General features: G+C 39.7%; 2 protein-coding genes across 8 annotated transcripts; both read right to left on the bottom strand.

Moving 5' to 3' along the window:
- Positions 1-4675: 4675 nt before the first annotated feature.
- On the bottom strand, positions 4676-43986 carry onecut2 (one cut homeobox 2). 7 transcript variants are annotated; one of them, XR_015758130.1, is made up of 4 exons: positions 42592-43986; positions 23098-25158; positions 21499-21601; positions 4676-15051 (listed from the first exon to the last, which is right to left on the bottom strand). XR_015758130.1 is itself a non-coding variant. In XM_043685841.2 (2 exons), exons 1-2 carry the CDS (start codon positions 43745-43747, stop codon positions 24866-24868), a joined length of 1449 nt encoding a protein of 482 aa, XP_043541776.1. In that variant the 5' UTR covers positions 43748-43986; the 3' UTR covers positions 4676-24865. The 7 variants fall into 7 exon arrangements, 1 of the variants encoding a protein (XP_043541776.1); XR_015758126.1 differs by having other exon boundaries at positions 4676-23264; positions 23360-25158; XR_015758127.1 differs by having other exon boundaries at positions 4676-21601.
- A 12161-nt stretch (positions 43987-56147) lies between these two features.
- st8sia3 (ST8 alpha-N-acetyl-neuraminide alpha-2,8-sialyltransferase 3) lies at positions 56148-65340 on the bottom strand. Its single transcript, XM_043675910.2, has 4 exons — positions 65063-65340; positions 59337-59459; positions 58263-58820; positions 56148-56443 (listed from the first exon to the last, which is right to left on the bottom strand). Exons 1-4 carry the CDS (start codon positions 65239-65241, stop codon positions 56158-56160), a joined length of 1146 nt encoding a protein of 381 aa, XP_043531845.1. The 5' UTR covers positions 65242-65340; the 3' UTR covers positions 56148-56157.
- Between the last annotated feature and the right edge of the window lie 6749 nt (positions 65341-72089).

Genomic DNA, 72089 nt, shown 5'->3' on the forward strand with positions numbered 1-72089 from the left:
CACCGCCCCGCCGAATCGCAACCCACCCATACCCCTACATTTACCCCTTACCTAACACTACGGGCAATTTAGCATGGCCAATTCACCTGACGTGCACATCTTTTTTTGGACTGTGGGAGGAAACCGGAGCACCCAGAGGAAACCCACGCAGACACGGGGAGAATGTGCAAACTCCACACAGTCAGTCGCCTGAGGCGGGAATTGAACCCGGGTCTCTGGCGCTGTGAGGCAGCAGTGCTAACCACTGTGCCACCGTGCCGCCCACAATGGGTAGGCAGTGGGGGTGTAGGTACAGCGATGGGGGAAATGGGTATGGCAGTGGGGGTAGATACAGCGATGGGGGACGGGTAGGGCAGTGGGGGTGTAGGTACAGCGATGGGGGAATGGGTATGGTAGTGGAAGGGTGTAGGTACAGTGATGGGGAATGGGTATGGCAGTGGGGTGTAGGTACAGCCATGGGGGAATGGGTATGTCAGTCAGGGGGGGTGTCGCGACTGCGGTGGGGGAATGGATTTGGCAGTGGGGGGAGGTTAGATACAGTGATGAAGGAGTGGGTATTGCAGAGGGGGGTGTAGGTTCAGCGATGGGGTAATGGGAATGGCAGTGGCGGGGTGTAAGTACAGTAATGGGGGAATGGGTATGGCAGTGGGGGGTGTAGGTACAGTGATGGGGGAATGGATATGGCAGAGGGGGGCGTAGGTACAGCGATTGCGGAATGGGTACAGCAGCGAGGGGGCGTTGGTGCAGTGATGGGGGAATGGGTATGGCAGAGAGGGGCGTAGGTACAGTAAAGGGGGAATGGGTATGGCAGTGGGAGGAGGGTAGGCACAGCGATGGGGAATGGGTATGGCAGTGAGGGTGTAGGTATAGTAATGGGGGAGTGGGTATGGCAGTGGGTGGGGTCGGTACAGTGATGGGGGAATGGATATGGCAGTGGGGGGAGGGTAGGCACAGCGATGGGGAATGGGTATGGCAGTGAGGGTGTAGGTATAGTAATGAGGGAGTGGGTATGGCAGTGGGTGGGGTCGGTACAGTGATGGGGGAATGGATATGGCAGTGGGAGGGTGTAGGTACAGCATTGGAGGAATGGGTATGGCAGTTGGGTGTAGGTACAGCGATGGGAGAATGGATATGGCAGTGGGGGGGGAGTGTCAGGACTGCGATGGGGTATGGGTATGGCGGTGGGGGTGTAGGTACAGCAATGGGGGAATGGGTAGGCAGTGGGGGTGTAGGTACAGCGATGGGGGAAATGGGTATGGCAGTGGGGGTAGATACAGCGATGGGGGACGGGTAGGGCAGTGGGGGTGTAGGTACAGCGATGGGGGAATGGGTATGGTAGTGGGGTATAGGCACAGCGATGGAATGGGTATGGCAGTGGAAGGGTGTAGGTATAGCAATGGGGGAATGGATATGTCAGTCAGGGGGGTGTCGCGACTGCGGTGGGGGAATGGGTTTGGCAGTGGGGGGAGGTTAGATACAGTGATGAAGGAGTGGGTATTGCAGAGGGGGGTGTAGGTTCAGCGATGGGGTAATGGGAATGGCAGTGGCGGGGTGTAAGTACAGTAATGGGGGAATGGGTATTGTAGTGGGGGAGTGTAGGTACAGTGATGGGGGAATGGGTATGGCAGTGGGGGTTGTAGGTACAGTGATGGGGGAATGGGTATGGCAGAGAGGGGGTGTAGGTACAGTGATGGGGGAATGGGTATGGCAGTGGGGGTTGTAGGTACAGTGATGGGGGAATGGGTATGGCAGAGAGGGGGTGTAGGTACAGTGATGGGGGAATGGGTATGGCAGTGGGTGTTGTAGGTACAGTGATGGGGGAATGGGTATGGCAGAGAGGGGGTGTAGGTACAGTGATGGGGGAATGGGTATGGCAGTGGGGGTTGTAGGTACAGTGATGGGGGAATGGGTATGGCAGTGGGGGTTGTAGGTACAGCGATGGGGGAATGGGTATGGCAGTGGGGGTTGTAGGTACAGTGATGGGGGAATGGGTATGGCAGTGGGGGTTGTAGGTACAGTGATGGGGGAATGGGTATGGCAGAGAGGGGGTGTAGGTACAGTGATGGGGGAATGGGTACAGCAGCGAGGGGGTGTTGGTGCAGCGATGGGGGAATGTGTATGGCAGTGGGGCAAGTAGGTACAGTAAAGGGGGAATGGGTATGGCTTTGGGGGGTTAGGTCCAGTGGTGGGGAAATGGATATGGCAGTGCGGGTGTAGGTACAGCGATGGTAGAATGTATATGGCAGTGGGGGTGTCGGTACAGTGGTGGGGGAATGGGTATGGCAGTGGGGGTGTAGGTACAGAGATGGGGGAATGAGTAAGGGTAGGTACAGCAATGGGGGAATGGGTTTGGCAGTGGGGGTAGGTGCAGTGTTGGTGGAATGTGTATGGCAGTGGTGGTGTACGTACAGCGATGGGGGAATGGGTAAGGCAGTGGGGGTGTAGGTACAGCAATGAGGGAATGGGGGTGTGCTGGTGGGGGTTTGGGATTTAGGACGATTCTGAATAGGCTGGGACTGTTTTTCCTCTGGAGCGTGGGAGACTGAGGGGTGATCTTATAGATGTTCATAAAATCATGAACAGCATGGATAGGGTCAATAGACAAGGTCTTTTCCCAGGGTTAGGGGAGTCCAGACTTGAGAGCATAGGTTTAGGTTGAGAGGGGAACGATTTAAAAGGGACCTAAGGGGCAACTTTTCCAAGCAAAGGATGGTATGCGTATGGAATGAGATGGTCAGGGGAAGTGGTGGAGGCTGGTACAATTGCAACATTTAAAAGGCATCTAGATGGGTACATGATTAGAAAGGGTTTAGAAGGAGTGCCAAGTGCTGGCAAATGGGACTAGATCAGTTTAGGATATTTGGTCAGCATGGACGAGTTGGACCGAAGGGTCTGTTTCTATGCTATACATCTCTATGACTTAAAGACTCTGAGAAAATAGAAGACAATGGAAGAAATATCTGTGTTGTTTGTTGTGGAGAAGACAGAGACAGCATGACTTGGTTGCAGTCATAGAAATTATCAGCCATGATGCTGACCCAGGGCCCTTAGCAGAGAGAAAACCACATTACAGGGATTTGAAAATTTGGTAGAGTTCAGCCTAAGGTTAATTCAAAAATCTTAAAGATGAACAAGAGCTTGTATGGCATCTGGAGATAATACAAATTAGATTAGAGATTAGATTACATTACAGTGTGGAAACAGGCCCTTCGGCCCAACAAGTCCACACCGACCCGCCGAAGCGAACCCACCCATACCCCTACATTTACCCCTTACCTAACACTACGGGCAATTTAGCATGGCCAATTCACCTGGCCCTGCACATCTTTGGACTGTGGGAGGAAACCGGAGCACCCGGAGGAAACCCACGCAGACACGGGGAGAATGTGCAAATTCCACACAGACAGTCGCCTGAGGCAGGAATTGAACCCGGGTCTCTAGCGCTGCGAGGCAACACTGTGCCACCGTGCCGCCCACAAATATGCTTGCTGGTGGAATAGTTCACAGACATCTTGGTGATTATGATTAACAAATTACTCCAAATTCAGTCTGGAATGAATAAAAGCAGTTTATTGGACATTAATTGCAGAATTTACAGCACTACCATTTGATGATAGCGGAAATTTAAAAATTAATTTAAAAAAACATATTCCAGCATGATACAGACAAAACACCTATGCGCCTGATGGAGGGCATACGTTTAAACAGCAAGAAAACAGTGTACAAACAAGCAACTGAAACTCAAAAGGACTGGGAACCTTGCAAAGGTTTTTAAAGTGCCCGGATACGTCAACATCAACAACAATAAAAGCTTGAACTATGCAATAGTTGAAACACGTAACACTGATACAGCAGGTTGTAACTCGCGTTTTACACAGCTACGGATATTGCACGGCGTCAGGCGCAAACATTAAGCTTAATAAATAATAAAAACATGAGAAGAAGAAGCTAACGAACAATGAGCATTGTGTGTCTTAATATAACTAAAGGAGAATGTGAGTTTACGCAAAAAATTGTAACCCTAATCATGCAACTGGAGGAAGAAACATTACTGTCAAAATTTCCTGTTTATCCACTTCTTTCAAAGACTGAGAGGTGGAACACAGTAGAATTGAGCACAAATTTTTAATTAAAATCCTTTTCCTTTGCATAGTCTTTAAAAACACATTTTAAATGTTTCTTGTGATCCCTTACACTATGATATTCACATCTAGGTTCAACCAGGAAGTTCAGTTAAAACTTATTTAAATATTAAATGGTGGACAACTCAAACTTAGCATGGATGGAGAATGTCCATTGAGGAGGTTGCTATTGTCACAATAATATATGGACATTTTGTTTGTTTGATGCTGTTTCATGCTGTTACCAGCTTTAGAACTGAGTGATGGGTCACCAGCTGCAGTAACATTCTTAATGACTTCCCTTTAACTCATTTAAGCAGTTGTTAAATCGAGGGGCAGACAATGGGACCTGAAACTGCCTGTTGATGCTGGCATTACATATGAAATGGTCTAACTTTACCAGATAATGTTACATCAAATCATTAGTATAACGTACTCATGCTCAACAGGCATCTGGCACAATATGTCGAGAAGCTTCAAGACCACATTATCAGTGTCAGCCACCAAAGATGCTTGGATATGGGGAAAATAAAGTGGCACAGGGAGCACAAAAACACTCGTACAAGAAATCCAGGGCTGCCAAGTGACAAAAATAGCCGAAACACCCATTTTGTTTTCCAAATTAATGTAAGGTCTCTTTCAATGCCCATTGTAAACAGTGGTATGGCAAATGGGCAGCAGCCTAATTAACCTTAATATTGGGCTCATGATACACACCTTGGGCATACAGCAGATTCCTCATTGCTTCTGCACTTGTTGAATACATTAGTATAGGTTAAAAATCACACAACACCAGGTTATAGTCCAACAGGTTTAAATTTAAGCACACTAGCTTTCAGAGTGTCGCTCCTTCATCAGGTGGTAGTGGAGGGCTCTAACCTGGACTATAACCTGGTGTTGTGTGATTTTTAACTTTGTACACCTCAGTCCAACACCGGCATCTCCGAATCATTAGTTTAGGTTGGGCACCTGCATGCTCTGCCTGCTGCAAGTATTTGCTTTCAACTTTCTCAGAAATGGAACCCCAAATGTTTCAAGCTGATACACAGCAGTCAGCACATTATCACAGACATTAACCATATTGCTGTTCACTGACTACCCACTACCCGATACTTTTGTGTTCACAAACAGAAATACACTTAGCTGCATCCAAATGGCAGTAACATTTTAAATTCAACAGAATGATGGGACAGTTGCCGGTTTGTTAGCATTAAACAAGAGGAAGGTTGAAAAGATTTCATTTACTTTTCAAAAGTACAAAAGACTTTAGATACATTGCAATTTCAGAAAGCTGAAACTACAGCAGATGAACGTCCTTAGGATGATCTTATTTTGCTTCTATCAATATGAGTAACGCTAATATCATTGCAGTGTATAATTTATGGATATAAAGTCAATGCATTTCACAGGGAGGCAGGTGGAATTGGTTCTACATAAATAAAATATTGCTAGAATCCTAGAATGGTTAGAGCATAGTAGGAGGTTGTCATGTTTGTACTGTCTCTCTGCCAGAGCAATTCACCTCGTTAGTCTCCTGCCTTTTTCCCATAGCCACGCAGTTTTCTTCTTTTACAAATAATGATCCAATTCAGTAAAAAAAAATGAATTCTAATGCTAAAAAATGTTACAGTAATAGTAAATGCATAATGAAGAGTATCTGAAAAATATTCTAGATTCTAAGGGACTTCATCCCAGGGAAATATTGTTATTTTAATATCCAATTGTATTTGTTTTATTATTATGTTTATTGCAAGCAGGGAAGTTTTTTTTATAAAAATAAATTCAAATCAGGCCAAAATTAGACCCAAAGCTTCCACTTTTTGCTTTACCACTTGGCTTTACCGGATATTATTGGTTCATCTTGGTCACTGATTAAAATTTGTGGCAGAAATCTAAAACAAAAACTATTTGCCGCAGATGTATTTTTTTTCAATGATTAACATATCCTTAACCTTGTACCAATTAACATTGACTTAGGGAATCTACCTCTGCCATGAAGACCCACCATCTGTTCTGAAAATGTTCATTGAAGGAGTAAAACACATTCTGGAGTGATTCTATTCACTTAGATAGAATTTTGGTCTTTAAACTGACTTGGATGTTGATCTGGAGAGGCATAGAAGAACTATTGTTTCCCACTCTGGGCATCTCAGGATGGACATCCTTTGAAGATCAAACAATTATTTCCTTATAAGTGAATTGAATCAATTTGGGGAGAATACAGACAGAGTTTTGAAAGTTCTGCAATCATCTGCAATCATCAGAGGAAAACTGGTTCAATGATTCAAGATTATGTCACAAATGAGGAAAGGAATACATAATCTAATTTGTTTTATATTCACTTAAGTAACTTGGATTAAAATTACTCTTTCCAGGCTTTTCTTTTCTATGTTCTAATAAACTGCATAGTTGGATCAGACGTCACATCTTGTGTTCACTAGTTTTTCTACTTTGTAGAATTATTAGTGACACGGGAATTCTCACTTTAAGGTTCCATGAAAAGGTAACAGGTGAGAGAAAGGCAGGAAATATTGGACTAAATATTTCAATGTGGCATTCACTGCTGTATATTTCAAGAAATTAAAAGAACATTTTTATCATGCCATCAGCAAAATAATTGAAAGGAAAATGATTTAAGGTTAGGGTTAGGCTACAAAAAGAAATGGTAGTGATGAGACATATTTTGATTCACTTGTAAAAACAGCAATTGAATGGGCATCTTGCAACAATTGTACCAACTAGAGGCTATTAAGCACAATTGAAGAGCTCAACTTAATTAATTTTTCAAATTGAACTCTTCTTTGATTTTTCAGGTTGTGGCACACAGACATATTTGAGGAATTGAGTTTGTTTTAGTAAGTGTGTTGAAGTATTGGGAGCTTGCAGAATGGAATTACATCACTGACTCCATGTCACATTCAGCTGAAAAAGTTATACTGAAATTATAACGAATTTTGAATTAAATCATTAAACTTCAGTTTGGCATCAGTTATATAGTGTTGTATATTTTGCAATGCAATGAGTACAATTTAAACTCTTGAAATGATTTAGTCTATAAATCTTTTACCTTTTAATTCAAGTTTTAACAAAGTGCACATTATGTGCATCCCTGTCTTGTGTTACTGTGAGGTAATCAAATCCAACAAGAATAATGCAACCTTGATAATAAAAAACTGAGTTTGAAACTGAACAAATATTATCCATAATTAACAGATAAAAGCAATATACCTTAGTCATTTTACTGATCCTGTCAGAGTAAATCATTCTCAGAAAGTTTACATGATTATTACCAAATAATGAAGACTTACTTTTATGAAATTATGCATAATTTATGGACTTTATCTTTCATATAAATAATTTCATCCAATGTTTTGCCAGTCTAAAAGATTGTGCTACATTGATTGCACTAATAATACCTTAGAAACATTTCTCAATATTTATTTAAAATTTCCAAAAAACAAACTAGTTACTACATCTGTACTGTTTTCTAGTATTTAAAAGGGGACTTATTCTTGCTTTATTTGTATTTTTTTGTATTTTTACAACTGGACTTAAACAATGATCATGTCAGCTCACTTTTAGTTAGTGTAACTAGTATATTATTGGTGAAGTCACCATATTGAGTATGAAATCAACTGGGCGGAGGTGGGTACTGCAGATGCTGGAGATTAGAGTCAAGATTAGAGTGGTGCTGGAAAAGCACAGCCGGTCTGAAAGCATCCAAGGAGCAGGATAATCAACGTTTTGGGCAAAAGCTCTTCATCAAGAAGGACTTTTCTGATGAAGGGCTTTTGCCCGAAATGGCAATTTTCCTGCTTCTCAAATGCTGCCTGACTTGCTGTGCTTTTTCAGAACCACTCTAATATTGAGTATAAAAGGCAACTTTGAAAGTTTACAATTATTTGATTCAGATTTATTAATTATTGGAGGTCAGGAAAGTTATTTAAAGTTCTAAGAAGTCTTGGTTATATAGGGAAACCTAGCAATCTTTATGTTGTTATGTCTTAAAAATACATTTGGTGGATCTTTCAACTTTGCCAAGCATGTCAATATCACTTTTCTTATAGCCCAGCTGATATCAGAAGTTCAGTCTGTTATTTTGACTTCTGAAAACCAACAAGTCAAACATTTAGTTAAAGCCCATTAACAAGGAGCTAGTGAAATCAATTGACATAATAGGCATAACTCTATACATGGAGCACATCTTGTGAAATTGGTAAGGCTAAAACCCGATATGTATTGAATCATTCAGCTCAAAAACATCACAAATTTAATCTCTAGTCTGTACAGAACTAGTGTTAAACACAATTCTTCCAAGACACCATGAAGCTCCTGATGCCCATGTTAACAAAATTTCAATGTTTGTTTCCTGATTTAAATTTGGTTGTGTAACTGGGATGATTGCGTGACATATTTCACTTTATTCATTAGGGTGAGAGTCTGAGTCTGGGTCTGGGTGGGATGCTGTTCAAAGTTTTGGTGAAAACTTGATGGGACAAATGGCCCCTTTCCACAAAATTGGGATTCTAAGATTCCATAAGATGTTAAATTGCAAATGCAAAAGAATTACAATGTGCATGTTTCTGAATTCACAGAGATATATTTGTGTTTATAACAATGAAATATGAGGAAATGCATTTTCAGAGTTTATGATGACTGGGTGCTCCCTCAAAATAGTCAACCCTTACCTTTCTTATCCTATTTCAAAGGCTTTGCTGACATTTATTTTATAAAACTATACAATTTCTCCCCAATTTAGCATCATTTAAACAATGCAGACATGGATATTAACTCTTCATAAGGATTAACTGGTACATAGGTACATACTAAAAATAAGCTACACCTAAGCCAGAAGTGGAAAGTTGTGTGTGAACCCCATGGGGATTGGAGAGGTGCTAAACGAATATTTCTCATCTGTTTTTACTCAGGAAAAAGAGAATATCAGAGAGGAGAAGACTGAGATACGGGCTATTAGACTAGAAAGGATTGAGGTTAATAAGGAGGATATGTTATCAATTCTAGAAGGTGTGAAAGTAAATAAGTCCCCTGGGCTAGATGGGACCTATCCGAGGATTCTCTGGGAAGCTAGGGTGGAGATGGAAGAGCCATTGGCCTTGACTTTTGAGTCGTCATTGTCTACAGGTTTAGTACCAGAGGACTGGAAAATTGCAAATGTTGTCCCCTTGTCCAAGAAGAGCAATAGACATGACCCAGGTAATTATGGACCAGTGAGCCTTACATCTGTTTTGGAAAGGATTATAAGAGATCGGATTTATAATCATCTAGCAGGCAACAATTTGATTGGAGATAGTCAACATGGTTTCGTCAAGGGCAGGTCGTGTCTCACAAACCTCACTGAGTTTTTTTGAAAAGGTCACCAAGCATGTGGATGAGGGTAGGGCAGTTGACGTGGTGTGTACATGGACTTCAGTAAAGCCTTTGATAAGGTTCCACATGGTTGGCTTTTGCAGAAAATGCAGAGACATGGAATTGAAGGTGATTTAGCGGTTTAGATTCGAAACTGGCTTTCTGTAAGAAGACAGCAAGTGGTGCTTTGATGGAAAATATTCAGCCTGGAGTCCGGTTACTAGTGGTGTGCCACAAGGATCTGTTTTGGGACTACTGCTGTTTGTCATTTTTATAAAGGACTTAGATGCAGGCATAGGTGGATGGGTTAGTAAGTTTGCAGATGACACTAAAGTCAGTGGAATGGTGGACAGTGTGGAAGAATGTTGCAGGGGGACTTGGATAAACTGCAGAATTAGGCTGAGAGGTGGCAAATGGAGTTCAATGCAGCAAAATGTGAGGTGATTCACTTTGGGAAGAATAACAGGAAGGCAGAGTACTGGGTCAATGGAAAGATTCTTGGTAGTGTGGATGTGCAGAGGGATCTTGGTGTCCATGTACATCGATCCCTGAATGTTGCCACCCCAGGTTGATAGTCCTGTTAAGAAGGCATACGGTGTGTTAGGTTTTATTGGTAGAGGGATTGAGTTCCAGAGCTGTGATGTCATGCTACAACTGTACAAAATGCTAGTGTGGCCTCACTTGGAATATTGTGTACAGTTCTGGTCACCCCATTACAGGAAGGATATGGAAGAATTGGAAAAGGTGCAGAGGAGATTTACCAGAATGTTGCCTAGTCTGGAGTGTAGATCTTATGACAAAAGCCTGAGAGACTTGGGTTGTTCTCATTGAGAGAAGAAGGCTAAGAGGGGATTTGGTAGAGACGTACAAGATGATCAGAGGATTAGTTAGGGTGGACAGTGAGAGTCTTTTTCCTAGGATGGTGACTTTGGCTTGTATGAGGGGGCATAGCTGCAAATTGAGGGGTGATAGATTTAACAGATGTCAGAGGCAGGTTCTTTATTCAGAAGAGTGGTAAGGGTGTGGAATGCCCCACCTGCTAATGTATTTAACAGGCACATTAGGGGCATTTAAACAGTCCTTGGATAAGCGTATGGATGATGATGGGATAGTGTAGGGGAATGGGCTTGTTCACAGGTCAGCGCAACATCAAGGGTTGAAGGGCTTGTTCTGCGCTATATTGCTCTATGTTCTACGTTCTATGTTCTAATGCAGTAACGCTATGGTCCAGTGTCAGAAGAATGTGAAAAGGGTCGCTCTTGTCCAGAAACATTGGAACACTTTGGAAATGTACGATCAGACCACCAAAACTTAACTCATCACCAGATAATATTACATGTGTGTTTTTACTATCTCAACTTAAAATTTGAATCTGAGTGTAAATTGTGAAAGCAATGCTTACAGATAAATGGGCACAAAATTATAAAACATATAGCATGAGCTTAACATTTAATACAGTGATGACAATTTGAAATCAATAATTTGTCTATTTTTGAAACTGAGCAGAATACCAGACAGAGTACCAGGCTGTGCACTCCGAGCATGTGCAGATCAATTGGCAGAGGTCTTCTCAGACATCTTCAACCTCTCCCTGAGCAGGCCACTGTCCCTGCCTGTTTCAAGAGGGCAAACATCATCCCTGTGCCTAAAAAGGCTCATGCAGCATGTCTCAATGACTACTACCCAGTGGTCTTAACTTCGGTGGTCATGAAGAGCTCTGAAAGTGCTGGTCGTGGCACTAATCAACTCCAGTTTCCCCCCCCCCAACTACTGTTGACCCACTCCACTTTGCCGGTCGGACCAACAGATCCACGTCGGATGCCATATCACTTGCACTTCACTCCTCCCTAGAACATCTTGACACGAAGAACAGTTAATAAGAATACCATTCATTGGCTACAGTTCAGCCTTCAGCACTATTATGCCTATTATGCCCTTGAGACTGATTACTAAACTTAGTGACCTCAGACTAAGCCCCACTCTCTGCAACTGGATCCTCAGTTTCCTGACCCACAGGCCACAATCAGTGAAGATTGGGGACAATATGTCATCCTCACTAACACTCAACACTGCAGCCCGCCCCCCCAGGGGTGCGTACTCAGCTCCCTACTGTACACCCATGTCTACATTGCCAAATACCAGACAAGTTTGCTGATGACACCAAATGCCATTTACAAGTTTGCTGATGACACCACCATAGTCGGATGAATCTCAGATGGCGACACAACAGACTACAGACAGGAGCTGGAAGACCTGGTAAAATGACAACAACCTAGCTCTCAATGCCAGCAAAACTAAGGAACTCATTATTGACTTTTGGCGGGATGTTACTCATGCCCCCCAACACATTAACAGCACAGAAGTGGAATGAGTGGAGAGTGTCAAGCTCCTGGGAGTGGTCAGCCACAACAAGCTTTCTTGGACTCTTCATGTGGACGCACTGGTTACAAAGGCCCACCAATGTCTCTTCTTCCTCAGGCAGCTGAGGAAATTTGACATGATGGTGAATACCCTTGCCAACTTTTACAGGTGTGCCATCAAGAGCATTCTGTCTGGATGTATCACTACCTGGTATGGCAACTATACCATTCAAGATCAGAGACAGTTTCAGAGAGTAGTGAACTTGACCCGGACAATCACAAAGGCCAACTGCCCATCTATAGAATCCACCTAACAGGCCCGTTGTCAAGAAAAGGCCACCAGCATTCTCAAAGATCCATCCCACCCTGGCAATGTTTTTCTACAACCTCTACCATTGGGGAGAAGGTACAGAAGCTTGAACACATGCACCAGCTGGTTTCGAAACAGTTTCTACCCTATTGTTGTTAGAATATTGAATGGACCCACAACGCTTAACATTCGCCTTAACCTGTGTTTTTGTTTTTGCCACTGTTTACCTATTATTTACTTATCTATGCTATTTACCGATGTGATCTGCCTGCATTGCTCGCAAGACAAAGCTTTTCACTGTGTGTCAGTATACGTGACAATAAATTCAATTCAATTCTAACTTGCTAACAAAGGAGCAACTTTCATATGCAACTAGTTAATGGATGCATTTTAAAATTTGTCACTGAAAGACTGAATCAAGGCATAATTATTTTATTTTTATCATTAAAATAGTAAATCATTTTGAAAATTATTTTGTACATTTTGACTAACTGGGGAGCATTATAATTATTTGACAGAATGCTTAGCGAGTACTTGGCCTCATAATCTGGACATCCATATCCATGTATGGTTAGCTTGTCCTGGCTATGAGTTCTAAAAGTTATATTTAGGGTCTTTTTGAAAATATAGCTGATATCATAGAACTTATTCTATTGTTGAATTATATGTAGGAGTTGCTCCTAATTTTAGATTGCAAGAAACCTTTATGAGGAAATATAATAGTTTGAACCAGAGAAGTGACTAAATGGTAAATCTAAAGCTGAAGGTTCTCATTTTGATTTTAAATGACTTGCTGAGAAACTGTTGTTGCACTTTTTAATTGTGTTTTCATAAACACATCCGTTAAAAAGTTACTCAGTAGGGGACAATATTTGATTTTTAAAAAAGCACCATAACAGTCTCCATCTAAACATTAGCACCTCAAAGAATTTCAAAAACTATTTCTGGATCAATTAAATATTAAATTGTATTTTAATATATTTGAGAAGATTTTCGATATTTCATAATATCAAATAACAACACTAATGAGTTTGAAGAGAATTGGATTAGATCCTGGGAATATAATAAACTAAAATGCCATCATGACACATAACAAGAATTCATGATTCATTTACAGAAGCAGAAATTGTGCCATCAAACCGAAATAGTGTCAATATACGTAGTTTTTGACGTCACTACTGAACTTACAGGAAGTCCCAAAAGGTTTGACAAGCCATGTTTTAATTACCTTTTCAACATAACCTGCCATTCCTAACATTGTACTGATTTTTAGATATAATGCCACTCAAAATTTAAACACGTTAAAGTTTAGAACTAAATTAGTGCATCTTCCAAGCACTTATATAGTCAATGGAGTCAGAGATCAAGTCTAATATATACAATGACCTATGGCTGTGCGTGTTTTCACAAGATTGTTATGTCCAGTTTTCCAAAACTTTTCAAATAAGCTAATTTATGAATTTATATTGAAAGATTATGCAAACAATGTAAATAATTCCTGTTGTATCATTTGTACTTATTTTACGGAAACATTTTGAGTACAAAGCAAGTCTTTGCAGCATTTATAAAATGATAAATTATTTTAGGTGAGCCGAATTGGAAATGAGAAAATAAGGGAACTCCTCTACAGTGTGATCAGAACAAAAAGGAAACTAAAGATTAGACAAAAGGCAAAGGCCAGGTATGGTAATTAACATAACTACATGCACAAAATGAGTCTGGATAGTCCTTTAGAACAGTCTTTCCAATATTTTAACCTTTCTCATGTACTATCCCTTGTGATATTAGTTAGACATCCATCAAAATTTCCTGTTGTTCTTGCCTCTCAAGTTTAAATATTTACTCCAAAGAAGTGCCTTGCTTCTCTTCCCATTTCCAGCACCTCTTTGACCAACCTATCAGATGCTGATGTATGTCACACTTGTTCAGAGTTCAGAATTTGCACAAATTTCTTTAAGTGTTAATTAATAAACAAAATTCCAATCCTCATCACTCTGGAGGTTCCAAATGAATATTTCCAAACATTCCAAATATTTCCAGAATTTTCTCTATGAGTAACACTTTATATGTGCTTTTGGTTCTTTTCTTTTGAGTATTTCTGTTGTGTTTTTGCACTTATTGTCTTTCAAACAATAGGGGCTGTTTTATTTAAACGTTAGATAGAAAATATCAATTCTTATGAGGTTGGTCTGAAGATACTTGGTACTATTGTGGAGCTAGAAAATGCAGTTTTCAGAATTCCTCTGTAATTGTGGTATATTATTCCTCTGTATATTTCTTGCTTAGGATTACAGTGTTATATGACCCACCAAGAATAAGCGGCTGTTCAATGAACCTTAAATGACTTCAATAAATACAGAAAATATGCCAAATACATAACAGTTTGATCAGCATTTGAAGCAGAAAGATAGAATATCTCTTCAGTTCTAAAGATTCACCATTTTCAGCTTTCTTTTCAGTTATCATTCCAGGTTTCCATTTGTCAGTGTCTTTACGTATCATAACTTAAATCAGTTTTTGGCATGTTAAAAAGTTCTGTTCAAATGAATTTAGTATCTTCCTCTGTATCATGTGCCTGTACTACTCACATCAAAATCTGTCAGTTGTATTATGGCACATATGAGGAATCATAGGAATATTGAAATTTGCAGGGATGCTTTCATTACACAGAATATCTAAAGCCGGGACTTTTACAGAGGATGAAGTAAAACAAAAGGAGGAGATGTTAGCTGAGTCTGAAGAACACCACTGACTAAACTACTGCTCATTTTGGTCCATCAAACCAGAATCAAAACTAATGCTTCCCTGTCAGGTAAAACGAGTTCATCTTCAATTTACAATGTTTTCATCCTCCATTGTTCCTCGATAGTATGTTCCACAAATTCACTGCCATCTACATGAGGTAGTGAAGTCAGAATTAGTTCATAATCATCTTTGCTGTAATGCTTATCTTAAACATATTATGAACATTTAACTGAGACAGCATTGTTAGTGATATTAATGAATAAAGATTTAACATGCGCCCCTCCCTGCATTTTCTTGTTCACTATTTTAGTGAATGTGTTAATTTGTTTAAAATAAATATGTTAACACCTCTGCTAAAAATACTAAGAAGACTGTATGAATGAATGAAGCAATCATCTGCTAATGTAACCTATAGTCATGCCATGCTCCATAATTAGATTACTTGCAGTGTGGAAACAGGCCCTTCGGCCCAACAAGTCCACACCGACCTTCCGAAGAGCAACCCACCCAGACCCATTCCCCTACACCTAACACTAGGGGCAATTTTAGCATAGCCAATTCACCTAACCTGCATCTTGTTTTGGACAGTGGGAAGAAACCCACGCAGACACGGGGAGAATGTGCAAACTCCACACAGACAGTTGCCTGAGGTAGGAATTTAACCTAGGTCTCTGGTGTTGTGAGGCAGCAGTGCTAACCACTGTGCTACCATGCCGCCCCAACACCTTGTTGAGGTCTTGAATCTATGCTGCAAGTCCTCGTGACTCAAGTTTTTATTTATTCACTCATGGGATGTAAGTGTATCTGGCTGGACAGCATTTATTGCTTGTACTTAGTTACCCTTGAGAAGGTAGTGGTAAGCTGCCTTCTTAAACTAGTGCAGTCCATTTGCTTTAGGTCGACCCACAATGTCTTTAGGGAGGAAATTCCAAGATTTTTACCCAGCAACAGTGAAAGAATGGTGATATTTTTCCAAATCAGGATGGTGAGTGGCTTGGAGGGAGCTTGCTCGTGGTGGTGGTGTTCCCATGTATGTGATGCTCTTGACCTTCTAGATGGAAGTGGTCGTACATTTGGAAAGCACTGTCTAAGGACCTTTGGTGAATTTCTGCAGTGCATCTTAGATAGTACACACTGCTGCTGCTGAGCATTGGTGATGGAAAGAATGGATGCTTGTGGATGGTGGTGCCAATCAAGTGGGCTGCTTTGTCTGGGATGGTGTCAACATCCTTGAGTTTTGACTCAGGCTACCTAGCTTAAGGTAAAGGGAAAATACTGTGGAAGTTGGAGGTCTGAAATAAGAGCTGAAAATGCTGGTGAAACCCTGCAGGTCTGGGAACATCTATGGAGAGAGGGAAATAAAGTTAACATTTCATGTCCAATATGATGCTTTTCCTGGACAGTTCCAGAGAAAGACCATTGTTGACTCTCAATGTTAACTCTGTTTCTTCCTTCATAGATGCTACCACTCCTGTTGAGTTTTACTTTGGGTTTTTAAAAAAATGTCTAATATAAGGCATCAATTCTCCTTCACTACATTCTCTCCAATGTAAAACAATTTTTGCAATGGTACAAACTTCAGATGTAGTTTGTCATATGTTTTATACACATGTCATTACTTCATGGACTTAATGGTCTATCCCTTTTGTTAACTAACCTAAAGCTTTGTTTCCTTCCTTTACTGTTGCCACAAACTACACCAACATTTTTTAAGATAGCAAACTGCAAGTAGGCCCAGAATCCTATACTGCAATGTGCAGAATAGTAATATTTTGTTCAAAATCCTCTGCCTTGATATCCTTCATCAGTCTTTTCACTTTGCATTTATACATATTAAATAACACCAACTATATGTCAAATTAATTTCTTTACATTTCAAAGTACTTTGTTATTTTTCAATTGTATGTCCAACCCATATCTAAACTTATTTGAAAACGTTGTTTATTAGACTCAACTAACTGTTCCTCCTTTTGCTTTGATTGAACCTGTCACCTGTTTTGGATTACAGTGTTTATGAAAATTTCTGTTTTAAGAGAAAATAAGTAGCTTCAAGAAAATCAGAATAATTGGCAGGATGATTACCTTTATTCACTATTTGAAGTGATAAACATTTCTTTCACACTTTTATGATTTTGCTACAAATGATAAGCAGCACGGATAGCTCAAGGTGGAAGGAAACCCCTGAACATGGCAGTCAGCCAAAATGCACACCCAACCTTTCCTCATTATTTCCTCTCTACTCCTGAAGGTTCATTTCTGCAAAAGATTTCAGCAGTCTTTGACTCTCCACTGTATCATACATTTAAGAAAATTAGCAATTGGTCCGAGTATATTACAAGACCATGGGGTGCATTATTGCTAAGCTTGATTCTGCCTATATCCTCATCCACATACATTTTTGCTTTCCAGGAGGGTTACTAGCTAAAAGTGAAGAAGTGGCTGTTATGGTGCTCATTTTGGCACTCTGAACTGCCATCAGTAAATTTAGCACAAAGATTAAGTTGAGCTCTTCTAGGCTGGTATGTTTTCATGCTAGATTGATCCACCAGGCTAATGCATAATTCTCAATTTAGAAAATATTATTGTGTTTTATTTGGCTGAGCCAAGCGAGGAAGCCAGGCTTTAATATGATTATTTGGCTTTCAAATATGGATGGCACTCACCAACATAACAACTGTAATTCACAAGTGATCTAGTCACTTTATAGATTTAACAATTTATTTTAATTTTGTATTTGGTTTGAAAATGGCACTTGTACAATCATTAAAGAAGGTTTTAGTTCATTTCATTTCATTGATCATATAGAAAAGACCCAGTGTTTCAAAATGATCATACTCCCGATCTCACAGAGCTGTGATTATCGAGAAACAAAATTCTGGGTAGTATGATACTAACTCCACTGAACCTGTTCCCTGATTTTGTTTCTTGTAGCTGACATGTCTCAACAAAAGTCTGAACCTGAAGAAAAAAACATGATCCAAAAACGTGAAAAACTATGACAAAGGAAAGGTATGAAGGCTGATGTAAAAGTGCAAAGTTTAGTGACACACCAGTAGGAAGTAATCATCACAAATTTATGTTTAGTACCAGAAGATACTCTTTTCCTGGTCAGATAAATTATCTAGACTTATTCATGAAGTATGGCATTTGGACATCCTGGAGGACAATAGTGCCACAGCCTGAGTCAGTATCTTTAATGGAAGGAAGGAACGTTGGAAAATAGTTAAGGAAATAATGTGACTATAAACTGACAAGAAAGTACAAAAAATACAATAGTGAACTTACTAATGTTCATGGCACAGAAACCTGTACTTAGTAGGGATAGGGTGGCATATAATTTTTAACCACTCCCTCAGGTGGGAAATGCATGGGATTGAGTGGACTGTCTTTTTATACCTAGCCCTGTATTATTCTTCATTATCTGCAATGATTAGTAAATAGATTTTTATGTAAAATTGGCATTGCACTGAATGCCATTAACTTCCCTACAGGAAGGTGAAATTAAAATTGACCCTATTGTGTTTTACCATAGAGCTTGAAAAATAGCCATCACAGCAAGCTTTGAATATATTGAATCAGTCATTCTTGTAAATGTTAGAGCAGTGGAACACAGTGTCCTCAGCTACTGTCACAGATTGCAAACTGAAGCCGTGTAGAATTGGATTTAAGCAAAATGCGAAAAACTAATCCTGGCATATGTTAGTCAATAATAATTAACCCACTTTCACTCAGTATTGATTAGTACACAAACAACCTTTGCATCAACTCACATCTCCTCTTATTTTCATACACCTTTAAAATTATAAGGAAACCAACCAAACCTTTTGGTTTAAAAGCATTGTTAGATTTGAAACTGCAGCTTTGTTGCAAATTAAATTTGAAAAACATCAGAAATCTATTTTTTATACATTGAATCATTCTTTTGTCCTATGGAAGAATACTAATAGAAGTCTGGAAGAGAAAAAAATACAAATGAAGAAACATCTGTTGACTGCCTCTCCTCTGCTCCAAACTTATGTACCCCATCCTCATCTTTGGCAAATAAATAACGAAAGAAAATTACCTCTCTCAATCAAATCGACCAAGAGCTCCCGCTATAAACATCCATATAAGAAATTCTATTTTATAACTGAATTAATTCTGTTTGGGTATTATCTTGATCTTGAAAAAGCTTTCTCTGACTATGATAATGTCCAACTGTGGACAGCCATTGTAAGTGGCCGTAGTATGATTTGAAGGACCCTATTGATTTTGTGCAGATTTGTTTTTTTATTTATCTTAAGTCTTATTTTGACATTTATTTTTAATTGACACATCAACCCCTCCCAATTGCTGTGCGCCAACTTTTCCAGTGTATTCCATTCAACTGCGTTTGCTTTCACAGTCCAATATATACACAACTGTTCCACAATGTCTAACAAATAACAGGCTCTCATGCATAAATAAAATCTATTGTAAAAAGAAAAAAATCTATTTTCTTAAATTAAAAAATATTACTCTCGATAATCACAATGCATCAACTTTGCTAAATTTATCAAGCCTCATGCATAAAATTATAGCACTGGCAGTTGCTAATTTTAACACTACACTTTTAACACATAACAATTAGTCAATAAGTCTATGTAGGACAATGTGGAAATAAACGCATTTTAAACACATACACACACAAAGGAAAAAAACCCAACGGATTGTTTTTTTAGAATATGAAAACTGTAAACTTTGGGCTCGTTCTGCAACTTCCCCAAATTCCATGAAACATTTACAATCCTTCCATAAGCGCACCTGTCACCTATTACAAAAATCACAACTTAAAACGTATAAAGCTTTTTTTTAATATCATAGTCACAGTTACCAAAAAACGAGTGAATAATTTATTACATATGCTATAATAACATCACCCTAGACACTATTATCTATGAGGTATATCTGAGAAAATTCGGTAAGGAATGCACGGTCTGTGCTGCCAACCTACTCAGTCAGGTTTTTTAAGCTTTGGTATCTTAAAGAGAAAGAGAAGATAGAGGTTGAGATAGAGAGAAAACTTTGGTATCTTTGTTTAGTTCTTTGCATGGTTGCATTGCAAAGCACCACAGTATAATGGCTCACCGCTATAAAAAAAACTGGTGGCCTTTTCAAAGCTGAGGTATTCACAGGAATAAAAAAATGCACAGAGGTCTAGAAACTGGAAAGAAACACCGCTTTGGTTCAAGCAAGGCACTCGTCCCGTGGTATATCACACTTTGCAACTAAAGCGTGCATCCAGATTTTAGTTTTTCATTTGAATACAGGTATTTTGGTAATGGTGGTGACTGATTCAGGATGTGTATTTGCTTTATTTTCTGTGCATCCATAAAGTTAAGATGATGTGGGCATATTGCAGTGAGCAAAGACCTAAAGCATCAAATCATCTTAGGCACTGGTTTAGTTCGACACCTTAGTACATATAAATTTAACTGAATGCAAATCCATCTTTCAAGAATAGGAAGGTGCCTTCTCGTCCAAATATTGTTAAAAATAACATGCTTTTGGTAGCATTACATAGGATAATATTTTTCTCCCCCCTTCCAATGCTGCAAAAGTAAAGATTATCTAATGAATACATTTTATACATGTCGAGCAAAAAGAATTTTAATTAACTAAAAATAAATTGTGTAGTTTGTCATGAAATAAATCTGAATTAAAGTCATGAATCAAAGTAAAAGAAAAAGAGTATTAATTAAAACTACACAAGCAATGCACAAGTGACGCAATTAACTGAAAGTTCCTCTATTGGACCATAAGGAACTGGTGGAAGATCTGATCTATTCAATGATATTGGCTTTAAGTTTGCAGGAATTTTTAATAATTGTTTCAGATTTTTTTTCCCATTGAAATTTGTAATTATATTTTAATTATAAATATTTAAAAGGACATATGGTTGAACAGAGGCAGGACACAAGGCAGTGCTAAAGGAACAAAGGGAATCTGAGTGACATCACAGCCGCTGAACCCACCACATTTACCAACTCACTTTGCTACTGTATGAGAATAATTGCAGACTTCAGGTTTGAGTGAAGAATTACTTTTATGTGCATCCTTGATTTTTTTTAAAGTTTTAGCCAAATTTAGTTTCAAAAGTACTGTGAAACAACATTTCCATAGAGTGATGTATGTATTGTTTTACATCAAAGTTGATCAAACCTATTTATCTATGTGTATAATAAACAAATACAATGGAGTGCTGGTGACATTAGCGTTTTTTTTTAAAAGAATTGACCACTCATACAAGAATTACTGTTCACCAAGACACTGAACATGGTACAGTTGGTCTCTTGATGTTGGATTCTAATAATGAAATTATCCTTTTCAGCACAGAAAACAATACACATTTAGAATGAGTGCAAACCACCATTTACATCTTTGGGGTATCTGAGTTGCAGCTGTATTTAAGAGACACTCTATACATGAGCAGGAGCAAAACACAGACCGTGCAGAGAAAGAAATCTTTGGTATCTTTGGTATCATCGACGCGATTAAAATTACAAATGGAAAAATTCAGTGAGGTAGCCTCTTTGGTTCTCACTAGAAATAGAAAGATTTTACACATAGTTCATACCTGGAAGCAGCGAGTTCAGGGTTTTTTTTTCTGTCTCTTGTCACTAATGCTAAAGACTTCTTCACAATCGAAAGAAGCTATCTAAAGCCATTTGGACACAGGGCTAAACAACGGTGGAAAGATTGTTAAAGTATTTTGTGTTGTGTATTCATATTCCCATCAGTACATGCTATATTGTTCCATATAAATTCATTGCTTGTCCATGTTATTACTAATAAGACTGAAGGGATATCTTTCAGTGCTTATAGTGGGATAATTCTTTGGCATTGAAAATTAAGAATAAAAGATGCAGTGCATAAAGGCGCTAAAATCCAAAAGTAATGAAAACATGTTTGAATCTTGGCTCACATAGTTTGTGCAGAGAAAATATAACAGAACGCCAATTAATATAATTTTGAAATGCTAAATTCTCAAATCTGTCTAAGAATTTTATAGGATCCAAAATTTGATTTATGTTGGATGTATATCAATGCATATACAATTGATTCTCAGTAGTATTTTGTGTTCTTTTTCGAGCAAAATACAAAAGAAAATCAGGGATAAAGGAATTATTTATAAAATAAAAAGACAATGCAATCACTAATGACCATCTGAGCACTGCACCTTTCATTTTAAATATGTTAATCGCATTTGATAAATAAGAGAAAAATCACCATTTAAATATAGAGTTCACAATAAATACCAAAAATAATAATACAAATAATAATTAAGCTGATGTAGCCTTTTGATTTCTAAACTACAGTCAAAAGCACTTTAAAAATTACTAACTTGTTTAAAAATCAACATTTGTTAATTAAATCACTTACACAGCATGTCGGGATTGTGACAAGTGATGAAAACACCACTGTCAACTGTCTGAACTTTTATCACAATACAGCATATTTCTAATAGCTGAGTTGGTATAAAACAATAAGAATCACAGGGAAAGTATTGTCATTCTCTGTGGGGTCACCCTTCAGATTGCTGGTCTGATTGGTTTGGTTTCTTTGGATATAGCTTTGTTTAAGGATAAAAGCTTCCACATGCCTGGATAAAGCTATTGGACTACAGTATACCAATACTGCACTGTCTTCTTGTAAAATTATCATAGACTTCCTGATAATCTTCAAAGTTGAACTTATCTTGGACGTGCGCATGGACTCCATGCACAAGACGCTGAGCTAAATGTGTATCAATGAATAAGAAATTTGTAAGATATTTAAGTTAAAGTACAATTGTGAATTGGCTATTATTAAGCAGTTACTAATTTCACCAACAGACATAACCAAAGAGATTTTGTGCTTAAGATGAAGAGCGATTTGTTTTTAAATCAAAGGACCAATTGAATCTGAATCTTAAAAAATAAATAATTACCATTTTAAACATTTCAAAATAAAAGGTTTAAACATTTTAAACTAGATAAAGAACATAAGTCAAATAATTTTGAATATATTAATATTGTATGTAATGCATTAATTTACAAAAGACTAAATCAACAAAATTATAAACTAAAAACTACATTTTACTTAAATTATCCAAATTGATTAAGAACCATTGACTATGCTGAATATTTGCTAAATGTATATGGCTAGAATCAGATGTTATGATAAAGGTTATTACCTCATGAAATGCAACATTCAGTCTGAAAGCACTCCCATATTTAGTTACCTTTACCGAGATATGAGAATGGGTTATTATCTTTGGTAGAGGTGCTTAATCTTCACCCTAACATCTTGTGCTTGGAGCCATTTGGATCCATTTGTTGGTATCCTGTTCCATTGAAATTGCTAATTGGGAGGAAATTATGAAACCACATGGTTATTTCCCTCTCTCAATAAGACGAACATTGAAAGACAGGCCAAGTGTGCGAATAGCACTCAACTGTAATGCATAAAATCTGGAAACAGATCCATATCTCTATGAAGCTGACTTTGGTTGAAGCGGAAGAGGTTTTGTGTTGTTCTGTACAACGTTTCTGAAAAAAAACTGCATAGGCACACGTTAAAGACAATATTCAACTTTAAGAGGCGGCGAGTGTCGTCAAATGAAGCAGCAATGATCCGTGGCATTGCTCCCTTGTTGTTGCTACTTGGCTTATTAACCCTTTCGTAACTCTGCTTCCCAAAACGACTAAGACAACCACTGAAACACAGTGCGTACGTTGTTTCCTGACGTGCTTCTTTTGTTTAAAAGTTTCTTGCAGAACAATTAGGTGCAGAAAAAAGTATCTTTGGTTTCGATTTAATAATAAATAGAAAAAAAAATGTATCAAGTGTCTTCACGAGTCTTTAAAGCCTTAGGCTTGCCTTTGAACACAACAATGGTGTTCTTAAAGGGCCCGTTCAGTGGTGAATGTGCACATATAAGAAGAAGGGGTTTTGATGTCTAGTTCTAGGAGAAATAAAGCTATTTAATGTTTGTGCTTCTGCACTCACCATGGGCAGCCCTCTTTACATAGGCTACTCAGTGCGTTTGCAGCAGAAAACCAGTGTTGGCCAAAAATAGAATATAAGTGTGTGGATGCATAGTATTCTATAGCTATTATGAGAACAATATTTACTCTTTCTTCAGCAATCAACTGTGTTCACAATTCAATGGCCCTGATATCTTCTGAAAACAAAAACAATACAGATGACATGATTAGACATTAAAGTATTTCAGGACTTTGATAACTTGAAGGAATGTGCTTGAGGGTTGTGCTTACATTCCCACCACTACCAGCTCCATCCAATTGATGAATATAATGATGGGGGCACGTTTACCAGCAGCATTCAAGATTTGTGTGATGTTGTGTGAATGACCGACTGAAAAATTCCAAAAATGCCTTTGATATTTTGTGCTTGCGTACTTACCACTAACAGTCTATTCTTAAACAGTCTGGTTAGTGATGAGATAGCATGATTGAATAAATGTTCTCCGATAATTCTATTGATGCTCCTTAAAACAACATGGGCGACACCTACTTTCAGTGTCTGTGCCAGTTTTACCGCAACAAGATTCATTGCATAACATGACTAGAAACTAATAAGTGAATCTACTCACAACCTAATGATTATTTTTAATCACGATTAATACACCTTAACAACCGTCAGGCAAAGCACTAGACATATTATTGCTCAGCAACATAGCATGTTGTGCTGTGCCTGATGACATTGAAAATTTGCCAGTTAGACTCTCAGCCTTGATGTCTGTTAACAGCAAGGACTCAGATGATCTAAGAAAAAAAAAGTTTAAATGCTAGACACATTAAAATATGTGCCATCCCTTTAAATTTAAAAAAAAAGTGTTGATCAAGATTGTGCTTATGCACTCACCACTGAACAGCCTCTTCAAAAAGCAAAAAAAAAGGGATATTGAGTTGTGCCCTGTTCAGGTGCACTGTCCTCAATCATGCTTTGGTACAAGTGCTTGAGGTCGACGATGAAGCCCCTGGGCTCGACATGGCTTCGTCCTGCCATTTGTCCAAGCTTCGCCTCCGGGCATTCATAAAGAAATTACTGACGGTGGTCAACTCCAGACCGAGCTGTTGTGAGATGGTGAGCTGCATCTCCTTAGAAGGGCGCTTATTTTCCTTGAAAATGGCAAAAAGAGTTCGGCGTTGGAGGTCAGTGAAAACTAGCCGTGGCTTCTTTGGTGTATTGCTCTTCTCTTTGTTCTGTTCTTGTTCTTTGCGTTTGCATGCTGGGAAAGAAAACAACAATATTGAGAATTTATGGCAATGGATTGGTTTCATTCCGTTTGTACCTCCTACAGTGAAGAGTCCTTAAAATACCCCATTGATCTGCTGGAGATTTAGAGTTACTGAATTAGGTAGGGGTAGGGCAGTGAAGCAGGATAAGTTGAAAATCAACTGAAGACAATAAACATGGAAATTACCAAGGCATGTCTTTTGATGGCCAGTATTCTAATAGTCCAATTACAAAACATGTCTATACCAAAGCAAAAGTTAAATAATACATTTATGCAATTACTGCAATATCCTATTTTTTTGGGTTTTGTTTTGTTCTTGTAGTTATTATTAAGAATGTTACTAGATTGAAAGAATGTTACTGAGACCAGAGGATTTGAGTTAAATAACGAGGTTGAATAGGCTGGGACATTTTCCCTGGAGCATAGGACACTGAGGGGTAACTTTATAGAGATTTTTAAAGTCATGAGGGGAATAGATAAGGTGAGTAGCCAAGGTATTTTCCCCATGGTAAGGGAGTCCAGAACTAAAAGTCACAGGTTTAAGATGTAAGGGGAAAGATTTAAAAGGGACCTGAGGGGCAACGTTTTCACACAGAGGCTGGTGCATTTATGGAACAAGTTGCCAGAGGAAGTGATAGAGGCAGGTACAATTACAGCATTTAAAAGACATTTGGATTGGTACATGGAAAGGAAAGATTTGGAGGCATATGGGCCAAATGCAGGCAAATGGGACTAGTTCAGTTTGGGAATCCTTATTGGCATGGACGAGTTGGACCAAAAGGCACATTTCCATGCTGTATGACTCTATGACTCTATTGCTACACTTGTTCCTTTTGAAAGTTCTCAGTGCCTGAGGATGTGGAGTGGCCTCTGATACCTTAGTCATTGACTATTTTAAATGTGAAAGCATTAACACTGGCTCTTCAATAATTAGCACACCAAAGCTCAATATTCTCCTTCCTTTTTGCAGATAGGGTTTTGCGGACAGCAACAAACTTCCAGTCCTCTCCAATGAGCTCAAACTATATGAGTAACAAAAATCTAATGGTGTGGGTGGTCTTTGCATTTTCTGATATTAATTTGAATCTGGCACTAAGTCAAGGGGATTTATCAGCATCAAAGAACAGTGATATCATCAGGGAAAGTTATTAGCCACAAACAAAAACAGCAATTGCTGAAAAAACTTAGCATGTCTGGCAGCATCGTGAAGGAAAATCAGAGTTAATGCTTCGCATCTGGTGATCCTTCCTCAGAAATGGACCCGAAACATTAACTCTGATTTCTCTGCACAGATACTGCTGGACCTGCTGAGCTTTTCCAGCAATTTCTGTTTTTATTTCAGATTTACAGCATCCGCAGTTCTTTAAAAAGGTAACTAACCAGTAACATTGAAGCCTCCTTACAGGCAGCTAATCAGAAAGATAGACTGGTTTTCCTTAATTTCTTTCAAATCATGTTACAGGGTGAGAAACAAAGATTGATTGTGAGCATTGGATTAAGAAAGGAGTCAATGCACTAATTTCTTTAAAAATTGTGGAATTTTATCACAATATAGTAATTAGACATTCCACAAAAATAGGATTGTTTTCCAGATATACATTTAGGGAGAATTAATGGGGAGAAACTTTGAAAACTAGTGAAAAGGCAGGGAGGGCTCAGGGGAAGTCAATACAATTTGAAAAACAAGTAACAGGATCAAAAGCAAGGAAACAGTCAGAAATCATACTTCAGGGAGAGCAGGTAATGGAAAAACCATAAATAATGATATAGATTAAACAAGAAGAGAGAAATAAGAAACAGGTGAATAAAGCAGCAGAGCTGAGAGACACCTTACAGTGTATTGCCCAAATAAGAGTTCTATATACAAATGTATAGAGTGCAAGGACTAAATTGAGTGAGCTGCAGATACAAATTCAAATAGGAAATTATGATGTGGTAGTTATTACTGACACATGGCTGCACAATGTTTGGGAAAGGGAGCTAAGTATACCAGGTTATAAAGTTAACAGAATGGATAGGGAAAATAGCAGTGAGGATAGAGTAACTTTACTGATTAGAAAAAAAATCACTTCAACGATGAGGGAGGCTACAATGAAGGGAAAGCATCTAGTAGAGACCTTCTGGTTAGAACTGAGGAATTGTAAAGGATCTAATACCATAACAAGTATTGTGTATAGACCCCTGGTAGCAGCTCTGAGTGCTAGATTGTATAAATGCAGAAATTAGGTGAGTGTAGGAAAGGCAGTATTTATGGGAGATTTTAATTTTAACATAGATTGGACAGGCAGACAAGAACCTGTCAGAAAGGTAGTGAATTACTGGAATGTGTCTAGAATAGTTACGTACAGTAATATGTGCTGGAAGCAATAGTGGGGAAAAGCAATATTCGATTTAATAATGAACCAGATGAAGCAGTAACCTAATTGTGTGTGAATATTTATCAAATGGTGATTATTGCATGCTAAAATTCAACTTAGCTTTGAAAAGCACAAATCAACTACAGAATTTTAGATTTAGGCAATGCTGGCTTTAATGGGATGAGACAGAGACTGACCACAGTAAACTTGGAAACCTGCTAATGGGTAAGATAACTGAAAAACAGTGGAGGATGTTTGAAGATACATTTAATGCCGTACAGAACCAATTTATACCCTGAGAGACAAACGTTCCACTTCTCAAAAAAAGCAGTAAAGGATAACTAAAGAGATAAGGGACAGCATTAAACAAAATGAAAAGTCTTACAAAAATGCAAATAGAAAAGCATAGATCCTGCCAAATGGGAAGGATACAAAGACCAACACAGGAACACAAAGCAGCTTATAAAAGTTACTATAAGGGATAATGAAAGAAAACATGTAAAGTCAATAAAAATAAGTTTCATAGTTACACTTGAGGCAGTATGGTGGCTCAGTGGTTGGCACTGCTGCTTCCCAGCGCCAGGGATCTGGGTTCAATTCCAGCCTTGGGTAACTGTCTGTGTGGAGTTTGCACATTCTCCCCATGTCTACGTGGGTTTCCTCCAGGTGCTCCGGTTTCCTCCCACAGTCCAAAGATGTGTAAGTTAGGTGAATTGGCCGTGCTAAATTGCCCGTAGTGTTCAGGGATTTGTTAGTTACGGGTAAAACGTACAGTAATAGATTTGGTGGGATACTCTTTGGAGTTTGGTGAGGACTTGTTGGGCCAAATGGCCTGTTTCCACATTGTAGGGATTCTCTGATTCTATGAAAGGGAAAGTAGATGGTCAGGAGCAAGGTTGGCCCACTAAAGACTGAAAGGGGGATGCTGTCAATGATTATGGGAAATAGCAGACATGTTGAATAATTACACCTCAGTATTTACACTAGGAAAGGAGGTTAGATTGCTGGAAGTCCCAAGTAAATTATTGTGAATCATGGATAGGGACTAAATGACACTGACATGAGTGAAATATTGTTCATGTGGAAATTAATGGAACTAAACAGTGACAAATCTCCTGGACCTAATGGTTTCCATTGGAGGGTGTTGAGGGAGATAGGGGCCCTCATTGTAGATGCCCTAACTGGAATCTTTCAGAGTTCCCTCAATACAGGAGTCGTCTCTATGGGTTGGAAAACTGAATGTGCCACTCTGCCTTTTCAGAAGGGTGAAAGAGGAAAACGACAAAATTTCAGACCATTTAACCTAACATCGGTATAGTGAGGAAATTGTTGGAGTCTATATTTGAGGATATGTTAACTCAGCACCTTTAAAATTTTCACTTAATCCAGGGAAGTCATGGATTCATGACAAGTACATCATGTCTGACAACCTCATTGAATTTTTGAAAAGGTGACTGAGGTAGTGGACTGGGGAATGTCTATGGATATTGTTTATATGGACTTCCAGAAGGGATTTGACAAAGTCTTACATAAGAAGCTGGTAACTAAAATAAAAGTATACAGAATTGAGAGTAAATTACTGGTGCAGCTAGGAAATCAGTTGAGTTGCAGGTGGCAGAAAGTAGGGATAATGGTTAGGTAACCAAATTGGCACAAAGTGACCAGTGATATCCCACAAGGATGTGTGTAGGACCTCAATTGTAGCTATATGAAACATTGATTAGACCTCACTTGGAGTACTGTGAACGGATCTAGGCAGCATGCCTTGGGGAAGATATATTGGCCTTGGTGGGAGTACAAGAATGATACCTGAGTACCAGGGGTTAAGTTACAAGGACAGTTTGTAAAAATGGGCCTCTATACTCTAAAATTAAGCAGGTTAAGAAGTGATCTGCTCAAAATCTTATGCCACAGATCAGTCAAGATCTCATTAAAATGTGGAACAGGTTCAAGGGGCTGAATGGCCTGCTGATATTATTATTATTATGTTACTATGTTCCAAAATCAGACAGTATTTTCGGTTGGAGCTGGATTCTCAACCAAACCAAGATCAGAGGCTTTCCAGTTTAACCATGCTTTTGGAATGGTAAAAATCAGAAACCTCCCCTTTCCCTTTCCATTGATTACTACCGGTGAGTTTACAGTAAGGTTATCTTCTGCATGACAATATCATTTGACACAAATGGATGCACAATGGCAAGGTTTATAGTGACTGACTGAATAAATGCAATAGACTGTGCTAATGTACATTTAAGTACATTACAATATTGTTTTGGATCTTCAGTTATGAAATGTCAGAAATTAAGGGAATTGAATCACAGAAACATAGAAAATAGCAGAATTCAATCATTTGAGCCTGCTGGCATTTCAATACAATCATGGGTCAACACCCTATTGTCGCTTTCTCTCCATATCCTTTGATTCCTTTAAGCCTTAAGAACTACATTTAACTTCTTCTTGAAAACATTTTTGGCCTCGGCCACCCTTTGCAGTAGAGCATTACACAGACTCACCACTCGTTGAGAAGAAATGTCTCCTCATCGGAGTCCTAAATAGACTAAGTGTCCTTAAATGTGACCTCTGGCTCTGAATTCCAGTTTCATTTTACATCACCTTTAAGGGTATTTATGCACCTATTCCAGTTACAACAATCAGACATAATATCGTGCACAAGAGACCACATTTTATGTATCTGTGCACAACTAAGATGCCATCACAATGGTTTTTGCAGCACCAGGCGAATGGGCCTCCTCGGAGGAACTGTCCGCGGTGCTGATCTGGCTCCGGTAATTGGATGCAAATGCTCGTTTTATTGCTTTCCTTTTCTCAAAGTGTGTAAATTTTACACACATCTTCCGCATAGTACAATAAATGTTATATCCGCGCATCCTCTAGGAAACGCAATATATAGTTTTTTTTTTAAGTTGAAAGGTAGCATTTTATTATGGTATTATTGTATTATTTTACCATGTGTCAAGGATCTATGGCCAGAAGGTGGCAGCGTTGTACGCACAATTCTCAGTGACAGACCTGTATCCGGCTAAAACAGCGTTGAGCAAACGATACTGACAATACATTGTAGAATTACTGCCAAACGTTGTTCGATATTAATGGGTGATAAATACAGTAAATAATCAACAGAGCTCGAAAGGCCAAATAACAAATTACAGGCCTTCCTAATTAAACGCAAAGACGTAAAAAAAAGTTTACAGCAGTTTCTGACCGAAAGGCACGTGGTAAATCTAACAGCAGATTTAAGCTCATAATTGCTAAGAATAAAAAGATAAAATCACAATTAGAGTTCAGTAGCCTCTGCGAGCAATGGATCTCATTTAATGTTATCGTTTTATTGGAATATGATTAACGAAAAGATCATGAATCTCCATACATTGAAGAATGTCAACACTGGTTGACTAATCAATACGGCTATCGGTTCCTAGTTATTGATCAACTCCACGAGTAAAGTTCGTCGATGGTGTAACTGCACTTGGTGAATAAGTTATTCCTAACATGATTCGATAACCGTGAGCAAACCTTCGAGGTAATTATTACTTAACATAGGCGAGCCAAAAACCATCCCCTGCCACCACTGATAGACTCGCCCATAATGACAATAGAAGGGAGAGGGGGCCTCTGTAGGTTATACATGCTATTTAGCAACGTCAGTTCGTTAATGCACACAGATTACATATGGCTGTCACGAACCATCTTGAACAGCAGAGGGAAGTTTGTGAAATGCCACAGTTCCATGTATTCCAGATCCCAATGCATCTTTAACGGGGAAATATAAAACAATCGGTTTCTTTATTGTTTTCTTTTTTCACCCTCTTCTTGAATGTATTGATCCCAGTGTCCTGCTTTCAGTTGCCCTCCATTTCTTAGGCTTGAGTCAGCAAATATCCGCCACTGATTGGCATTACAATCTTTCCTAACATTAATATCGCCAGCAATTCATAGACAAAAAATACCACGGCTGGTTTGGTGATAGAAAATCAACCGTTCAGTTGTGTGCAACAGCATATGGAATAAAAGGAAAGAAAAAGGAAGCATGATCAGCAAAAGGGCAGGGATAGTGATGAAGAGGGAAACCTGGTCAATTGCTCTCCCTCAACCCCCTTCCGAACAGAGACACTGAAATCTACCGAAGTATCACTGCTGCGGTATCAGCTGAAGAATACCGAACTCAGCACAGATCAGGGAATGATAACTCGAACCGGGCTTGTTCCTGTAATTCCGTAACTCGTTGCCTTTCCCGAATTTAACAGTGGCAATTGTCGACATCTATTGATCTATCTTTTCACACACACACACACACACACACACACACAAGCCAGTCCATTCTAATCGATATTGAAGAGTGAAATTAAAGATGCAATAATTCCAAAGACCTTCCAGTTGGAGTCTGCAGAGTTGTGACTTATTTCAAGTCGTGGCGATTTCTGCTTTCCCAAAGTATTTTAATTGATACTGATCAAAGGGTAAGCGTAGTAGCAGAGGCAAGATAGACTGTTCGTAAGTACGTGCAGAACAGAGGAGAACCTCGCACAAAATTGTGATGGTTAATTATTCTCATATCTCGTCAAAATGCCATTAACCGGGATCCTGAGATTTCAAGCTTTATTTGCACATTCAACTCGGAACATTTTGACTTGAGTCTGCACCGTGAGTGATGGGGAGGGAGCGGGGGGGGGGGGGGGGTGGATTTTTTTGGTTCTGACTTTGGTTTTAATCCATCTTCTAAACTGCTGACCAGACCCTTCCAAACATCGCGTCTCGGAGAGAACGCCAGCGTTAAAATATCCTAACTGTTGTTGATCCATTTGCCCAATTTAAACGTCTGGACGCAAACGCAATAAAAAAAAAGCCCACCGCATGTAAACAGCTTCCAAAGCAAACGAAGCCGTCAGTCATGTCAGCAAACTGCATTAACAAGAGCGCTATTAGGAAGAGAGCTCGTGTTACGCCATCGAATTAAACAGTTAATCAATCAGCCAGTCGATTAATTCTACGCTTTAGCTGTCACACGAGTTCTTCACGTCTCGCCGTACGATTTTACAAGACATGCATTTTACTTTTACTCATGCATATGCGTGAGCGTGTTAGTAAATATTGCGTTAAAGCAGTTTGTTGCGGTTCATTTCTCGGTTGAGACTCAAGGCATATTGTGTAAGAACACGTAACCCGGGGAGAGCACAATGACCAGTAAACATTAGCGGAGATAGTCATGTAGGAAGGTCACCTATTGTCTACATGGAAGTTATTTGTAAATGTTTGCCAGTCGATCCCTCCCCCATCCTCACTACTGAACCTCCCGAAAAAAAGACACGAATTATTAATTACGCGCCAATAACAATACATACGTTTAATAATCTTTTAAATAATACATATATTTAATAATCTTTTAATAATCTTTTAAATCGAACAGGATCAAGCAAGCAATTGTCATGTTTACAATTGTCATTTCTATAAAGGCTGGGTTTTAAGGATTGCAAGCCGGTTTTAGGTATATCTAATAGATGTACTAAAAATCCCGATTTTTAAAGAAACCCTCTGCTGCTCTCTTCATTATACTATTAGTTTGTAAGGTTTAAATCGCCGTATGTAAAATCCTGCAATATTCGCACCATGTATTTTAACAAATCTGTTCATTTCGATTTCGAGCAATTTCATTCACATTTTTAAAACCCCAGTTAGGAAATGCAGAATGCTGCAATTTCCAGCGTTAACTTCGATCCTTTTTCAGATGCTATGTGTTTGCAATGACAATTAGTCATAGCAGTAGCACTGTGGCTGCAGCATAAGGCATATCGGTGATATAACCTGCACCTGTAGTGTGCAATGTTTGGGTAGCGAGCGCACATTTCTTCTCAAGACTGAGCAGTCAAACAAAAATCAATCAGATGACGCCATTTAAATGTTAATTATAACCTCTGATATGGCGATTAGCTACTCTTGTCCCTGACTAGGCCCATATTTTTTACAATCCGCCCCTAAGCACTGGTATTACGGGACAGTAAAGGGTTAAAAATGCGAAAATCAAACGCCAGATTAAACCTTCTGCATATCACAGTGTGAAAACACTAATCCCTACAATTTCTCCAACACTTTGCTACCACCGAAATCAAAGAAATCAATTAACCTGTACCAAGGGTGAACCTTACCCTTTGAACTCAGAGGAAAGACGAACAAACCCATTAACTCCCACAATGACTCTTCAATTGTTTACCAAATGTGGTTTATGCTCGAAATAAATCAGAAAGATGCAATCTAAATACGTGGCAGTCTCGTTAAAACAAATCTTGAACACTAAGACCCACGCCTTCTAACGAATCACAGCAGTTACAGAACAATGATCGTTTTTAAATTCTAGGCTTTTTTTTAGCTCCCACCACCACTATTTATCTCAACCCAGCGAACGTTCATGGCAACTCCTCGGCCGAAGCATATTTTGCTGATAGAGGAGCTCGCAATGTGATTGGAAAGGTTCTAGCGAGTATTTCCCTGCAACTGCACCTATTGCAGATTACATCACAAAATAGTTTCCTATGTTGACAACATTAGTAATCAAGATTCTTTCACTTCTGACAATTTGTTTAAAAAGTTCTCTTTGATTTAATCGTTGTTTAACCTTCATTATGAGAAGTACAGATAGAGTTAATGGTATTTGTCTTTTCTCTAGGATGGGGAATTTCAAGACTGGGGGCACATTTCTAAGGTGAGAGGAGAAAGAATTTTTTTTAAAAAGACATGAGAGGTATTTTTTTTTACACAGAGGGTGGTTCGCTTGTGGAATGAACTTCCCAAGGAAGTAGTGGATATGGGCGCAGTTACAACGTTTAAAACACATTTGGATAGATAGATGAATGGGAACATATGGCCAGGAGCAGACAGGAGGAACTAGTTTAGATTGGGATTATGTTCGGCATGGACTGGTTTCCAAAGGGTCTGTTTCCGTGCTGTATGACTCTATGAGATTGGATTTCAAAATTACTATTGGGAAGACCCAAGGTACGTAAAGACTTGCAGCGTGCAAATGCATGAATAAGGCTACAACAAAAGTAACATTTAGTTAATAAACTAAATTTTTAAAAGTGTTACAAATACACTGTACCCGTTATCGTATTTAATTGGCCAGCACAATTTTTCTCTAATCCAGAGTGCAATGGATCATATGATCAATTTTTAAAAAAGAATTGTGTAGGCCCATGCCTTGATGTATGTAATGGTTGCTCAATCTCTTTTCTTTTGTCAGACACTTAAGCGGAGCTCAATTTAGATTCCCTGTCCATCTCTTTAAGTCCGTATGTGGCATTCCTTATCTTTTCCAGTCATGTGTGTCTATTCTGTTTGTCTCTCCACATTCTCTGTCGCTTTCTTCAGCGTTTTGACCGCTCTGCTTCTGTACGCGCTCGATAGTTTACGCCTTGCTCGGTCGTTATAGCAGGCGGAGCGGTACTGCAATTTCCTTTTGCTGTTACATAACTAGTTACCCATACTTGAGTTCAGAAGACATGGATTACAAAACCGCGTATCCCATTAGGAATATAAATGAAAAAAATCAATAATGGCTTCTAATTACCTGTGAAGTTGCACAGACCCGGCTAGAATAATCAGAATCGCTTCTGCTCTCTTTTTGAGATGGTAAATATTTGAGACGGTAATAGATGCACGTATTTGCAATTCCATACAAAGTTAGGTTGTTTTCCCCTCCTGTGGGGTAAAACTAACGAAGCAAGCTAAAATCTAATGATAAAACTAAATGATAGCGAGGTAACTAAGTGAAACAATAGTAAATAGACCCGCCACTCATGAACCAAGGCACACTTGTTTAAATGAAAATACTTTTTATCTTGTTGGGTTTTAGGGCAACCAGTGTGAACTGTGTATTAACACAAACACAGTCCCCCTCGCCCCACAATAATTTACATGTAATAAAGATAAATAACGCCATCGATCACTTGATGTTCGTTCACTACTTCGTACAGGAATATATTTTGTAAAAGGAAATTATTACAAAGTATGTCTTGTATATGATCTGGGAAAATATGCAGGCGACTGATAATGTTTTGTTGACAAAATGAAAACATGCTTCTGTTTTGATGTTATGTGTTGACTGGGGACGCTGATTTCCTTAATCACCGTCCTTTAACTAACAGGGACGAGGATACGTTCACGATGCGTAAAAGTTAGTATCTTAAATGTTGCGTTTCCTTTATTAATTTTACCTACGTATAGACAAATACACGGTAAACGTGTCCATAAATCTGTAACATATGCAATATATGTTACAAATACAAAATTAAATTATAATCTGCATTTTGTTACGTCATAATGTTAGCCAGCCTCATTCTGCCTGTACCTTAATGCATCGTGGAAAAATATAATTCAATACCTATTTTAAAATTAGATCCTGTTAATATAAATTATCTATATTTCACAGTAATATCAACTGAATTACAGACTAAATGACTGATAATACATTTCTAGAATATCCAAAATATGTAGAGAAACTGTAAAGTAAAATCGTGCAAAAAAAAACAGGAATGCAGGACCCGCTAAAAAGCACATTGAAAACTCTGCATATGTTGGTGCATTGTCTATTCGCAAAGCCTCGTGGTAATGCCGCCCCTCTAATGCCTGCCTTTTTCCTCTGTTTGTAGGATACTTGTTTCAGGTGTTATTGCATTTCTCAGTAATAACAAATCGAATGACAATACAGTCTTAAACAGAACAGCATCCGGGTAAACAGTAAATCTATGCAAGCGCTTCTTTAAACGTGCGGCTTCCTTAAAGGGACAGGCTGGATCAATGTGATCGATAGCGAAGGTGTCCCTATTCCTGCATCAAATGAACGTCGTTACTGATAAAGTGGGGAGCCTCACTGGGCGACTTCTCCATTGTTTTTTTTTACACTCGGGTTGTGACAAATGAAAATCGATATCAGCGAGCCACCAATATCACAAATAAAACAAAGGCTTGTTTGTACCGACTCGGCGTCTAAGCGAACAAAGTTCTTTTGTGAGAGAGCTCTTGGCAAGGAAAACAGGGCAGGAGTGCTCGAAGCTCCGTCCAATAAATCCGAAGAGGAAACACGTCCCAGTAATTTCTAAATTAAGAACGAGCAACTGACAGAAAGCAGACGATATTGAGACGAAGGGCAACAGCGAAGGCAAGAGTATTGTTTTACAGAAAAAGTTGTTGATGGCGTAAACCAATCCGGAAAGGTTTTGCCAAATTTGACAGAATAAACATGAGCTAATTATTATCAGAACATGCTAAATGTCAAGGAAATAACTGAAGTTTACAAAGAGGAGGGGCACGCTACTCAATTAAGTATCAGCAAACATTGAGATGGAAACGCAATGTGAAAGGACTTTTCTACTTTTTCCAACTCCGGTGCACTGCTTTTATTTTTGAAAAATGAGTTTTACTTTCCGTTTATAATTGAATCATCTCTCCCTATGCATGAACAGGGTCAGGAAACAATGTATGTAGGTCAAGCTGTGCAGCTCTGATGGGCTGGAGTTAAGAAATTGACATTGGCACAACACCGGGACCATCTATAATGCACTGGTCTGTTTTCTCAGATTGTGTTACATGTCCTTGTAATAAGGCAAGATCTCTGGGGAGCAATAAATATCGATATGTAATTATGCTATTAAAAATTGTATATAGTGCATAGCACACATGTATAACGTTTAAGATCGCTCCAATCTTTTGAAAGTGCCAAGTGTTTCGTTAAATAATAACAAAGACTGCAGTAGGCAAGCGATCTGATAAAAAGAAAAACACACTATATGACGTATTACGTTTGCAAATAAAACTGGAGCTGTATGATTTGAAATTATAAATAGTTTGATAAATGGGGTGCCCATTTCCATTCTTAAACGTATTTTCTGGAGTCGTGGAGAATGTGCAGTACAATTGATAGCATTTCAGGACGAATTAATGCATTGGTCTAGAAATGGATAGTTTTAAACATCAGGAGAAATTTTAAACAATTAGGAATGATTTGCAGTGAAACAATGAACAATGTCAGTTCGGCTGTCGGTATTCGAATGGACATTTTTTTTTGTTTTATTCCGCCAACGAAATATGCATCTTATGCACATTTTGAAGGTGATATGAAGTTGTTTCTTAACTATTTTATCTGTAAATATAGTAAACACGAAACGAAGGATTTTCTTCCCCAAAATTTCGGCTTGTGGATGTGGGCACTGTAAAAGGAGCCGGAAAGATCAAAACTAACATACAGAACCCAATCACATCAACTGAATTGCTAAACAATCAATAGTCAAGACAAAATAATGCTTTTTGAAAAATATATTTCATTTACCAGGAGACTGATCATTTCAAAGACATTTGAAAAAGAAATCAGAAAGGTACACTGACACCTTCGCTGAGATTTCTACACCGTTAGTAAACGGTATTTGATATTGAACTGCGTTTGGAAACTAAGTGTTTTCAGTATTACAGAATGACAGGAGGGAGGGTTTGTCCCACCCCCTACTGAAACATAATCTCTTTTTACACTGTCCTTGGTTCCTAATTCGGAATCCCAGAAAACTGCCTAATTAATGCTTGATTATGTGAAGTTTTACCTGGCGATTTGTAACGTCAGAACAACCCTGGAGTCTGCATCTAATCAGAGTGCTGGGGAGTAGCCTACATCGTGCTGAAGCGTTTTCACGAACCTGGGCCGGCGAGGTTGCCACGGACCAGAGGCCATTTGAATTGCAATTTCCGGTGCTAATTGGTTTCCTGTCACTTAACACACTTTCTCTGGCATGCGCACTAAGTTTTCCACCTGGATAAGTATTTTAGAATATATGCACCTTAACGTCAGTCAGCAACACAGCACATATGTTTGGTGACAACACCGGAATACTGATTATAAACATATCATTATAAAACGTATTAATTTAGATTATGTGCCAAACTGAAGCTGAGGTCACATACCTCAATATGATAACATTAGCTTGGCCTTGGGAAATATAAACAAAACAGGAAGAATAATTCAATGACCTTTTCTCTTTTGGCTTCGAAAAAAAGGTCAACTTCTAATGTTACGTGTGTGCTATGTGCTTCCAAATTCGCTTTCAAAACGTTTTAGTGGAACTTCTTAAATGCTCAACTATTCACGTTAGTGAAATGAGTCATAACATCGTTACACTTTTGGTCGCGTAATACAAAAACAACAAAGAAAATCGATAATAAAATATAGTACTACGGTTAAAAAAACACACTTGAGCTATCGTTGTCATTGGGCCGTTCAAACTAAATGCCTTTGAAACGGGAGCGAGGAGGGAACTCAAACTGTCAGGAGACAAAGGGAAGATAATGCGGACGACAATGCCAGGAAGAGGATGGCAGTTTTCCTGGAACAACATCGGATCAGGTTCCAAATCAATGTCTAACCGGGTTCTCAAGTTTATGTTATTGTTGCCAGCATTAATGCCCTTTTAATCTTCTAAAGATTATCCTCATCGATCCACGGCCATAGACACAGGGTTTTTTTATATACTGACAAAACCACATTATTGAAATATGGTGATAAAAATAAATACCATTGCTTCAGTTCTTTTCCCTGTCCTCCTCGACAGCACCCACACCCCCGCCCCCCTCCCCCTCCCCTCCCCCTCGCCCGCCACCGTCCATATAGCTCTCCTTGCCCCTCATGCTCCCAGCAACCCTCCTGCATTAATGAACATGAGGAAGGTGTTACTCTCTCACACAGGGGGCTGCCAGAGGCAAACATCAAGAGCGGGAGGGTTTCAATTATTAATCTGACGACTGGAGCTAACGAGTGATCCGAGAGAATGTCAATAAAGCTACCCGCGATTAGTAGCAACGTGAGGGCTGCAGCCAAAGTGTCGCTTTTAAAGATGATGTTCGGCAATGGGACTCATTTGCACAGCCTTAGATCAGAAGCAGTTTCCCTTTTTTCCTAAAAACATTGTTTGTCGTTCACACCCAGTGGCCGATCCTGCATGGAGCCGCAGTGAGAGAGAAAGATACTGGGGTGGACAAGGCTATCCGCTCCAGCAGCGAACGAGTGTCCATGTTTCGCCTGGTTAAAACCAAGGCCAGGGTGACGACTGCAGCTTGCAACCGGTCATGCAGAGACTGTCATTAATAATTCATATCTGCAGCTTCTGGGCTCCATTTCAAAGGACTGCCAGTAAGCATACTAATATTTTCAGACATTTCTGTTTGATTTCAAATATAAAAAAGGGTTGCAACGAATGCCCGGTGATTTTGTACTTTTTAACAAATAAAATGTTCCAAAAATTAGCTGTAGCGTCCACACAGGACCTCACTCTGCGAGCTTCAGAGTGGTTGGACATGTTGTCTCTCCTTTTTTGTTGTATCTCCTGCTCTGCACTGAGCTAGAGTTAATAAGGCTGTGCAAGAATATATCCCTTGCGCGTCCCGCTGCGGGATGCGCGGCAGGAATATTCTGCAGTAAGTTGATGTGACGGTGGTATCATCCTCACGCAATGTCTTGATGCACATGAGCAGATTATTTTTAAATATCATCGCCACAATGCCGTTTTCTGTCAGCGTTCTGGTTTCTAGCTACCAAATCAGCTCAGCAAAATACACAACTTTAATTATGTAAATCAGAATTGATCGCCAGCGTCAGAGACATGCTGCGAAATTCTTTGACAGTATTGAAACTAAGTGGCAACTACATTAAAACCAAATAGTTAATTACAATCTCGTTAGTTGCTTAGCTGTCCCCCTGCTGACGGCCTTTATCGGAGGTCTATATTTTTGTAGTTCTGCAATCCTTACAGCGTCAGTGGGTTTTTTTTTAACGATAATGTATAATTTGATAAGTAGAAACACCAGACGTACAGACGGGGTGACCATTTCAAAGCAGCTTTCAAAATGTCTTGCCACCTTTTCGGGTCAAGAGAATTCCAAAGCTAACGGCTACAACAGCGACTCAGACAGACCTACGCTGCCCATCGCCTCTCGGGACTGAAGTGAGCTCATTCTGACAATGTTCTACCGCGAACTGTGATCGGAAATATTTTAACATGTTTTGCCTGGCAGGTCAGATGTTAAGCGGTTTTAAAATAATTTCACCTCCTCCCCACCCTATTTGATACAATCTCAGAAATCAAATGCAATTACACTTTGTTTTTTTTAAATACCTCCTCACCCTGCTCTAAGTTATACTGTACATGAAAGCATAAACGTGGATAGAAAAATAAAGGCAAAAATAAAGCAAGATACATGCGGTCACGTTGTCCTGCAGGACGTGCCCCGCGTTTCTGAGGCTCTCCGTCTGTGAGGATGCAGTTTGTCCATTCAATGCAGAGCCACGTTTAATTGGGAAAAGTAATTACAGCAATTACATCACGTGACGTTGGTAGACAACATCCACTCTGATTTGTTTAAGCGGAAATTGACGGTAGCGGCATGCAAACAAACATTGTATATAAAAGACAGTAATATTTTCCCGGAAATAAACAAGACAGAGTTTTTACATTAAAATAAAGACAAATATCTTACCAACTCAGAAGTGCTTTTTCTCTTGTTTGCTCTGTTAACTAATTTACTGAAATATAACCAGGGACCACTGATTGTCCCAAAGTAAGAGATACAAAAATATCTCCTTAAAACCTACATTTTCAAGGATACAATCTGTTAACCATCCAGATTCGAGTTAAAGACATTGCAATGTGTGTTCTCTCCCATTGCATTTCTGAGGGGAGAAGGTTAAATTATTGGTCTCGCCGCCGTGTGAACGGAACAGTTCTGTGATATCAGGGAATGAAAGGCAGATTTTCCAGATAGATTGAAATAAAATTAGGTTTCTGTTGCGTATTTTCCCAATGTGAGTTTCATTTATTTATTTTGTGAAGTAGAATCTCGCACCAGAGCCTATGAAGTCTAAAAGAAGATTTAAACAGCAATCCAGTGACTATCATCTTATTTTAAGTAGCTCCTAACTGCAGGCAAATACAATTCTATCCGATCAAACACGCACAATAGGAATTAGCTCAGATTCGAGAGACAAATATCCCCGCTAGAGGGCAGACATGCAATTCCGCCCATTTCCCACTCCTCATGCCAACCACTGAGCTCGGCCAGGGCTTCAGCACAACACAACGTTCGCTTGCTTAAAGCACTGCACTGTCTACCTATCAATGTGTTTAAATGTGCGCAAAATAGCTGAAGGCTGGTCATCGGGCACCGCACATTCTCCGAAACGTAACATTTTATTGAGACTTTCTTTTAACATTTCACTTGACATTTTACGGATTTAACAGAGCAAAACCAGTGGCAGAATGTTGTTGAGAGGTAACTGGCGTTGTGGATGAATATGGGTTTGAGGATTAGCCGAGTGCTGCAGACTTAACACAAATTCATCGAATTGGCTAAGTCCAATGCAGAACTGAGGCGTGAGAGAAGTAGACAACAATAGTCTGATGTTAGTCCTTGTGGATCTCTAGAACAGGGGCGGGGGTTAACGTTAATAAAGGGAAGAAAGCTTGTTGTGTTACAAAGGAGACACACAAACACAACAGTTTAGATTCTGTCATGGGTTAAACAGGACGGCAGCACGTAGGATTTTGCATAGTGCAACTATCGATGTCCGTCAGGCAGGCAGACTGACAGAGAGAGAAAAAAAAAATCAACACTAGACCCCTTAAGTGAATCTTGAAGGTATATTAATTGAATGGTAATCAGATGTTGATGCAGCCGCACGTTACTATTGTGGGTGTGTCCTTTCATTGAGGAAATGTTGAATTGTCTAATTCTGGAGCTATTGTGCCAGTAAAGGGGAAGCTTTCAAAGGAGCTCTGCGGTGGGTGGAATGGGACAAGAATTGGCGGGCCTTCTGGGTCCGGGTGCCTCTGACCACAAAGAAAACCTGTTCCAATCAATAATCCCTCGTCGATGAAACAGAGGGTAAACAGAAACTGAAACGATTTTCCTTCGGTTCAGTTAGAGCAATGCTGTGAGCTTCACCCGTCCCACACAATAACATTGCCAATGAATTGTCTACCCACAACCTTGAACCAGAGGGTGCTTTCAACCTGGCACTTACCTGCAAGCCTTAAGGCTGACATTCTCTGGAACTCAGGCTCTTGCAGCCATTTCCACATCCGCCTGAAGGTCTCGCGTCCTGATTTAAGTTTACTCCAGGGTTTGGGGTTCCTTAACAGGTCCGAGAGAGTCCCCTGCGAGCGGCACAGCACCCTCTGGGCGAAGATGGCCTGCGGGATGCTGTAGCGCTTGAGTTCCGCCGTGATCCTTTGTGCTACTTCCTTGGTGTTGATCTCTTCCAGCTGAGCCGCGGTGTTGGCCTGCGAGCCCGAGGAGGAGGACGGGGGCCGGTCCCGGCTCGAAGCCAGCACGGGCCCGTGGGATGGATGGTGGCTCGAGTGGCCGTGGTGGTGGTGATGGTGGTGATGGTGGTGGTGGTGCAAGCCGTTCAGGTGCGACATCATGCCGGCCGAAGGCGCTCCCAGGGCCCGGGACAGGTGCTGCTCGCCCCGGGCCAGCATGGCCGTGTGGGCTTCGAAGTTGGAGCTCAGCATCTTGTCGTGGCCGTTGGAGCCGTAGCCCTGGATGCCCTGGTGCGGGTTGTGGAGGGTGCCCAGGCCGTTCCCCAGCGGGTTGCTGCCCAGGGGAGACAGGTTCTGGGTTATCCCCGGCACCTCCTTGTGGTACGGGCTGTACAGGTTGTTCATGGCCGAGGGCAAGCCCCTCTCGTCCCGCATCAGGGTGAAGCTGCCGCTGACGTTGCCGGGGCCCAGCCTCTGGTGGTGGGGGTGGTGGGGGTGGCTCGGGTGCGGGTGGGGGGGGTGGCTCGGGTGGGGGAACTTGTCCGACACCGTGGAGATGGGCGGCAGCGGCTGCAGCGGGGTCAGCGTGGTGTAGGTGCTGCTCATGCCCATGCCGGGCGGAGAATCGCAGGCCATGCTGATGGCCGGGTGCAGGGGGACCGACAGCTCCGGGCGGTACTCGCCCGCTCCGTCCAGGAGAGACGCCATCGCCGACCTGGTGGCGAGCTCCCGGTGAGCGGCCGCCGCTGCTGCTGCTGCCGCCGCTGAGACCGCCTGCCGCTGCTGACTGCTCATCAGCTCGCCCGGAGACTGCTCATGGCTGATCCCACCGTGCAAATTCCCGATGCTGTCCATTGTCAGCTCCGGGTTCATGACATACACTTCTTTGGCTATACATCTATACGCGTTGCTCATTCAGTCCCATTCAGAATTGCAATAGTTTCTTCTGGGGCTTGGCAAATGTTTTCTCGTTACATCTGCACGCATCCATATACACCGGCTACGAGAAGAAAGATTTTTTTTAAAAAAAATATTATTAAGGCCTCACGGGGTAGCCAGGGATCACCGACTGCTCTCAGACGGGCCAGTGCTTATTCTCGCCATGTCCTCCTCCTCCTACATCGACTGTTCAGGCAGCTGGAGCCAGCCCTAGACTCGCCTCTCTCTTGCTTCAATCTGAACTGCTCCAGCCCAGGCTCAGTGGCGGGGGGGGAGGGGGGGGGGAGACACTCTGATGGGCAGTGCTCTCAAACCTATCACAGTCCCCCTCTCGCCCCCCTTTAGCCAACCCGGATCCGTGGGATTCGTCCAATCAACACGGACAGGGGCGGGACGTCCGCTTCCAGGCTTCGGTGGATGAGTTGTGTACAATCTGGCTCCGCTCCACTACCACACCACCACCACCTCAACCCACCCCCCCTCCCCTCTCCCTTCAGCAAAACAGCCTTCAACACAGCGCCAGCGACCGTAGCTTTAAACAATATTAACTTCCGGGTTCCAAATAGATCAGGTTTTTCTTCCCCCTTATTCCAATTATTATTTTCTTATTCATTTGGCATTTGATTGGAAGATTTGCCTAATCCAGACATTTCTCTAAAAAAATCACACCTAATTGATTTAGTCGATTTGAAAGCCACTAGTTAATTTGTTGTACTAATTTAACTAGGGGAAAGTGACTTCGCAGTGCTAATTTAACTCTTTGCAATGCAAAGCTGGGGAAATAAGTATTTACAACTTGATTGACAAATCATTTTTAGTCATGCGTTTAATTTTTTTTCTTTTTTTCTGTTTTTGAGGAGCCCTCCTCTAAAAATGCGCGAGACACACTTAATTAATGCCATGAAAAATTCAATTAATTTAATTTCATGCAACGCTCGTCTGTTTAGAAACAATTAAAAATTGACTGGATTGTAACATGATAGCTTTCGCCCTCAGCAAGAACACATTTCCCAAAGTCATTTCATTTTTAAAATCCTTTCTTGATAAGTAATGGGCGAAATGCCTCATTTCTGTGGAAAATGTACAATTCCCTCAATGTGTTAAATAATTAATAAGATTCCCCACATAAAACTACAGCGAGTGGATTGAACCTTTTATATCATTATGACTTTGGTAAATGTATTGTTAGGAAGTGCTATTGCTTTTGTTTAATTCTGACCTGAGGATAACTTCTGCTGTAGTCAGATTTCGGCTACACATTGTAAGCAGAACACAGTCAAATCATGAACCATAACAGTCTGGAGATACTTACCCACTGGACTCGAGAACAAGTGAATGATAAATGAACTATGTTTAAATCTAATTTGTATTTTCATTGTTGATTAAGGTGAAATTAGACTGTAACAAATTATTTGAAAAGGAATTGATTTTGGAAATGAATATTTGTTCATGTTCATAATTTTTAAAACATCTGAACTGTTAGTTTCATTTTCCAATGGGCGAGGCGGTTTGGTGTTAGTGGTGTTGGGATGACACCGAGAACAAGAGAAATTAAGAATATGAACTCGTGTAAAATCTAGCACAGCTCTTTCATTCTCCCCTTAAACTTTAGACTTTGCGGAGAAAGTGGGGAGGTTGTGCAGATGTGTCCATTGTTTATTTTGGTTGGGTGGGCGTGGGGTTGGAGGGGGGGGGTTACCGTTAGTAATTAAGGACGGGGATGGACAAGAGCTTGCAATGCGTGACCTAGTTTCGTTTGATCATCCGGCGGGGTCTGACGGATAAATACCCCTCCGCTGACTTTCAGCTGATGGCAAACTTGTAAGAAACTAGAGAAGTTATAAGGAGTATCTGTTCTGTTCAGGGGATTTATTTGCAACAAGCTAACGTATTCAGCATCTGGGAAAAAAAGCTTTCTTTGCAGCTTGTTTTGCGACCAACATCAGTTACAGCATTAGTCACACTTAATAGTGATATACTGTAGAGGAGAACACAGCAAGTGATAGGCTCACTCACTTTTGGCGATGAGCACAATATCAGTGTAATCTCTCGACCATTTAGGTGCGTGTGCTTATTAGGTTTTAGTTTGCTATGAAGGGCGACTTAAAGTATCAGATGCTTGACGCTAATTTACATATTTCAAGAAATACAGTACAGCGAATTATAATTGAGGTCTTATACTTGTCAATTTAGCTTATCTTCACAGCTCAAGTAATACCTTTGTTAATATTTAGCAACTTTTTTCTAAAATATAAAGATTTGAGCCACTTTATTGAATACTGTTCGAATCTGTGGTAGAGATGATCTCACTTGCTCTTTCCCTTCCTCCCTTCCTGACCACATTGGCTCAGGGACTTTTCCCGTTTCCCCGCACCCTGCAGATTTATCTTTATTCTCCCCATCTCTATGCGGTACATATATTCTCTCCTCTTCTATCTCCACACTGTCTTTTCTGTGTTCTCTTTATCTATTCCCTACCTCTCTTCGTATTTGCCCGTTTTCTTCTATAATGTCTGCAAATACCCTCGCCCCTTGATTCCACGCTTCTCGCTTCTTGCTTGACCTGTCATCCTTCTTGTTTTTGTCATTCGCTATACATTGTCACGCCACCCCTTTCCGATGAACCCCTTTCTCATCATGTTCTCTCCATATTCTCTATACCTCTTGCTTCACACTCTCTCTTCTCGTTTCTGGCAATTCTTTAATAGTTTCTCTATCCCTCTCTTGTAATGTTCTCTTAATTCCTCTACCCCAACTGTCTAACTCGCCATTCTCTTCTGTCTCCGGGGTCCTCCGTCTAGTTAGTGTTTTGGTTAGAGCAATCTGAAACAGTGTGTAGATTTACAGGCCGAGGAACAGAGAGCGAGAGAGAGAGACAGACAGAGAGAGAGAGAGAGAATGCCTCCGTGCAGTTAACGCTAAGTTAGTTGTTAAGCACATTTTAACATTAGTTTTCACCTTGCTGTATTTGTAGAAATGATCTAACTTTATATCGCCTAGTTTGTTGGCCTGGCAGTTCAATCCTACTTCGATACGAAGTGAAAAATTAGCATAGGCTCAATAAGGTTCGATTTGTTTAAATAATCAATCCGTGACATGCAGAGCTTTTTGCATGTTGGCCATAGGTTCAGTGATAAACTAAGAACACTCGCGAATTGTTTCAGCGCTTGCCTGAACGTTTCAGTTGTTTCAAATAGAAGATTTTGCTTGGTGGAAAGTTGGCAAAAAGAGACAAAATGTTAAAGAGGAACAAAAGAAGGAAAGACAGAGATTTGACCTACAAGCAGACATGGGTGAACATTTACCGTCGACAGAAAGGAGAGGTTAACCTCGCAGGTGAGTCCCGCCAAGCTTTTGAACTCAATGGTAAAAGACAGCAAGAGTGTTGGTTGAATAAACATGCACTAACAAACTGAGTCTGAGTGTATCATATATTTAAAGACAAAACTAGAAGTGACCACTCTTAAATTACCCATATTTTTGCTGCACGATTCAAACAAAAGAAATACGTCATCTTGATGAAAATCGCTATTAGTTCGATTAATTTCTGCTTCAGTTGAGGCCTATGTTAAACTGGAGATTCCACGTGAAAATGCAGCCTATCTGCAGTACATTTGAATTTAAAAAATGACTAATGTTTTAAAAAGGAATAAAGAGTGCAATAAGGAGAAGCTCTAACTTCAATTTATAAATGGACCTTTACAGATTTGTTTCATTTAATCATGTTCACAAGGATTGACAATTGCGTTAGTGAAGAATGTCCTACAGTAAAAAAAAAGATGAGGGCTGGTGGGTCGATCTGAAATGTTTTATTTGGTTCCCTCACAAGCCATCTGGCATGTGAGTGCAATGGGTATTGATTCAGCTCAGTTTGCTGCAGACCCCATGCCAGCGTTACTTGCAAATAGTCAGCCCATGCATGCATCAGTGTGTTTGTAGATCAGGAAGAACTAAAAAAAAGATTGTTCAAACTGCCGAGCGGGCATGTGGTAAGTACAGTATTCTTTTGCAATCTAGCTTTAAATTGTAACATCGTGCCATCCTTACAAAATCCAGAAAACAAAACCCAGGGTTTATATTAATTGATCAACATTACCATAGCAATGTCTGATGCCCGTCATTGCATGTAAATCCCAGCAGAAAATACAGCCCCAGTATGCACAATTAGTCCTCCCTGAAATGAAAACATTTGCGCAGGGGGAAACGGCCTGGAGCGTGTGAAATGTATAATGATGTTTTTTTTTGGAAAAAGATTCTTGGCAGCGTGCAATAAACAAACCAATGTTTTTTTTGTCAATCTGTCCGATACTAATCCAACAGCGCGTGTATTATTAAATAAAAACCTATTCCATGAATGCGTATTTGTGTCTAGAATCTTATTTGCGTTTTGAAATCTGCCTGTATTGAAATTGATATCAGATCTGTCTTTTCTTCCGCAAACACCGAAAGTGCAGGCAAACTTTTCACGATGTCTGGAACACCAGGTCTTCTTTCTATCTTTCACTTTAATCAGTAACGCGAAAACGATAATAGAGAGAGAGAGAGAAAGAATGTCTCAAATCGATTAAACTCCTGGAAATGGCCTTCCGTCAATGGTAAAGCCTGTACTGTGGAGTCTCAACCCTTTTCCGATTAAAGGAGGATTTAAAAATAAAACTGAATCAGATATAAATAAACATCTTTCTTCATTTAAATGGTTGAGAAGCAAATTTAAACCAATCAAGGCTATAACTTCTTTCATCATTTGGCCCTAAGGTATTGTATATATGTCTCAATTTACCCTGATCAAAGAAAGGCAATTTCATTCTCAGAACCCTGTGACGTTTTAAACCTTTTTCCCCCAGATTTCTTTTTCTAATGTGCTTTAAAGCCCGTTAAATAAAGGGAGCGGCCTTGTCTGCAGTCCTGCTTGTTTGGTGTAAAGGCTGACAACTGGGAGCAGAACAAGTGCAGGCCAGAACTTTTCATTCCCAGAATTGAAACCCAAGTAGCTTTCCTAATAATCCATTGTCAAGGGGTCAAGCAATGGAGACAACGTTTGGCGTGAGGTACCTTTGTTGCAAAGCAGCTACGCGTGAAATCTTTTCATTGTCCCTTACAAAAGGAAGCAGAAGTTGCAGTTGATTTTAAAATACGGTCTGAATGCAAAGCTGTTTTACATCTGGAGCTACAGTCTTCAAAGACTGACGTTCTATGTGTGCCATTAAAGTTTAATTCCCGTCAAGAGTCTGTGGTTCTGGCGAAATTCATACAGTCCAGAATTCAAGAGTTGGCGTTTGTACCTTATGTTAAGTTAATCTTTATCATTATGTTAACAAGAACAAAACGGCCATTCCACCCGGTTCATTCTAATTCTTTTCGCAACGATCCACCCGTTGCAGTATTTTTTTGTCTTTGGCATGTTTGATTGCACATTCCTACAGTTACAGTGAATAATCGTTTATTAATAAATATTATGAAATTATTCCAACCTAGGTCAAAAAGTTTATAAGAAGTTTTATATCGATAAACAAGACACATTTTTTTTAAAAAAATCAAATAATTACAGGTTCCATGAAAGTTGCTGACACAATAGAAGGTTTTATGTATTACGACTGAGATACAATTTCATAAAACATGATTAACAATTAAATGAAACAAATATGAAAATCATAGTTAATATGTTAAATAAGTCCCATTTGTATAGCTGAGGTGTGAATTGATACCAGTGATACATTTCATACCTTTTGACTTATTCTCACTTTAATGAAGAGATACAAGTTATGTGCACCCTGTTGTCAGGGTGTAGTCGACACCAATTCCATCCCCTTCCCCACACCACCCCCAGAGCTCCCGCATTATCTGAGCAACAAACTTTGTATTAAAAATATAGAACTTTCAAATAGTTTTAAAAGTCATATTTCATCCTTAAAGCCAATCGGCGTTGTAAAAATTCACTATGAAAACCAACTCCTTGTTATATAAGAACTAGATTTACATAATTGAAACAATGGTAAAGCTTTCATATACCGAAGAGATTTTTGCTTGCATTAAAACAGTAGAGCACTACACAGCCACAACATATTGCAACACAACCTGATAAATATATAACATTGCAACGCCCGTGTGTATTATTGAGAATATTTCAATATTATTGACAGCAGCTGCTTTTATGTTTGTCCCTTCAAAAGTGCAGGGGTTTCCTGCAGCCAAGCACAGCAGGGAACGTTGGCATTCTTTGCTAAATTCATTTGTTAGGATGCACGAATGCGGGTGGGGAGTGGGAGGAAAGCAAATGGGTATATGTAAAAAGAACCGTCCACTTTTCCTGGTCAAGGGACACGCGGACAAACGCCTGCCGCCGCGCCCTCAAGTCTTAACAGAACAGATGTTAGCAGAAAAACAGAGATTCTGAAGGCAAACAAAACTTCGAGTATTTCTGAAGTGGTTACGCTTTATTGGTCCTTGTAGGCATCTAGACCAATCTTCTGATTGCAGCTCCCTTGCAAACACAATAATGGCTCTGCAATTTTGAGACCCAAAGGGAGGATTGTGGTTTCCTTGCATTCTAAACTTCACAGGTAACGACTGACTTTTACAAATAGTTACTGATAGATGGGAGGAATGACCTCGAGGAGTTGTAACACTGTCGTTCAAATGTTTTATCTTCCTCCTGCGATTATCTGTCCATTAATACTGCAGTTTAAAACATTCAGAGATTGGTTAAAATCAATTTACAGAAGCCATCCAGTGGCAATTTACAAACTTTTCATGCAAATATCATTTCTTTGAATTAAACATTACTGTATTATTCTTCAGTAGAGAATATTATCAATAATCAAGGAGAAAAAAAGTGGAAGTTAAGTATTAAACTTTGTAAGTTGCAGGACTTTGAACCAATTTATGTTTAAATTATTTTGACATCTGTACTTTTTAGGTGAAATCCAAACCCTCATCAACTTCGTTTTATTTTCTAACGCCCGAAGCAATGCCTGTTTCAATCATATGTTTTGATTTTATGTTATCGACTCGGGCATGAGACAGATATAATTTGCACAACAGGGTGGAGTTGCAGTGCCGAGAGCCCACTTATTTCAATTCCTTAACTGGGATTTTCAAAAACTTGGATTCAACCGGTTTAACTGCATGGGTTAAATATTTTCCGAATATATTTTCACACAAGTAATTAAAATGGAGTGAAACCTCTGAAAATAATGTTTTCATTTACAATTAATGTATGACGGGCATTTGTTGAGAATGCTGATTGTATTAAATCAATATTTTGCCATTTGTTTTAAACACTTCTTTTAAATAAACCCATTTAACTTCGTCAAACCCGAAGTGGAGAGATTTTCTGTGCAAAATACCAAAGGGAATGTTTCGAAAGTTAGCCCAGTTCCACTGTTACGCTGTATTTTGTACCTCTGCGCTTAATTATTCTCATCGATGTATATGTGTTTATTTAATTTCCAGTTTACTTCTTCTGGGTGTAGTAACTAGTAACAACTTGTGTTCCCTCTCATAATTGCTTAGTTCAGTTTGGACTTTGATTAATCACTTATGGTTGTGTTGCAATTTTGCACCACCAGGATAAGTCATACACGTATGCGAAATGTCGAGCAACAAGATCGACTAGGGTCAGTTTTGATTTTGGGCGCATTGACCAATGTTTGGCAGTTTTCAGATTTCTTATTTCATAGCAACCGTCGTACGCTATCAAACAAGAGGATTTCTTATTTGGGCAAATATTCACATATGAATTGTGTTTTAAATTACAACAAGAACACACCCTAGGTCAGTGTGTAATTAAATGTCCCAGCGGTTCACTCTGGATTGACACACTCAAAAATAGCAATAATAACTTATTTCGAAATGAAAGGTTTATAGATTGAAGCTATAAAAATATCTCACGCATTTCTACGATTATTTATATTCGTATTCTCGCTCTGCGAATATATTTTGAAAATAATTATTAATTTAAATCTGCATATTTTAATTCATTTAAAGAACGGTCATGTGATGCAACGAAATTATGCTCGATATATTTGATTATAACTTTCGTAATGTTAAAAGAAAACTTATATTAGGCAATTGAAATGCTACAGTCGTGAATAGTTGGTTGCATTACAATAATTTCGAACATCAAACAATGCTGACTAATTTGAGGATCTAACCAGATCTTATCCATTATTTTAAACCGGAATTTATTTCCAAAAAAAGATAAGTTAAAAAAGGCGCCTACTTTATGTAATTTTATTTTATCTAGTGAATTTGTGAAAAGCACACATTCCATCAAATCTATCTGAATATTTCGGTATCGTTTCTTACTCTGCATAGACAGCACTCCAACAAATATCAAGACTTTGTTGGCCCTAAAATATTACTTTACATGTCAATCGTCAGGTTATAGTTTTGATTGATAAATAGCTGATATTTAATATGTATTATTATATTTATATTTACATTAAGTATTATGCTACCTTGTAAAACTCGATAAATAACTCTTGCAAGTGTAAACTGAATCCCTTTAAAGCTAAACGGGGTCAGTTCACCTATTCGCGAGCCAGAGTACACACTGACCCCGGTGCAACATTACCGACATATGTCCCGTCATTTATTCGTAAGGTAAGACACAGAAATCTTGTACAAACTCGTCGATGCGCCATTAGCATAAATGCAAATCAATTGGTGAGATAAAAGTAAGGGATATACAGAAGATATGACTCTCCAAAAAGTTTGCAAGCTACAAGGTTCAGGTGTGTTTTAAATGTAGGGATTGACGAGGCGTGCTATCCAGTTCTGTCATTTCGGATTTCTGCACGTGTTTAAGTCCTTATTCCGCATAGACTGACCACCGCTGAGGATTTGATGGGTGTATGCAATGACATTCGCATTGAATAACCATAAATACTGCGGTGGGTACAACGTTGAACAGTTTGCTCACTTTCGCCAGTCTGTCTCTTTCTGTAAGTGCTGTAATTCTCCCTCCCTCTCTTCGAATTGTTGTCAACGAGAACATTAAACATGCACAATCACAAACAGAGTGAACCTTCGCGATGCTGGTCCCCCATGCTGCAGTTTTAATCTATTAAAGTGTAAATCTGCACGTTCGCAATCAGTGAAAGTGATTGGAACTTTAAACAAATTCTGTTGAGGCAAGTCATCCTCCCAATCCGGAACAAGATCTTTGTAGATACATTTGAAGAGCTCAGTAGACAAAAAAGAGTTGAACGCATATATCACCTGCAGGCATCGGAAAATATGTGTAAAGAACGTAGTTTGTTGGTAAGGGTAAAATTATAAAGATGTTCTGAGGAAGGCTCACTCGACCCGAAACGTTAACTCTGCTCCCTCACCACAGATGCTGCCAGATCTGCTGAGTCTTTCCAGCAATTTCTGTTTCTGATTACAAAGCCTTGTTCACCTGTTGTTCTGTGGTAATAATGGGGAGTCCATCTTCGTGCCGTTTTTATTAAACTGTATCATGTACTATTCATTAAAATACGTGTAATGAATACGTGTTTTGGGAGACATTTCCTGAAATGTCAGCCTATATGAAGTGAGATGGATTTTCATGGAAAATAATCATTTGGTTTTCGTAATGAGAGGAATATAAATAGTGGAGTAGAATGTAGACTTGCTGGGTCCGGTCAAATGTCCAAAATAGCACTTATAAAATTCTTTGTAAATTTGGTATATGACACTAAGCATAATTAAGGCAAATATGTGAGGTAGAGGAAATATTCTAGTTTTAATAAATAGTTCCATATTATTGCTTTTGTTATTTGATATTATTTAATTTGCATGGCTTGTTCCGCGGGACGTATAAGAATGATTTTTTGAGCAGTTGGTCAAATATTTTTTAATAATACAGAAAAGGGGAAACTGTTCCTGGTTCGGGCATTCTGAAGGGTCACACATTCTGAAAGTTGGTGCGGGTGATTGTAGGCGGAAACCTTTTTAATGACATGGAAGTTTTAAAAATAAAGTTGATCAAATGACCGCGGTTGACTCAGTAGATCAAAAATTGAACTGAGGGAAAGGAATAGTCAGCATTGTTCCTCAACTCCCGCAGTGAGATTAACAGCAAGAGGAAATGTGTTGCAAAATAAATAAAATAATTAGGAGTCTAACTTTCCAAACTACATTAACCAACTTTGGAGGGGCGGTCAAACACAAGCCGGGCGCCTAAACGGGGAGTGGAAGTGCACGATTGAAATGTTCACAAATTGAATAATTCCTTCTATGTTGTGTGCATATTTAGAGTTCTACATAGAGAGGGATAGCGTAATTCGTACAACTAATTTATGGGGTAAAAACAATGACTGCAGATGCTGGAAACCAGATTCTGGATCAGTGGTGCTGGAAGAGCACAGTATCTCCTTGGATGCTCCTGAATTGCTGTGCTCTTTCAACTAACTTATGGCCTAAAGTTACATTAACGTTAACTACCTGTATCTTAATTATTTTATAGTTATATCATATTAACCCCCAAATGTCCAAATTCCGAATACATATGAAAGCATTCCCTTGTAATGTCTGTAGGTAGGCACAAATGTAAAAGCATTTATCTAAACAGGGTATTCCCTCCTTCATTTCCACATGGAGACAATGAAAGGCCTCGGTTTAGCCAATATGTGAACAGCGGCTCTAATTTTGCAACGACATCCCTCAGAGTTCCAACTCATTCGGGTAACGAATGATGCTTTCTAAATTTAAAGCACGCTATTCATTTCGGGGTAAACTCCTTGTGGTCTCACGGCAATCAGTGTATCGGGACTTTTCTAAATCAAATATATTAACCGGTTTATTTGCACGGGACTTCATGAGACCGAAGCCATGGAAACTGATGTGGAATGATCGGAACTTTTAAGCAAAGTAGAATTGTTCGTGAGATTGCAAACACAAAAGTTTTCTTTTTGGTAAACAAGTAAGTTTTTGTAATGTTTTCGAGGCGATATTACCATTAATGAGTACGCGCTGCTTTGTTCCAAACGTCTTTATATAGTTACCAACAAATGGTCACGCCACTGAAGCAAAATTCTCACAGAAGTTAATAAGTAATTTAGTATAGATGAACAATAGCAGGCATGAGAAAAAATATTTACAGAAAATAATCAATTAACTTCTTCAATTTTGCAATACAAGAGTGAAACCCCGGCTTTTACTTGGCGGCAGGGACATGGATCAACTAAACAAGCAAAAGAAAGTGTATTCAATATAACTTCGAAACTCATTTCTCTCCTCAAGCTCTAAAAGAAATAAAACAAGTCTATTTTTAAGTATCGGTACAAAAGTAGTACATTTACCGTCCATTTGATGGTTAAAAAACTGTTTGTGCCACGTACATACAAAAAGACTCGCATGTTCACTTTGACAACCGTACAAGATATTGTATATAAACAGACTTGAGAGATACCAAATGCTTTTCATTTATGGATATGCTTAAATAAACAATTCATTTGCAATCCTCTTTCATTGTATTTCTTACGAGACTGTCTTTCAGCGAAACTCTGCCAACTCTGCTTGTCGAGCCTGTAATGCTGGGACTGTTTTCATTGGTTATTAATTATTGCAGGTTTGCACTTCATTCTACGGGCAACTCGGTCTTTGAAATCAGACAGGATACTTGGAGCTCACTAGCTGTTTAATGCTAAAATGTAAGAAATTGACCTAAAAGTTCAATAACAAAAACAATCTCCATAAGTTGATTGTAATAACTCCCGTGCTGAGCACACCGAACATGCAGACTGTGGTTTTATGATGTTGGTACCATTGAATTAGGTTGATAGGCCGGATAACAAAAATACTCGAGCGAAATCACTGGAACATATTTTCCATGACTTTAATACTTTTCAACACATCTGGCAAAACTACCTGAGTGCCTTCAACATAGAGATATCTCACCTTACTTATTCAATGGTGGGATGTGGGCATCTCTGGCAAGGCCAGCATTTATTATCCATGTCTAATTCGATTAGGAGTCATTTTTAAAATACCGGGTTTAGAGAATTCTGTGACCTAGGCCGATCGTTACTATATCGGGAACGCCTAATATCGCCAGTCCGCGTTCAATCGCCACTGGCAGCTACAAAGCAGCTATTGCTGTTCGTGAGTTGACATCTATAAACAACTGCCAGAAGTTCAATATCTTTAAAGGTAACCACACCTCATCCCCAAATTCTGCTCTAATCGCTTGCGGCCAACATAAAATAAATGCTTTACTACCACAGTACACGAAAACTCATGAACACGTCAGTGGCACAGCTGTTGGAATTACTTTGAGCAATGTATCACGAAGCGTCGCCTATAGAGAGCTTAACGCATTGGGTACAAAACGCATTTGGAATCAAAAACTGAACAAAGAATGAAAACAAGGAATGACTTGGCACTTCAAAAGCATCCTATTAAGAGGCACAACGTGAGAGAGTCAGTTTAGTCAAGCCGTCATTGTGTAGCTTGAACAACAGCTTGAATTCTGCTGGTAGTTGATGTGACTCTTGCCATTTGGTTGTGAATTTTGTCCCCTTTTTGTCGTAGTAGTGATATGGCAATTCTTTTCCTGTGTTGGGATCCCAAGCGAAAGGCCAAAATCCGTACAAGTGGATCTCTTCGCAGATGGCCGACGCTAGTGTATACATCAGGATGCCTGTACTTAGACGCTTTGGGGATAGATGTTTGGTCTTCCAATATCTGTTCAACAATAGAGTAACAACAAAAAAAATGACAAAACGTCAATCATCCGTGGATTTTCTTTCATGAACAATACTTAATTCTCTTGGTAAATTTTAGTGTTCTATTTTTATTCCTTAGGCGTTTAATATTTGCTCTACCCTATCGCTTTATTTACTATCCTTGCATCTCTGTGACTTTTTTCCCACTCTTCTCCCTTTATTTTTTTTCCGAGCTTGTCTCCTATCTTCTGCATTCTTACATTCTCGATACTCCTTTCTGTTTGACTTTCTCTCATCCTGTCTGTTTTTATTTAAACACCTGTCACTCACGCCATTTCTTGTCGCATGTGAGAAAGTTGCAAATCTTTGACAACATTGTCGCTCATTCTTTGGATGAGTACCGTTGGCCTTCGTGTGTTCCTGAGGTGCAATGATCCAGATCTGGTGAAGGAGTGAAAGATGAAATCTGGGATTGGGACTGGGATTATATGGCTAAGAGAAGGAAATGAAAGCGTCTTGGAGAAATGTTTGTTCTTGTAAATAAAAATCAGCAGCTTACAAACGAATGTAGTCAGTTAATGATTTGACCACTTCACTTTTCTGAGGTAAATTTCTCCATGGTTTTAATGAAGATGGTATTCAGAATAGAAAAGGTGAGAAAATGCTCGGCAATATCTTAGTTTGTGGCCGGGAGACAAAGCGGACTTGCCCGTTTATCAGAGGTTGAACTGCAGGTATGTGAGTCCACTGGAGTGAATATAGAATGACTTTATAAGATGCACGGGTATTTGGACACAGCAAGAGGCTGAAGAGAATATTCCAAGACAGGCTAGAGCACGAGACTGAACAAGAAAAAGGATGAGCATGACCCGGGAGTCAGGGCTCCAGAACCATTCTATATAGATTGTGCAAAACAATGACGTGAAGTACCTGCTTTGCAAAATGCGGGACCAATCTAAACGACTGGCACGTTAAGTGCATTTTTGTGTGCACGCTTGTGACTATTTTTAGATTTTAAAAAATCAAATTGCATATTATGTTTTAAATTTCACTGTACAGAGCAAACGGTGCAGTGGGTAAGGGGCGATAATCATTTTGCTTCGGCCTTTAAATCCATCTCTGGGAGTTGTGGGGGAGGGGATAGCCGAAGTTCAGAATCTTGAGAATATAAGAGAAAATTAATCATATGGGCCGGGTGCTGGCAGGTGGGACTAGTTTGGGTTGGATTATCTGGTCGGCATGGACGGGTTGGACCGAAGGGTCTGTTTCCATGCTGTTTCCATCTCTATGACTCTAATATGACTCAAGAAAGCACAGAAACTGAACCAATCAGGAACAAGGCGGCGAATCAGCGAAAAAAAAATCAAAGGGGACAAATTAAATATACCTAAGAACTTTAAGTGGCATTCAGCTCCTCACCATTCGATAAGATCAACCCTCAACCCCACATTCTACCCACCTCAATATCCTTTGATTCTCTTAATCATTTGTTAGTCAAGAGTCAACCGACTTTTGTCTTAAAATACTCAACGGCCCTGCTTCCACTGCTCTCTGACAAGGAGTCCTACAGATTCAGGACCCTCAGAGGAAGACAGCGAGAACAATCTGCTCATCTCCATTTGTCATTACTAAGCCGAGTCCCCTAGTTCCAGACCCTGTCACAAGGAGAACCTGTCAAGCCTCAGTATCGCACATATGGCTCAAAATGAAAAATGGTCACAGCAATATTTCAATCACAAAGAAGGCAACTGAAGATTGACTAAATATAATGAAACATCCTGCGATTTCTTTTCGAAATTTCTGGTTAAAAAAAACCATCCTTGGCCACACATACTCACTTATTGACATGCTGCATTATGTTCCCAGGCCAAGCCAATTGGACCTTTAGTTGTGCTCTATACTCTATAAAAAAATCTACTAACGTTCTTGTCACCGGAGCGGAAGTGTGGAAGAAAAAGGCAGGGATCCAAAGAATGGCTCCATCGAGCTTTTTAAGATTCAGGAAAAACTTATTTCGATCCTGGATTGTTAATAGATTGTTGTAGTACTTTTCCAGGATGCTTGGGTTGAATGTCGTGAGATTCGTCTTTTTGCCAACATCTCTCTCAAAAGATTCAGTTGGGGCGAAATTGCAACGGAACACGAAATCTGTTTTATCGATATCAGCTCCACAATGGCTCCCGATTAGTATCCCACTGTTCCCAACCACCGCACATGTATTGTGGTGCATCTTTAATATAGGGGGCACGTCGGGGAGCAATGATCGAAAACTATTGCTGACTGAGAAAACGTATTTGTGGTTAGAGTAATCGTAGTGCAGCAACTGTCCTACTCGCACGTTTTTCTTAACCAAGGTGAAATTTTTATAAATGTCGACATAGCGACTGATGTCCTTCCTAAAACACACATACACACAAAGAGAACAAGTTAGTTCAGTTCATTCATGGTAATGAATGTGAATTCAGAGCACAGACCTCTAATAATGCAGTAAAAAAACTCAGTAGATTCAAAATGTAGTAAAAAAAAACGAATCAAAAAGAGCCGGTGGGAAGGGAAAACGTATCTTAAGTATTAAACAGATTCCCTTTGTGAATTTGCAACTTTAAAATATGCTTATTACCGATATTATAGTAAAATATCTCACTGGCACTCTTCACAGGCTATTGCTGGCAGTTCTTTCTAATGGTGATACCACTTTTGTTGTACATAATGCAAACCGCACTGTATCAGATTTTTGGTTTAATTTGAAAGCGCGAGGGCATGTGTGTGTTTGTGTGTATGTTTGTGTGGCGTGGGGGGGGAACAGGTAGCATGAAAAGATCAAAAAGTCAAAAAAACAGTTAAACAATGCAAGCAATGAATTACTTCCGGTATAGCCCCTTTGGAACTTCACGCCTTTCAGAGTGACTTGCCTTTGCTTTAAAAAGGATGTTGTGTTGAAAGTCCATTTCGCGGAGTTGGCACGAGTATTGTCACTAAGGCCACTTCCTGCTGGCAAAAAAGAAGGATCCAGAAATTTCCAAGAGAACTGTGACCTGCAGGGGAAAAAAAAAATCGCCAAGTTTTAATTCGAAGTCACCATTACTGTTGCCCGTTCAGTTTAACCGCTCGTGAACTGACAACACTCGATTCACAAAATACCTCATTTCGTTATGAACTTTTCAAGGATTGTTAAAAAAAGCTAAGCTATTAATAGGATTTATTTGATCATTTATGCTGGCGAGTGCAGAAATGCATGTTCGCAGCACCCTCCATCCCCCATGGAGCTATCCAAATGTAAATGAAAAACTGACACAAAGTTTAATATTAAGTTTATAATTAGGTTATAAGAGACAATTCTACAAATTGCTTGTTCAGAGGACTCAAGTACTCGAACTCACCTTCGGTATCACAGCAAATTATAATCAATCTTTCTTTGAAGTAACTTAAAAAGTACCCCTCATCCATGCTGTTTGGATAATAACTGTTTGGGCAATTTAGTTATTTCTGTCAGTTACTTTCATTTCCACCCCTCCCCAGGAGATATCTCCTTTAGATTTCCTCACTGACGTTCCATGTCTTTTCCCGGAGGGCGGAGTTGTACTCCACAGATTCCATTCTTCATCTCTCTAATGGATGACCCTGAGAACCCCCCCTGTAACTTTTCACAATGAAATACTCGTTAATTGAACATAAGAATAGAACGGGTTGCCAAACTCTTGCTCCGATTTGCATATTGATACTCCGCATGTCTTTGACTCTGCCAGTTAAACAGATTATCTTCAATATTTCAATTTTTACTGGCATGTTTTCAATGTACGAAGTTAAACCTATGTCACGTCACCTGGATTATTTCGCAACATTTTCAACTTTGGTGAATTTTTCATATTTTACTTTCACGGTGCAGCCTGCATCTCTCTTTATTTTTGTGAACTCAATGGGACAAATAGCCTCTTTCAGTGTTGTATGATTCTATGACTACTTTTCAGTTTACTTCCTTGATATCTCTGATCAATCTTGTGAGTTTCGTTTATGTAAATACTATCCGATGCCAGGCCAAATTGGACTTTCCACTTGCATATATGGTTGAGATGTTTTTAGCAGACTTGGATTTCACAGCCCTGCTGAGTATTCTGAAGGGTTAACTTCATTTACTTTTCTACATTGTCAAATCATTGACCTTTACCCTCCTCCTTCAGAGCCATTGTCCAGTCCACCATTCATTCTCTGATGACTAATTTCTGATCCATATTTATTCAGGCTTTTTTTTACTCTGTTCTAAGAATTACTCCAGATTCTCATATCTTGCAGCATTATTTACAATGTTACACATAATCTTTATATGGATTATTAGTTTTTGAAAGTTTAAGTAAATAATTTCCAGAGTTCCACTTCCTCCTTAATTTGTAGTTTAACCAGACGGGTTCTGGGGATTTATCAGTCAGGGTCACCCCTTCTAAATCTAGGCCAAATGTTTCTTCTTCTCATTCTGCTTCCCACGTGCTTCCCCATGCAATGCCTTTCACTGTCTGCTGATTTCTAACTGTAGGATTGTGGGTTTGCAGTGGCCAAGTCAGATTTGATCACTTTGCCTATATATGCAACAGATACAACAGATCTGATAATTTCTAGTTCTGAAACTTATTTAGTTACAATCATTTCTGGGCCTTTTTTCTGGTGTGCTCTTTTTATGATGCAGACCTTTGGAAATGTAAAAATGCTGACTTTAGAACCCAGGTTTTCTGCCTCCTGTACATGTACTGCATTACAAAAGAATACTACTTCACTGGCTGTCAACATTGTAGCATGTCATATGATTGTAAAATATGCTATATAATTGAAACCTCTTTTATGAAGGGCTTTTGGAGTCATAAATCACAGCAACAGATCCTTCATTCCAACTCATACAGACATCACAATCTGACCTAGTCCCATTTGCCAACATTTGGCCCATATCACTCTAAACCCTTCCTATATATGTGCCCATCCAGATGTCTTTTAAATGTTGTAATTGCATCAGCCTCCACCACTTCCTCTGGCAGCTCATTCCATACACACATCACCTACTGTGTAAAAAGGTTTTATTCGACAGATGATTTTTAAATCCTCCCCCTGACCTTAAATCTATGTCCTCTAGTTTTGGATTCCTCCACCCTAGGAAAAAGTTCTTGGCTATTTACCCTACCCATGACCCTCATGATTTTATAAACATCTATGAGGTCAGCACTCAATCTCTGATGCTCCAGGGAAAGAAGCCCCAGCCTATTCAGCCTCTCCCTATAGCTCAAACGGTCAAACTCTGGCAATATCCTTGTAACTCTGTCAAATTTAACAACATCCTTCCTCTAGAAAGGTGACCAGAAATGTAAACAGTATTTCAAAAGTGGCTTCACCAATGTCCTATACAGCAGCAACATGATATCCCAACTTCTATACTCAATGTTGTGACAAATGAAGGCGAGTATGCCAAACACCTTCTTCACCACCCTGTCTACTTGTCACTCCATTTTCAAGGAACTATGTGCCTGCATCCTTTGATCTCTTTGTTTAGCAACACTCCCCAGGGCCCTACCATTTACTGGTATGCCTTACCAAAGTACACCATCTCACATTTATCTAAATTAATCTCTGTCTGCCACTCTTTGGTCCATTGGCCCATTTGATCAAGGTCCACTTGTACTCTGAGATAATTTTTTTTACTGTCCTCTGCACTTGGCATCATCTGCAAATTTACTAATCATACCTCCTATATTCATACCCAAATCATTTAGATATATGATGAAAAGCAGTGAGCCTTGACGCGCACCACTCATCTCAGGTCTCCAGTCCAAAAAACATTCCTTCACTATCACCCTCTGTCTCCTATCTTCAAGTCAATTTTGTATCCAAGTAGCTAGCTTCCTCTGGATCCCATGTCTTAGAGTCATAGAGATGTGCTGCATGGAAACAGACCCTTCAGTCCAACCCGTCCAGATATCCCAACCCAATCTAGTTCCACCTGCCAGCACCCGGCCCATATCCCTCCAAACTCTTCCTATTCATACACCCATCCAAATGCCTCTTAAATTTTGCAATTGTACCAGCCTCCACCACTTCCTCTGGCAGCTCATTCCATACACGTACCACCCTCTGTGTGAAAAAGTTGCCCCTTAGGTCTCTTTTATGTCTTTCCTCTCTCACTTTAAATCTATGTCTTCTAGTATTGAATTCATCAACCCCAGGGAAAAGACTTTGTCTATTTATCATATCCATGCCCTTCATAATTTTGTAAACCTCTATAAGGTCACCCCTCAGCCTCCAATGCTCCAGGGAAAACAGCCCCAGCCTACTCAGCCTCTCCCTATAGCTCAAATCCTCCAATCCTGGCAACATCCTTGTAAATATTTTGTGAACCCCTTCAAGTTTCACAATATCTTTCCAATAGGAAGGAGACCAGAATTGCATACAATATTCCAACAGTGGCCTAACCAATGTCCTGTACAGCCGCAACATGACCTCCCAACTCCTGTACTCAACACTCTTGACATTTAAAGGAAAGCATACCAAATGCCTTCTTCACTATCCTATCTACCTGTGACTCCACTTTCAAGGAGCTATGAACCTGCACTCCAAGGTCTCTTTGTTCAGCAACACTCCCTATGACCTTACCATTAAGTGTATAAGTCCTGCTAAGATTTGCTTTCCCAAAATACAGCACCTCACATTTATCTGAATTAAAATCCACCTGCCACTTCTCAGCCCATTGGCCCATCTGGTCAAGATCCTGTTGTACTCTGAGGTAACCCTCTTTGCTGTCCACCACACCTCCAATTTTGGTGTCATCTGCAAACTTACTAACTGTACCTCTTATGCATCCAAATCATTTATATAAATGACAAAAAGTAAAGGATCTAGCACCGATCCTAACTAACCAGTCTACCATGCATACATGAAGTGTATGGTGATCAGACTAGTTAAATTTATTTAGTTAATTTAATAAAAATGGATTATCCATTATCAAATGCACTTCTACTTTTGACAATGACCAATACAGCTTACTATTTATTCTGCTAATTGAATTGTTCATTTTAAATTTGTTTGATTTACACTAAATTACTATGCTGGCTTTGTTAAACATTTGTCTCTGGTTGGATATTTCCCCTTTTATTAAATGCAATAAGGCTTATTGCTATAATTCTGGTGCCGTCTACATACCGGTTTCCCTGCCCCCTCTGCGCTGTCAGGACATTAGGCCTTAAGCTTAGGAATGCTGCATACAAAACTTTTCCCATTAAAGAAGCTCCTTAGGTCGCACTTCATTGGCCCAGCTTTGAGATACCCATTCAAACGTCTCTTTTGTCTGCACACCATTTGTTTTTCTGATTATTCTGTGAATAGGTTTGGAAGGTTTGACTGTATTAAAGGGGCTATGTAAATGCAAAATACGGCGTGTCCCAATGAGCCTTCACTTTCGATCAGCACCATGGAATTAATGCATTGGACAAATATTCATAGCGTATTTGAAAAGTTGCACCACATCATCTCAGTTCCAGCAGTTGTAAGAGAACCAACGCCTGTATTACAGGAACTTTTAGAGCGAATTTTCCTTGATATTCATGTACACTGTGGTGATTGGCACAAAGCTGTGCTGATTATCTGAGCTCTTTAAAACAAATCCGCGTTGTGTTAATAGGTCTCAGGTCAGGAGTGTCATCATTAATTCCTGAATGGTTCCCAGACAACTGATAGACAGACGCTACAAAAAATAAATCAATTAAAATCAGATTCCTTATGTAAAGGAACTTGCACATTTGTTTATTATGTGCCCGAACAATGTTCTCGATTTCTGTTTTAAATTTTAATGTTTTGCACAAATTCTTCCAACTGGGTGAGTGCTGCCTGCAAATGCAGCCTTAAGGCAATAACAACAACAAACATGTTATTTATTTTACGAGTACAGCATTGGGAATATCTGTCCTTATGACCAACAGTTACAATTAATATGGACGCACAAACAACTGCAACATTTCCGACTGAAGCATTTAGCTATCCTCTCCCTCTGAAATGAGGGATGATTGTTCTGTGGGACCCCTGTAGGCCTCGGCAGTCAGGGAGACTGATAGACCACTGCGTGTGTCCAGCCACGATACCACAGCCCCGCTGTATATTAGTCACTAAAGGAGTACAATCCGTAAACGTCTGGTCTAGTGGCCCCATCCCCCCGAAATATTCCATTCCTTTAACCCCCATCCCCGGCCCTCCTCCCAACCCCAACCTGTACTTTTACATGGAACAAGGCGGGGGTGGGCTGTGGATAAAACATACCGTCGGTTAAACCGTGATGCCTGGAGAGGGGCTGTGTTGATGGGGGAAGGGGAGTTAGAGTGCACAGAAAGATTGAACATGTCAGAGAGATGCTCTGCGTCCGCAGTGATGCACGGATCTGCGTGCTTCTTTCAAACAATACCATTACTACTTTGTGAAAATAAAACAGAATGCAGTTGTTTTATTGGAGCTATTTGAAGTTTAATCCAGTGGTTAATCGATTGGAAAGCAAAGCGGGTACCGGGGCCGCAAACTGATTAGACCGTCTAATTTTGCATGGATCCTGTTGATTTCGATCAAAGGCTTTCTATATATAAACATATAAAAGAAATGTTTTTATCCCCCCTCGACTTACCGAAATCCACTGTGTAACATATAGAGCCTAGGGCCGGCTGAACCTAGATATCGTGGGGTGGCGAAGAGGTTATCCTTTTTCAGTGAGACATAGCTGATCAGCGATAAAATAAGCAGAGCGACGCTTAACATCACCAAACCCAGCACACTCGCCATACGAACCATCCTGCAGATCCTCATAGTGCAACGCCTCAACAATAAAACGAGAGCAGGCCCATATCTGTTCGCTTATCTTAACAAGAGAAGGAGGGGGAAGAAAAAGAGAAAAGTAAGTCGGTTATATTGACAATGTATTGTGCTGCTTTATATGTGAAATAAAAATGGACGGAGTCAAAATTCTGCAATGCAGAAATGGTAGGTGGTTGCGTTGGTGATACGTCGCGTTGCTCTGTGAAACCCCCCACAACTCCACATACACACTGCACCGGCGCTGCTTCCATCCATTCCCCGGCTGCAGGCTAAATGTGACTGGAATAGTCTCCCTCTATTTACCCGACAAGCTTAAGGTTTTTATTAATGAACTCTTAGAAAATGCTTAGCATTTCAGTTCTGAATAAAAGAGCAGGGAAGTTATATGTTGTAACTTGAATTACAGTGGCTGCATTAAAAAAATAGAACTGTTGCATATGGAAGAAATATATATTTCGGTTTGGAAGGGGACAAATGAATAGGCAAAGTTAAGCAAATAGGCTTGTAAAACAAAACGTCCGGAGGCAACACTTAAGGAAATGGGCAAGCAGGTGGCAGATGCAGTTGAAGCCAAGTGTAAGCTGGTAAGCTAATCTATCAAGGAGAGCAGGAAATGAATGAGTGTATATTTTCATTAAAAAAAGGTTAATGGTGTGGAGCAAAAGACAAACTCAAAGTGTCATTGTTCTGAAGAAGAGTAATCAGGCCTGAAATCTTAACTCGGATTTCTTTTCACAGATGCTGCCAGACACGTTGAACTTTTCCAGCAACTTCTGTGTTTGTTTCTGATCTAGAGCATCTGCAGTTCTTTTGGTTTTTTTGAAGTATTCATGTCCATCTCTGCCCCAGGTCATCTGTTGTCCAGTCTCTCATCCATGATCATTTTACCTCTAGACATGACTATTCCAATAGAGACAAAACAAAAACTGCAGATGCTGGAATCCAAAGTAGACAGGCAGGAGGCTGGAAGAATACAGCAAGCCAGGCAGCTGGATTCGTTCCTCCAATTAACCAAACAGGTTGTATGCTCTACCTGTCAACACCTATCCCCACTTCACCACCCTACTCCCATCACCGCTTTTATCCACAGTTCCCCCTTACACCCACCCCCAGTCCTGAAGAAGGGTTACATCTGAAATGTTGACTTTTCCACCTCCTGATTGTTCCTGGCTTGCTGTGTTCTTCCAGACTCATGACTATTCCAATGGCCGCCTTACTGGTATCCAATTTTCCATGTTCCAGTAACTCAAGCTCAGCTAAAATTCTGCTGCCTGTATTCTCTCATGAAGAAACTTCCATTCACATATCATCTCATGTTCCCTGATCTGCGTTGTCTCCCAGTCCAGGAATGCCTCAATTTTAAAACTGCAGCTCTTGATTTAAATTCCTCCATGGCCTCAGTCCTTCCTTATCCTCCCCTAATCCTCTGAGAACTTTGCATTTTCTACAACTCAGACATCTTGCCCATCTCCTAGTTATTTTCCCCAGCCATTAGCAACCATGCCTTCAGTAATCAGCATCTATTAGAGAAACTGTCGATTCCCAGCTATACTTAGCTGTTCAAGGGCCACCACGTGGATAATGTGTTGAGTAACAAAGTGGCAGCCGGCTGCATATCCCTCTGCAAAAGACAACAATTCAGTCATGCTGCAAACAATTCAAAAAACCACCATAACCCCAGTTAATATTTCAGACAGGACTACTAATCATATTTCATTTCTGTTGAAGGGACATTGAAACTTTCTATAAGACTGAGGATCATAAATTAATGTTAGTTACATCAGCCTCACCACTCAGACAATGAATAGAAATTATGGCAAATTTTGATCGTTATCAAAAATGATCTTCCAACCTCATGGAAAATATTCCATTCATATCGCATACCTGATGATACCAAAGAAAAATAACATGTAAAACATTTTTTCTAACAAAGACTCTAAATGTACAGTAGGATGTCATGATTATGGGGGTGGGGGAGGAAGGTGATGTTTTGTAATGATGTCATCAGACTAGTAATCTGCGGGTCAGTCTAATGCTTCTGGAATCATCAGTTCAACTCTCACCATTGCACCTGGTGGAATTTAAATGCTATAAATGATGCTGGAATGGAAAGCTGCTCTCAGTGATGGTGACCATGCATCAATCTATTTTTTGGAAAAAAAATGCCCACATTTGGGGAAGGAAATCCTGCCCCAGTTGTAACTCCAGACACACAACAGTTGATTCTAAACTGCCCTATGACTAATGGAGTAGTAAGCCAAATGGTTGAAGGGCAATAAGAGATACCCACATGCCAGTAAGCAATTAAAAAAAAAATTCCTACTTCCCTCTAGATGTGTGCACACAATCTCCCTGAATTGCACTTTCAACTCCAAATTCTTCTTCATTAGTAGGTCATGATACTAGCCTATGCATTGCGCTCACTAATTCAATAGTAGCACAAATGCGCTATTTCTAGACAAGTAATCAATCTGTCTTTATTTCTTCATTATATGATGCTGTTTCTATGTAACACCTGACAACAATAATAATAGAGGAGACAGAAATGCTATCTAATCCTCACACCCAAATGTCATAACAACAATTTTTAAAGTGTATAATAATCCTTCTAGACAATCAGCATATTTAAAAAAAAACTAACATGAAGATTGTGGCTTCGAAACCCAATTGTACCATTTCAGGCATGGGGGAGATGGGGCATGTGCAGCATTTGTTGTAGCCTGTCTGTAGGAGCATGGACAGCTTATGCTACTTTCATATGGTAAGTATGTAAGTTAGCTTGCTGAGCTGAAAGGGTTGTTTTCAAATGTTTTGTCACCTTGACTAGGTAACATAATCAATGAGAATCTCCAGTGAAGCGCTGGTGGTTTGGCCCGCCTCTCTATTTCTTGATTTCTTAAGGTGGGTGATATCATTTCTGACTCCTTTTTCAAGGGAAGGTAGATGGGATCTAAGTTGATGTCATTATTGATGGAGTTCTGGTTAGAATGCCATGCCTCTAAGAATTCTCGTGTGTGTCTTTGTTTCGCCTGTATTAGGATGTGTGTATTCTTTGTCTGTATGTATAGAAATTAGTGATAGTCAGTCATGTCTTTTGGTGGCTAGTTGGTGTTCGTGTATCTTGGTGGTAAGTTTTCTGCAAGTTTGTCCAATGTAGCTTTTTTAATGGTATTTGTGCCACTTGACCACAGCTGTGTACACTGAAGACAATACTATCCATTCCCTGTAAAGGAAGGGCCACGAGTATTAGAAAATAGGTTGGTTGTGGTGAAGGCAACCCATTTTATGACAGGATCTGAGGTGGTGGGGTAGGTAATAGGCATGAAAGGAGATGTTCATGCTCTGGAGTTGTTAAACCTAATCATAAACAGAAATTGGTCGAAAATCTCAGCATGTCTGGCAGAATCTGTGGAGAGAAGGGTTGTTCTTGTTCCTGAACCCTTGTTCTGAAGAAGGGTCACTGGACATGATATGTTAACTCTGATTTATCTCCACAGATGCCACTAGACTTGCTAAGACTTCTTTTTATTTCAGATTTCCAGTACCCGCAGTTCTTTCAGTTTTTTTGTTAAACTCAATGTTGAATCCTGAAGGCAGTAAATCACTGCTTCATTTAGACACCTCCTCTCCTTCCTCACCATCCAAGGCCCCAGCTACAGCTTCAAAAGAAGCAGTGATTTACCTGCACTTCAGTCAATCTGGTTTACTGTATTTGCTGCTCACAATGCAGTCTCCTGTACAATGGGGGGATGAAACACAGATTAGGCGACCATTTTGCGGAACATAGACTTTCTGTGGGTAAACATGCTTCCAGTTGCTTGCCTTTTCAAAACACTATGTTTCCATGTCAACAGTTCTGTCTCAGGTCTGTTGCAGTGCTTTAGTGAAGCTCAACACAAACCAAAAGAACAACATCTCATCTTCCATTTAGAAACCTTACAGCCTTCAGGACTCTATATCGTGTTTCATAATTTCAGAGCATGAATACCACCTTCCATGTCTGTTACCCACTTGCGCAGTCCCTGATCCTGTCATGAATTGCGTTGCTTTCAGCACAGCCCAGCTATTTTCAACTACTTGTAGTCCCTATGATAACCTATGGAGCTTCTCTTCTTCCTTGGTTTAATATCAATGATCCCTTTGTCTGCCTACCTCTTTGTTCTTTCTCTGGGCTCCTTCTCCACCCCGCCACTCAGTCCTTCCCATAACACCCGATCATCAGCACAAATATGACCTTTATCCTAGCTGCATTCAGTTCTGAAGAAGGGTCACTGGATTAAAACATTAACTCTGCTTTCTCTCCACAGATGCTGCTGGATCAGATTTGCGTTGGAAATTGTCTCTTCATGCTCACCCATTATTACAACTCTCCCTTACACACAACTTATATGTCACATACTACCTGTTGTCCCACCATGAAAGCCAGAAAACACTCCTGACAAAACACTAATTAATATATCTCTTGACTCTTGCAGGAAAAGTTGTGGTGGATGTCAGGTAGCAGACTGGAGGGTTGTGTTGGTCATCATTATAAGCAGTTCAGTCAATGTTATGGTGATGTTATATAGGGTTTTCTCAATAATTCCTGTTGCTTTCTCATTTCTCTTTCTCAACCACATTATATGGTAAATGCCAGATTCTTACAACCTGACTTTTCTCTACCTTGCTGAAAAATGTGTTGCTGGAAAAGCGCAGCAGGTCAGGCAGCATCCAAGGAGCAGGAGAATCGATGTTTCGGCCATAAGGATTCCTGAAGAAGGGCTTATGCCCGAAACGTCGATTCTCCTGCTCCTTGGATGCTGCCTGACCTGCTGCGCTTTTCCAGCAACACATTTTTCAGCTCTGATCTCCAGCATCTGCAGCCCTCACTTTCTCCTAGTTGATTTTTCTCTACCTTGTCTTCCTTGATTTAAGAAGATTAATCCTTTCCCATCTACTTAGTACAGATGCTAAGAATATATAAACCTTTGTGTCAGTCAAAGGAAAAGAGGCAAAGGTTTCGGAAAATATCACATCATATGTTTTGGTTCTTGCAAGCACTAACTCAGATATTAGTAATATATAGAATTTATTCACAAGGTTAAAGGAGTTATTATCTGAATGGGTCTAACTGGGTACCTAGCTAGCAGCTGAGAAATAGGACATCACAGATGCCAGCTTAGTTATAACTCTAATGTTAAAGGCAGAGAGGAGGCACTAATTGAGATCAAAAGATGGAGACATTATCATGACATGTGACATATCAAAGATATGGAAGTTTGAATCTTGAAAGTACAATTACAAATGCCTTGAGAGCAAGATTTTCCATGGTATGTAGAGGGAGACAGAGATATATTAAAGACTACAAGTGTCACTGATCAAGACCACTTCCTTTTGTCCATCTTTGATGCCCTTGCCTACAGTAAATTATTTTCTTACACCTTGGTGATTTCCTCTGGACTAAGCACCATCTTCACAATTTTAAGTATGTGGAATGCAGTTCAGTGTTTGTATACTGCTCAACTAATTTATAAATTGACTGCAAGATCTAATTGGACCACTAAGGGGATTAAGTATCCTCTGCCATACCTTGTCATTATTTAAGACCATAAGTCATAGGAGCAGAAGGAAGCCATTTGGTCCATCAGGTTTGTTCTGCCATTCAATGCTGATCTGATAATTCTCAACTCAACTGTTTCTGCCTTTCCCAATCATCCTTTATTCCCTCACTGATTAAACATTTGTTTATCTCAATCTTGAAAATACTAACTGACCTAAGCTCTATTGCCCTCTGTGGTGAAGAACTCAATAGATTGACTACAAGCTGAGAGAAGAAATTTCTTCGTATCACTGTTCTAATGGGTAATCCCTCACTCTGACATTAGCCCACTGGACCCAGACTGTCCCAAAAGAAGAAACAACCTCTCTATGTCTACCTTGTCACGCTGCTAAGAATCTTATACCTCTCATTCTTCTAAACTCCATTGAGTACAGCCTAAACTATTCAACTCTCCTCATAAAACAATCCCTCTGTACTTGGGATTAAGCTAGAGAACTTGCCCTGGACTGCCACTCCATCTCCTAATGCTGCCTGCCTTGCTGTCTTCTTCCAGCCTCCTGCCTGTCTACTTTGGATTTCAGCATCAGGTTTTTTTGTCTCTGCACTGCCTCTAATGCAAGTATATATTTTCTTGTGTCTTGTAACTAGTGTCTTGTATCGTTTTAGCCAGACTTCTCTCATTTAAATCTGGGAAAACAAAATGACAAAGCTTCTCCTTAAACCCCTTTCTCCTGTCTTATAACCTCAAACACGTAGTGCAAGGAGTTCATGAAATATTTTTAAAGGACTCATATTACTCTTCACTACCATTCATTTCTAACATGATTGCAAAAAAATTGTGTCGAATTTGATTTCCATTGCAAGTTTATTTTCACTTTTCATGTTGGCCAACCTTACTGTCATTTTTGTCTTCCTCTGGTGATCCCCAAGGATCTATCCTCGAGCATCTTTTCTTGCATATTCATGTGCATCTAAAAGATGTAGCTTCAATTTTCATATGTTTGCTTGAGAAAATCATCAAATCATGGAATGGTTAAATTACAGAAAGGGACTATTTTGTCTATTGTATACATACATGCCATTTTTAGGACAAATCAGTGAGCCCCATTCTCCTGCTTTCCCATAGACTTCCAAATGTTTTTCATTTCAAATGCTGATCTAATTCTGTTCTTGAAAACCAATTATCTCTGCCTTCATCATATTCACAGACAGTGTATTTCCAATCCTAACCAATTGCTGTACAAGACTTTGGCCATTTTGGTTCCTTGGCAAACTACCTTAAATCAATGTCTTCTAAGTT

Source organism: Chiloscyllium plagiosum, unplaced genomic scaffold, assembly GCF_037043375.1.
Source record: "Chiloscyllium plagiosum isolate Xiang-an unplaced genomic scaffold, Cpla_swu_hap1 HiC_scaffold_1, whole genome shotgun sequence".
NCBI classification, from domain to species: Eukaryota; Metazoa; Chordata; class Chondrichthyes; order Orectolobiformes; family Hemiscylliidae; genus Chiloscyllium; species Chiloscyllium plagiosum.

What these genes read in the sequence shown, in the direction of transcription:
- st8sia3 (XM_043675910.2), bottom strand. Translation starts at nt 65,241, where the DNA reads ATGAGGATCTGCAGGATGGTTCGTATGGCGAGTGTGCTGGGTTTGGTG. An exon ending in ATGTTACACAGTGGATTTCG is followed by an intron (nt 59,460 to 65,062) that starts GTAAGTCGAGGG and finishes TTTCCCCTGCAG; the next exon opens with GTCACAGTTCTCTTGGAAAT. An exon ending in ATAATGCAGCATGTCAATAA is followed by an intron (nt 56,444 to 58,262) that starts GTGAGTATGTGT and finishes ATTGTTGAACAG; the next exon opens with ATATTGGAAGACCAAACATC.
- onecut2 (XM_043685841.2), bottom strand. Translation starts at nt 43,747, where the DNA reads ATGAGCAACGCGTATAGATGTATAGCCAAAGAAGTGTATGTCATGAAC. An exon ending in GTCAGCCTTAAGGCTTGCAG is followed by an intron (nt 25,159 to 42,591) that starts GTAAGTGCCAGG and finishes TTTCTTTCCCAG; the next exon opens with CATGCAAACGCAAAGAACAA.